The 72,089-nt window shown below is 44.9% G+C and overlaps 1 protein-coding gene across 2 annotated transcripts; it reads left to right on the top strand.

The window, feature by feature from the left end:
• The first annotated feature begins 25,281 nt into the window (after window positions 1-25,281).
• CDC5 (cell division cycle 5) lies at window positions 25,282-70,306 on the top strand. Of its 2 annotated transcripts, XM_087390372.1 has the most exons (4): window positions 25,283-25,695; window positions 25,780-27,516; window positions 45,654-45,935; window positions 68,989-70,306. In XM_087390372.1, exons 1-4 carry the CDS (start codon window positions 25,519-25,521, stop codon window positions 69,622-69,624), a joined length of 2,832 nt encoding a protein of 943 aa, XP_087246498.1. In that variant the 5' UTR covers window positions 25,283-25,518; the 3' UTR covers window positions 69,625-70,306. The 2 variants fall into 2 exon arrangements, with proteins under 2 accessions (XP_087246499.1, XP_087246498.1); XM_087390373.1 differs by lacking the exon at window positions 45,654-45,935 and having other exon boundaries at window positions 25,282-25,695.
• The last annotated feature ends 1,783 nt before the right edge of the window (window positions 70,307-72,089 follow it).

Raw genomic sequence — 72,089 nt, 5'->3', positions numbered from 1 at the left:
CTTCTCCTCTTCACACTCATATACTTTCTTTTTGTAAATAGCATCTTGCGTTTTCTAGTTTCAAACCTCAAATCCATTTCCCTTGAATCTTCATCTCTATAATCAAATGCTGTGTGGGCTTGAGAATTATTTGATGTCTTATAATATCTTGGAAATGGCAATCTAGTAGACATGTTCATTGATGTCAATTTGTTGCCAATGCCTCTTGAATTTTGTGGTTGAACTCTTTCTCCTTCATAAATCAAGATTCTCCCATCTATATTCTCTGGCATGCTAGCACCAATATTATGAACAACATGACAAGTCTTAGATTCTCTGCCCCCTTTGCCCTGCATTCGAGTGGTAACATCATGATCATTGTCACTAATATCATCAATTCCTGTTATTGCATCACTTATCCCATCGATCTTTGCATGTATTTTTCTTTGTGGTCCCATCTTATTATTCTCAACACAAGACAAGTCTTCTATATCAGTAAGCATGTTTGAGTCACTTGCAACACAGGACAAGTCTTCTATACCAGTGAGCCTGTTCGAGTCACTTGCAACACAGGACAAGTCTTTTATACTAGTGAGCCTATTCGAGTCACTTGCAACACAAGACAAATCTTCTATACCAGTGAGCCTGTTTGAGTCACCTACAACACAACACAAGTCTTCTATACCAGTGAGTATACTTTGAGTCACATGCAACACAAGAAACCTTTTCTGCATCAACATCTATTACTATAATGTCCTCAAATACTTGTGAGCATGCCACTATGATACTCTTGATCACTACTATAGCTTCTTATCAATTTGGATCCCATTTGTGTTATAGTCCTTTTCTTCTGATAATATTTTGTTGTGTCTTCCATGACATTGAAGGGAACTGTCTTGAGCAAACTTGATTTCAAGAAAGCTAATCTCCATTTACAAGTACTATGAGCTTGTAGATGAGACGTAGTATTATGAACGTCTAGATGTGAAGTACTATCCATTGCATTTTGAATAACACCTACACTAGTCAACTTAATTCTCTCCACTATACAGAGAAAACTATTAGCATAGCCCTTAAAGTTGCCAATTGCTAAAACTTCTCCGGAGCAAGATAACATCTCTACTTTTTCCCCCTTAAAATAAGTTTTCTTGATATCTTGAAAGTACGTCTTTGAAACAATTTCATCTTGGTCCCAAAGCATTCTCAAATATGTCACATTGTAAGATATCTCCCAATGTTTCAAAGTCTCCATGTGGATATTTTAAATGTACTTCAGGATTTACAACGTTGGTGATTATCACTACACATCTTCTCTCACCATAACATTGGAAATGACACACATTCATAGGATCAAGACTATGAATTCGTCCAAAATCCACCACTTCATTCTTCTTATATAACACCACATCCATACCCTCTGTTAGGGTGAATACCTGTTTTATGTACAAAAATAGATTAGCAACTCAAAAAAAGACACAATAAATAATCATTGAGCTTATTATTACTTTAAACTTTAAACAATTAATACCAAAACATCTTAATCATCGTAAATCCTAAACTTTAAACATTTAATCCCTAAACCCTAAATCCTAAACTCCTAAACACTAAATCCTAAACCCTAAACCCTAAACCCTAAACTCTAAATCCTAAACCCTAAACCCTAAATCCTAAATCCTTAACCCTAAAATACAACCAAAATTTAATGAATTTTTTTTTATTTCTGCTTTTTTTATTTCTGCAACAGGTTGGATATACCCCCAAACCTCCAACCTGTTGCTTGAGCAACAGGTGGGGGTAATATCCAACCTGTTGCACAAGTTAAGAAAATTATTGATTTGTGCAACAGGTTGGATATATCCCCTAACTTGTTGCTCAAGCAAGCAACAGGTTGGGAGGTAAAAATATTATAAATGGATTTGTCATATTAATAAAGTTGTCATATTAATAAAGTGTCGTGAGAAGAGTTTTTGGAGAGATTTATGGTTAAATTTTGTTTTGAAGTTATTGCATATGCAATAGGTAGGGAGGTTTGAGTGGTTTTGAGGTTGAGAGAGAAATTTGTAATAGATTGTTTTGTTTTGTTTTTGTTTTGTTTTTTTTTAATTATTGCGTGGCCAATAAGTTGAGAGAGTTTGAGTTTAAGAGAAATTTGTGACAATAGGTTGTGAGAGTTTGAGGTAAAGAGGGAAAAAAAAGGTTTTTTGAAGTTGTTACGAATGCAACAGGTTTTTGAGAAAAGAATCGGATTTGAAAAAAATTTTAAATTTACAAAAAGTTAATTCTTAGAAGTTCTTGCATACACAATACATTATAAATGAACTCACCTCTTGCAACATTTTGAAAATTTTGAGAATCCTACAACAAGTTGATGAGAGGAGAGAAGCGTGAAGTATGAAAGAATGAACTTTGAATGAAAGAGAGAGTGAAGAACGTTGTACTTATAGTGAACCTAAAAGAACTTAAAAAAACCTTAAAAACTAAAAAAAGCTTACTTGACCTAAAAAAGCTGACTTGCCCGAAAAGCTACCCATTTTCTATAAAACTCTACTTCTCCTCATTCTCTCTCAACTTTCCTAGAGCTCCTCCACCACCTCCCCACCCAGGTACTCCCTCTCTGCCTCCCTTCCCCTCTCCTCCTGCTCCCCATCCCCTCTCCTCCCGCTCCCCTCCCTTCCCCTCTCCTCTCCTCCCGCTCCCCTTCCCTCTCCTCCTGCTTCCCCCTCCCTGCTTCCCCCTCCCCTCTTCTCCCTTTTCCCCTCCCCTCTCTTCCCTCTCCTCCCACTTTCCCCTCCCCTCCCCTTCCTTCCCATCTCCTCCTACTTTCCCCTCCCCTCTCCTCCCTTCCCTCCCCTCCCGCTTCCCCCTCCCCTCTCCTCCCACTTCCCCCTCCCCTCTTCTCGTGCATCCTCTCCCTCCCTCCCCTTCCCCTTCGATCCTTTTTTTGTCTTTTTTTAAGGAGCGAGGAGGCTGGGAGCAGAGAGACAGAAGGCTTTTTTTTTCTTTTTAACGGGTAGGTAGGGACGGGTTTTAGGGAGGAGAGGTAGAGGCGGGAGGCGAAGGTGGGAGGCGGGAGGGGGAAGTGAAGGTGGGAGGCAGGAGGCAGGAGGGGGAGACGAAGGCACGAGAGGAGAGGTAAAGGTGGGGAGGGGGAAGTGAGGGGGGAGGCGAAGGTGGGGAGGGGGAAGCGAGGGGGGAGGCGAAGGCGAGAGGGGGGACAGGGGAGGGGGGACGGCAAGAGGGGGGATGGGGGAGGCGAAGGAGGGGGGAGGCGAGGAGACGGGAGGGAGGAGGGGGGACTACCACCCCAACCTATTGCGCACGCAACAGGTTAGGGGGAGGGTTAATCCCCTCCCCTAAGGCCCCTTGGGCCCCTCTTGTGCACGCAACAGGAGGCTCGCAAGGGCCTTAGGGAAGGGGATTAACCCCTCCCTTAAGGGGGGCCCTTTGGGCCTCCACCCAAAAAAACACACACACACACACACTGTACACATGAAAAAAAATCAAATTTTAATAAATTTAATAAATTTTAAAAAAATAAAATAAAAAATATTTTAAATTTAAAAAATAAACTAAATTATATTAAATTTAAATCAAAAATTAAAATTAAATAAATAAAAAAAATTGAAACTTAAAAAATAAAAACAATTTAAATTTTAAATAAAGTAATTAATTATAAAATTTTAAAAAAATTAAATAAAATTTTAGAAAATTTAAATTAAAATTTTTATTGTATGTTTATGAAATATTTTGAATTAAATTATTTATGTAAAAAAATCTTAGATAAAAAAATAGTATTTAAAAATATAAAAATATATTTAAACTTTTAAAATTTTAATAAAATGTATATTTAAAGATATATTTGAACTTTTGAATTTTCAATTAATTTTTAATTTTTAATTTTTAAATATTTAATTAGCATTTTTTTTTTAATATTTTGAGTTTGAAAATCATTGTAATTCTCATTTTTTGTTTTTGATTGCTTTGCAGAAAACTACGGCCTTGAGTTTTGGTTCCAAGGTGTCTTTCAAATATCTTGAACATGCTTAGTATTTTATGGAGCACAAATCAAAGGATTTTTTTAGTGATCACTGTCGAGAATGTGTCAAGCATGAAATAATCTCTAGAGGCAGTAAGAAATGGTGGCATGATCTCAACCATCAACATTAAAGAAAATAATTTCATAGAAGTTGTGTGCAAAGGGAAGAATGATGATGTGGTCTACAAGTTACAAGTTACGCACAAGCACTTCTTGAAGCCCTTACCAGATTCAATTGAGGGATCCCAAGAATTACTTAGTATCTTAGAAGCATTGAAGAAAATGTGGGATGCATTTCCAAGTGGTGGTGTTTTACCTTTAGTAGCAGTAAGTACGCCATCTATAACATGTAGCCCTCAAGTTATATCGCCAATTTCTGTGCCGATAACTACGGTATCTCTGGCAAGAGTAACTACAATATCTGCAGCAGTAACTATAGTATCTCCAACTGTACCTACACCATCGACTACTGCAACTACAGAAACAAGAAGGAGTGATCGTGGAGTAGATTCAAGCTCCATAGCTATTCCCAGAAAGAGAGCCAAAATAACTCCTACTCTACGTGCAGATCGTTCAAGTGCACGTTATTTAAAACCAGGTGAAAAATTGGATAGTGATGATCAAGAGTATCCGCAAGAAGAAGATACAAGTCTCGCAGACTTTTCTATAAATGTGGCAGACTTACATCCTCCAAAGGATGAGGGGTACATTTGGGGATTTTCACAATTCAGATGATTGTCTTGGATGGCGCTGCCATTCAAGTCTTGCAGCCTTTCTTGATGTGCTTCTTATCTAGGGGTGGTGGCAATCTAATCAAAATTCCTTTGAGGACTCTCAAGCCTCATTACTTTGAGGACAATAAGGTTAAGCTTGATGTAGCAATGGTGGATTACAGAAAGCTGATGCATCCTAATGTGATACTAGAGATGACAAAGAATTTACTGAATGATGGGTGGGAAGTAGCATTGTATCGAATGGGTTTTGCTGCTGAGAAATTGCTATGCCAAGGTAGAAAAATAAATGTCATTGATACCCCCCATCAGATTGAGTTCTTTGACACATATTATAGTTGCACTACCTTCTTTGAAGAGGAAAATATCAAAGAAGAGGGTAGTGAGGAAAATGTCGAAGATGAGGGTAGTGAGTCTGAGGGTGATGATTCTAGCTCAGGTGATGATGAGGATGAAAGCTCTGAATCCAATGACTTACGCCAAGAAGAAATCTACACAAAGAATAAGGGTGATCAATTGTTAACTAGAGTCAAGGAGGTTCCACTCATCATATGAGAAGGCCCGCGGCAGTAAGACATAGTAGTACAGCACATCATAGGAAAAGGTAAGGCTAAAGAGGTGGAAGCACTTCCCTTGAAATTGAAAGTGAGGAAGGCACCCTTGATCTTGGGTGAAGGACATGCAAGTGGATCAAGGAAGCCTTACCCAAAGAAGGTATGGACGAGGCAAAGCATGACCAGGAGGAGTTACCAGGAGGCATAGATGGTTCTTTAACCATGACCTTACAAACTCCAGAGCAGCCTACTAGTCAGGTGCTTGGAAGTTGGAACTGAAGAGCAAACTACTGAGGACCTTGCTATTGAGACTCCAGTCTAAGAGCAGCCTATTAGTCAGGACCTTGGTAGTCAAGGGCACATTGAGGACATTGGTATTGTCTTAGAGCAGCCTATTAGTTAAGAACTTGGTAGTCAAGGGCTTGGCATTGAGGACATTGGTATTGAGGAACATGATGGCTGACGGCTTTGTAATCACAAGTTTTGAACTTCTATGGAATGCGAATATCTAATAAAAAGTTAACTACTTTTTTGATTTCTTTACTTTCATTCTTGTGTATAAAGATTGTTTATGAGGTCCATTTTATACTTAATGGTGTATTTTAAACTTTATGTCAATGTATTTTTATAGTTAAGGGTGCTTTTTAATACCAAGTGAGGTGTATATGTACACCACTTACACATAAAAGGATTTAATATGTACACTACCTTTTTAAGGGTTTATGTACACTACCTTTCTAAGGGGTTTATCTACACCACCTTTCTAAAAGAAATGGTCATAAAGGTGTGCACACCACTTATACATAAAGGTGTTTATTTACACCACCTTTTTAAGAGAATTGGTCATCTATTGATGTTCTTAAGTGATAATAGCTCAACTTATAAGAAGTTATGAAGATGTTTATGTAGACCACCTTTGTAAGAGATTTGGTTATGCATTGATGTTCTTAGTACGTAATCACCAAATCTTTTGTTTTGAGTTGTCAAATCTAGTTCAAAAAACAACATTACTAGTATATTCAAAAAATTTGGACTGTTTTTTAGTCCATTTCTCAAATTGGACTTTATATAAGTCCAAAAATTTTGAATAGTGTGTCCTCTTTGAATCTTTTTTAAACCATGTCCGATTTAGTTGAGGTATCAGCTCTTCGACAAAGATGGGGATAGGAAAGAGTGCTGACTGGCCTGCCCACCTAAATTCTTTAATAGACAGATGAGACCTTCCCTCCATCCAAAGATGACTTCTCTATCCCAAAGTGCATATCTCCCAGATAGCAGAATCTGTTCAGTTTAAATCTATTTCTTAATATGTCATTCTCTATGCATTTCCTTTCATCTCTATCCCACATATCTCCCAAGACTCAAATCCCTTTTTGATTAAGGCGCAAGTTGTTCTTAATTTCCTCATCACAAAGCGGGGCATTTGTCCATATGGCTAAGAACCAAATTGAGTCCTTGGCCAAGAATGTACCCGTTTTCCTAGAGAATCCTTTCCAAATTACATAAGGTCTCAAAGACTCCCAAGCTGACCACATACCTTTCCGTAGATCTGAACCCTTTGCTATGCAAACTTCTTTACTGTAAAGGGCTGAACCTATTGGAAGGTGTTTCCAATGCTTGCATTAGCCGATCTTGACATTACTTATATTTCTAAGGATTAAGTAGGCCCAAATCTTTTCTGAGTTCCGCACTGCCTTGATGATCCATTGAGCCATGAATCTAGCCACAGATTTCTCCACATCTACAATTCCTAAACCTCCAACTGCCTTTGGCATTGTGCATGTTTGCCATTTAACTTTAGGAACCTTGTGATTGACCTCATCTCCTCCCCAGAGAAAAGATCTAAATAAGATTTTATTTGTCTAAGGAACTTCTTAGCTGGGAACCAGCAAGAAATGAAGTAGATAAAGGAGGGGTAGATGTAGTGGTTGAGGACAAACTTTCTTCTTGCTAGAGTTAGTTGCAGCCCTTGCCACCCTGTCTAAGACCCACCAGTCCATCTGTCCTGTGTAGTGCAATCGAAGCCCATAGGGATTCCCAATAGTCTGAAAACCTCCCCTTTTCTGATCTGTTTACAGACTTTATTATTAAAAAAAATGGGGGGGGGGCTCAAGGTGCCATATATCCCCATTTTATCATGATTAATTTTGGATATCGAGGCCATACAAAAAGTATTTAAGCACTCTAGCATGACTTGTACTGACTCTTCATCATTGTATGGCATTAGATTTGTGTCGTATGCAAATTTCTGGCACATAATCTGTCTGCCCCCTTCCACCTAAATTCCTTTTGCTTTAACCCTTGTCTAGTTCATCAGTAACAAGCCATCCTAGTGCATCTGCAACTATAACAAAGAGTAGAGGAGCTAGCAGGCAACCTTGTTTGATTGATTTTTTAAGCCCAAAAGGTTGTGTCGTTCTACCATTTACTTTGACCTTGCTTCTAGCTAGATAGAATTTCTACATAAGATCTAAAGCTAGGACCAGCTCCCATGTCTTTGAGGGAGGACAAGATAAAACCCTATTCCATTCTATCATAGGCTTTGTCAAAGTCTATTTTGAGGAAGCATATGTCCTAGTGAGTCTCCTCAACCAGTTCAAGTTCTTCCCACAAGGTGAGAATTGCTTCAAGGATATGTCTTCCTTGAATGAACCCCTTTTGATCCTCCCTTATCCATCATTGCATCTTGGTTTTAAGTCTAATAGCAAGTGCCTTTGCAAAGATCTTACAGCTGCAGTTCAGCATGGTCAACGGTCTCCAGTTCTTCAGTTCCTCTTTTGGTCCACCCTTAGGGATAAGTTTTATCATACCTGTGTTTATTTTTTGGTCTAAAAACCCTTTCTCTTTGGAATCTTCTAGAGCAACATGAGATAGGGGCCTACCATTTCCCTGAAGACTTGATAAAACTCTATAGGGAGGCCATCTTCTCTTGGTATATTACCCTTCCCCATTTGATCTACTACACCTTTCAGTTCCTCTAAGGTGAGGTCCCTGTCCAGATAAATGCTATCAAAAGAGGAGACTTTTCTTTCTCTAACTTTAGAGCATTTCCCTCGAGTTATAGCCTTTTATGTTTGATAATCTCCTCCTCTCCTAGCAGCTAGTTAAAGTGTTCTGAAATCGCCTCAAGAATTTTAACCAGGTCTTGAATGCATTTGTCTTCGACTTGAAGAGCCTCTAGGGATTCTTTATCATGTTTTTTCCTCAAGCATTTGAACATATCCTCATTAGCCTTATCTGCTCTTCCCGCCCACCAATCTCGAGTGTAAATGCTGGCCTAGTTGGCTGCTATTTCCGCTTCTCTTCTGAGTTTAGCTTTGACTGTCCTCATTTGCCAACATGGACTTAGGTAGAACAGAATGTGTGTGTAGAGTAGTGGCAAAGCTCCGCTTGTACTTACATGAGACTAGAAATAAACCCTTTTAGAAATCCAATTTGCGTGTTCTACATGTAAGTTCTACATACGATTTCTACATGCAACTCCTACATGTGAGTTCTACATGTAACTCCTACATATGAGTTCTACATGCGAGTTCTACATGCAACTCCTACATGCAAGTTCTACATATGATTTCTATATGCAACTCCTACATGCGAGTTCTACATACAACTTCTATATGCAACTCCTACATGCGAGTTCTACATGCGAGTTCTACATGCAACTCCTACATGCGAGTTCTACATACGACTTCTATATGCAAGTTCTACATGTAGAGAGAGAATTTGTTACAATTCCTACATGCAAAGAGAGAAGCTCTCCAACTTGTATGAATACCCCATAATGGAATGAACCCCACACTCTTTGGGGCATTGTGTTGAGTTCTACTTTGGTATTCCTAGCAATTGTCTCAAGTGTCCATGCTTCCTTGCACTCCATGTCCAATAGCATGTCCTAACCTTGCAACTCCTCCTCCCCTCTCCTCTAACCTTGCAACCCATCCTCTCCCTCTCCTCCTCCCCTCTCCTTCTCCTCCTCCCTCCTCCTCCCTTCTCCTCCTCCTCCCTTCTCCTCCCCCCTCCTCCTCCTCCCTCCTCTCTCTTCTTTCCCCCATACTCTTACGCCTTCTTCCTCTCCCACTCCTATGATCCCCCTAAACCCTTTCTTCCTCAACCTTGGAACTCCTACTAACCCTGGAACCTCTTCTAAACCTTGGAACTCCTTCTAACTCTGGAACCTCCTTCTAAATCTTGGACCTCCTTCTAAGCCTTGAAACTCCTTCTAACCCTAGAACCTCTTCTAAACCCTGCAACTTCCTCCTAAACCTTGCAACCCCAAATGAAGACGAAAGTCTTCATTACCTCAATCATGATGATACACACTCCTTTTACACATGCATGCACTATGTTTGCTTACCACACTTAAGCCTACGCCTGTCACCGGAACATGACTCAAGGTCCTAAGCTACATGTATACTACAAACGACAACCCCAATGTTGACTCTTTCTTACGGCTTCCATAATAAGAGCAGGGTATTCTTAGTATGCAGGGTTTTGAGGCTTTTTGTCACCTATAGATATATTGACACCATTGCTAGGGCTTCTCTTTCTGTGGTGGTATAGTTGATCTCTGCATCATTGAGTTGTTGAATGGCAAAGTAGAATGGGTAGTCTTTCTTATGGTCACCAGGTTGACAAAACACACTCCCAATTGCATACTTAAATACATCAATATGAACATGAAAATCAATATCCCAATTGGGAGATATAAGGATGGGTGCTATGATTAGGTGCCACTTTAAAAGTTAAAAGGCTTCATCGCACTCTTTGGTCCATAAGAATTCCACTAATAATTTATAAAGTGGTCTAGCTATCATGGCATACCGCAATATAAAACTTCTATAATAGCCGGCATGTCCCATAAAGACCTGTACACCTTTGGAATTTGTATGAGGAGGCAATTCCATGATGATTTTGATTTTGTCCATGCCAATGGCAATCCCATGCTGAGAGATGATGTGTCCCAAGACAACTCCATGGGTGACTATGAACTGGCATTTTGTTGGATTTAGGGAGATGCCATACTCCCTGCATTTGATTAGTATTGCTTCAAGACATTTGAAGTGGTCTTGTTTGTTTGAATGGATGCACAAAATCAACAACTGTAAAAGCTTATTCATAAATGACTTGAAAGCTGTGAACGTGACTCGCTGGAATGTGGCCGAGGCATTACAAAGGTCAAATGGCATGACTCTATATGCAAAAATACCCCATTCTGTAGCAAATGTTGTTTTTGATTGGTCTTTAGGAGCAATTTGCACTTGGTTATAGCTACTGAAGCCTTCCAAGAAGCTATATATTTCAGAGCCTGCCACATTTTCCAACACTGTTTCTGTTAAGGGTAGGGGATAGTGATCCCTAACTGTGGCAGCATTCACATTTTTTAAGTTTACGCATATTCTAAGCTTCTTGTTGCGTTTAGGCACAATGGCGATGGGTAAAACCCAATCGGTGTGATTTATCTCGTAGATGAATCCGACATCGAGGAGTTTTTCCAGCTTGTCATAAACCATGGTGCCATGGACTAAGGATTTGTGTGATAAGGTCCACATACCTTAGGGTGAGCACATTCCCTTATAGGTATTGTGTGTACTACCACTTCTAGTGAAATTCCTTCCATCTCTTTGTATGACCATGCTAGGCAGTCGCGGTATTCCATTAGGAGTGCTTTGAGTTTGGTTTCATCTTCTTGTCGAAGCTGTTTCCCAATGAAAACTAGTTTTTCTTCCTCCCCTTCAAGGGTGAGGTTTATTGTGCGTGTTTTTTCCACTCCCTCATAGATTGGAGTTTCTCCAATGCTATCAGTTTCTTGAAATTTAGACTCTTTTAGTTGTCTTGGCATTGCTATTGGCGCACTGCCACTTGTGTAATTCTTGAAGTATTCCAGCACTTCTCAAAGATCGGCCTCTGATGGTGTTGAACTAACCTGACATGTGCCATGTGTACTGGGTGGCATATCCCCACTTCGAAGCCAATCAGCATATTATGAAACTCCCTCCTCGGAAGAGAGTATCGATCGCAGTTATGGCGGGTGGCTAAAAAAGCGGGCATCTTCTCATTCAAGGACCCCAAATCCATTCGGGTGAGATACGTGCGTTATGCGGATGACTCATCGCTAGGAATTGCTGGTTACACGAATTTGGTAAGAGGGATTTAGGACAGGATCACTGAATTCTTATAGAATCAGCTACGATTAGAGGTAGGCATGGTGGCTAGAGTGAAGCATATGGCTTCTAGAGAAGTCACCTTCTTGGGTATGCGTATTAAGGTGCCCCCGATCAAGAATTGGTCTTGAATTTCTCCAAAACGACACGAGTGGTGCCTGAGAGTGAAAATTGTGGCTCGCTATATGGCTGAGATTCATGAGAAGCGGCTCGGGGCAGCTTTCAGGAAGAGAGCTATGACCATGTTGGCGAGAGCTTTACGGAAGGCACTTAAAGACCCCTCGAAGGAGGAATCGGCTAGTTAGCTCTCTTGCCCCCTTCTCCTAGAAACCCGACGTCTCTTTACGGTTGAATTATCTAAGGACGAGGAGGGCAATGCGGGGAAGTGCCTACAGTCTCGGAGGGATACTCTAGAAGGGAGGGAGTAAAACCACAAGGCTGAAGGTCAAGTGGTCACCACGAGACCGGAAGGAGAGGGCCCCAAAGGGGGACGAAAACAAAGTGAGAGGGGAATAAGACGATAGCCTTATTCATACCGGGGAGAAGGTGGGTGCGGCGAGCCTTTGTCGCATTTCGCCTAACCATGGATCCCAAGTATTAGGGAAGTCCTTGAGTTCAATTTTTAATACACTCCCGACGATGATGGGACTGTCTCTGTCAATCGCTCACTGTAGGCAATCGCTCTGAAGCCCCGGCCGCTCTGAAACCTTAGGTGTAATGAAATAACTATCAGTTGGTTAGGGCACATAATTCACGTGACATATGTATGCATTGCGGTTGCCTAGTATCTGAGTATCGGACCCTATGGATTGGCCCTAAATTCTTGCACACCCCCCCCACAAAACATGGTTGTTAGGCTCTTCTTGACTTTCTTTTTCTGAAGTCTCTTAATCGAGCTGCATTCGTACATGTGGCTTATATTTCCGAAACTTCTTACGTTGGGAGCTATGGGGTAACTTTTCCACTGGTAAGGTGTTTCCAAGTAAGGGTTCATTTGCTACACATACTCCTTCTAGTCCCTCAGGGGACCATTCAAGAGGCGGTGGTTCTGATTTTGAGAGAGCTGGCTTTGCAAGGCACAATTTGACGATCCTTGTTTGGACTCATTTAAATTTATTAAAGTGCTCGGCCTTGGCTTTTCTGCAATTTCCTCCAGCTTTCTTGCGAGATCTTTTGCTGTTATTCAACTGTGGAGGTTCAACTTTTGGGAGCTCGACTGCCATTAGGGCATGCAGAATGGCTGTGTCACTATCAAAGATTTGATCTTCAATTTTAGCATTCGCAGCCTCTGTTTCAAGATCCCAAGGAAAATCTGAGTCATCATTGTATAGGTACCTTCTTCAGGTTCATTATTCCACTCGAGGTCAGCCATAAAGAATGGCATCTCTAGATCGATTGGTTCTTCATGTGGGAGTGGAGGATCTACTTATAGTGCCTTAGCATCTATCTGTGAGAAGATGGGGTCTAATGAATGCGAGTTGTCGATGGTTGCCAATGTTTGTATCCAGTTATTGACATTGCTTTGTGAGTCACCCGCTATGGCATGCTGTTGCAGGGGAGCTGATTTGCTTGAGATTGTCATGGAAGATGTGTCATCCAATGCTCTAGGCACAATTGGTTTTATAGCTCCTGGCCGTGGTGTGGACAGGCGCGACTTTGGGCCAGACGCTTACGAACCAAGGCCCTCGGGGGCTTTTTTTTGTTTTTTTTTAAATGTATTTGTTTTTTGTGTGTGTGATGGGTGTGTGTGTGTAAGTGATGGGGGATGCACCTTGTTTGGCCCAAAGTCGCGCTTGCGTGCACCAGGGTCTCTCAGGGGAGTGGTGCTTTTCGGTCTCTCTATGACTGGTCCGTTCTTTTTTAGCTCGTTTACTTTTGGGTTCTTGCTTACGACTCCTTGGTGATTGACTTTGGTCACAAGCTCTACTTCTTGGCATAGCATTACACAGTCATGGTTCTTCGTTCTCTTTGCCGCATTCTTTTTATGCAAATAAGGCACTTAATATAGCTCATTTCTTCTTGCCTTCTCTTCATTTTCTCCGTGACAAATTTTTATATTCCCTTGCGGGCCTTAGCTTGTTTTTCTACTAGTCTACCGCAACTTGTGCCTACATACCTTCCCTAATTCATCGCTTATGTTCCATAGTCAAGATTGCATTGGTAGCTTTTCTTTTTAGGCTTCTAATCTCCCCTTCAAGTCATTGACTTGATGCTAATGCCTATTAAGTATAGTCCAATGTTCATGGATTGAGCCAATAATTTGAATCTTCCCTCCATTGTACAATTCATGTTGTTTAGCATAGTCTTATAAATAATATTAAAGAAAGACATCAGATCTACATACAGTTGCTCTACTAGTACTTGAACCTATTGAGATATCAAGCTCTACTAGTGTTCAGTTTGACAAGGGTTAGTGGAATACTTGTGTATAAATAGTCTCCATCTTCTTTTATGTAGAATATGGCATGTACTTTGAAGACAATATCATAATACACTTTTAACCATCCACCTTCCCCTTCCTCTTTCCCATCCCCCTTCCATATCTCATGTTCATCCCATCCCCTTCCCCTTTCCATTCCCCCATCCACTTTTCTATCTATCCTATCCCATCCCTATCCCCTTCTTCATCTCCTTTCTTCCTCTATTCTCCCTATTTATCCCCTCCCTAGCCTGCCCCATCCTCTTCCCTATCCCATCCCTTCTCTAAACCCACCAATATTGCATAAGCTAGATAGAAGCCAATCAATTATTGAAAACAATAGCCCAAAGCTTTGTTAAGAGTTTGAGCATGAAGTTTCAAGGCAAATCCTCAAATAGTCTATGGAGGGTTGATCTCCAGTCAAAGGGGACTCATACATAAAATAGAGGATATTTAGTTTGATTCAGAGAAATCAATAGATGGCTAATTGAAGAGGTAATTGAAATCCAAGTGAAGCACTCAATCAATGAAATGCAATAAAGAAGGCCCAAAGATAAGCCATCAGGCCAAATATTAATTCATTTAATGAGAGCAAGGGATGCATAGGTTCAAATGACTACAAACAAACTCTATGAGGCGATGGCAGTTAAACTCTTGCATCAAAATAATTATTGGTTCCACATAGCCATATGTTACAAGTTTAAGGCATTGGTTAATTCAAGAATCTACATGGTGATTGTGACAAGCTAAGCCCCAATTTGAAGCTATCATGAACAGCAAGTCAAGAGCCATTCAATTATGGTTTACTTTTGTGCCCTTGATCTAGTAATGGAGTAGAGAATAAAAGCTAGGGGACAAATAGTTTCAAAAGACTACAAAATAATTTCAGTAACAAGCCGAACAAAGGAGCTCTAAGCTCTAAGTGATTCAAAGTGGAGATTTGAATCATTGTGAAGGAATCTTAGGATGGCAATCTAACACAAGGGTTCAAAAGATTACCAAAGTATTGCTCAAATGAGATAAAGCAGAGCATTATGAGACAAAGCGTGATGCCTTATTTTGTTTGTCCATGCGTTAGAGACATTGTTTTGAGACATTGATGCATGGATGTGCGACTGGTTGACATGTGGATACATGGAGCCATGCAAAAAATGGTACTTACCTTCATCACCTGCATGGATCTATGGAGGTTTGAACTACATGGATCTGTGGAGGATTCAACCTACAATCTATTCACTCCAACCCATAAGGCCTAACCAACTACACCATAGCCACAAACCTTATTTTAGGTGTGGTTTCTTTAACTACCTCATAAATACTCTGGTCTAGGGGTGAAAGACAATAGTAGAAAACACCCAAACTAGCCCATATTTGGAATAGTAGATAGTAGCAGAGAACAATCAAAATAACTCCACATATTGTGGGGCAAAGTGGGCCAAAACCACATACGAGATAGCTCCATGAGAGATCCTTCTACCTATAGCAAGGAGTTGGCTTGGATAATATGTAGTGAGCATTAGTTCTACTGACCATCTTTGGCTTGCACTCCTTAGGCCTACATGTGATCGTGTGAGATTCAGTAGGCTCTATGTAAGTGCCTTAGCAAGCCCCCATGGGGGCTTTATATAAAGGATGGATTGGTCTCCCCAACCCCCCACATCCAAATTTTTGGCAGGTCTAAGTGCATATATAGGTATTAGGGCACAAGCCTAGGTTCTCTAATAGGTGTTTTTGACTTTCGTTCTAGCCAAAACAACATAGTTTCATGAACTAGCTCTACAAGGGCATCACTCACATCCATAAAGTGATGCATCGGTAAGCTAGAATGAATGCATCCAATGAGTGTGCGCACTTGGAGATTACAGATAAGGTTTTTCCTCTAAAATCATGTTTTAGTATTCTAATGATCAAGAATGTTTTGTAGAGATATAAAACCTTAGAGTTTGTTGGTAGACAGGGAAAAGGGAATTTTAAGATTGCTGATCTTGGACGTAGTAGAGCCTTTATAGTGCCCTTGAAGAGTTACACTCATGTAAAACCAAGTAATTGTTTGTTAAGTTGTAATGTTTGTGACTCTATGGTACTGACTACCCAAGGTGTTGCTAGGAGCTAACACATTATTCCACTCCCATCGATCAAGTCTGTTGGATGCATTTTCGACAATCGGCAATGGTCCCACATCTTGATGAATTTTCATCTGCCTCCCCTCTATTGGCATGTGCGCGGCCATGGCCGTGAGTAGACCAAGAAAGGGGAGAGGTGCCCCATCCCACCCTCCTAGCCTACGCATTTTTGTAGCCATGTGTAGGCTAAGGATGGCCTTGCTTCCCCATATTTGATGAATCCTTGTATGCAAATGATCGATTTAAATAGTCACATCTCTCTCAAGCACGCACTCTCTCTTCATTTTGCAAGTCCTAATTCTAATGAATAGTATGAACCCAATATTAATGTCCTTGCTCACCTAGCGCCAAGCTTCTTCTACACAATATATAATGTGTTAGATGCAAACTTTCAAATAATCTTTTTCAAGCTGCCATTTGAAAATATATTGTCATGTCTACCTTATCTTGACAATCCAGCTGAGTGGAGAGCTACGAGTTTTTCATAGTATTGGAAGGAATAGAAATGGATGGTGCATCCCAACAACCTAGCAGAGTCAAAAAGCTAAAAATTCTATTTTTTGTTTAAACAAATAACAAGATGGCTTATATTAAAGGGGGGGAGGGATAGTCCCTAAGTAAAAAACCCATTTACATAAATTGGCCTACGGTGGATGTGGTCCAATTGGGAGCTAAATGTGGGTCCAAATGTGGTCCAATTGGGAGCCAAATGCAATGGTGGTCTCCTTGATTGCTAGTCACAAGCTCAAGCTCCTCATCATGCATTGTAGGTTCATTGATTATGTTGTGCTTTTGTGCATGTCTATATTGAAGTTATCGAGTAGTATCATTGCATTGTCTAACTGTGTTCTTTTAAGAAGAATGTTGTGTAGATAGTTAATGAATGTGTTATATTTCATCAAAGGAGGTTTGTATATGTTGTAAATAACCACTTTTGTATTTAGCATGTTTATGGTAAAGGCAGTGATTTCAATTCCTTGTTCTATGTATGTAGTGACCTCTTTTGCAGCAAATCTTTCAGCTACTATTAGCGTGCATTGTCCAGAGTGGAAACAAACAATGTTTGATTTCATGAGGAGTGGTGTCATTCCGATGTCTCCCTTGTACTTGGAGAGTGAACATGTGTTGAGTGATGTTGAAAGTATTGTGAGTGACCCATTTTTTTGAATGTTTGTTGGAGATGTTGTTTTCCAAGGGCTTCTATCAGTGAGCCTTGTCATTATGTTGTGCACATCATTGTCAACATGCAAGTTGTCATTTTGATGTGGTTCCAATAGGTACAAGTTTTCTATCTCTTTGATGTGTGATAGAGCTATATAGGCCAAGCCGTGTGTGTGCACCCCTTTTGGTGAGAATGCAAGTTTGTGCAATGTAAGCCCTTGTGCTCTATGAATGGTTCTTATAGCGGCTCGTTCAATGGGAAATTGCTCGAGTAAGAATGTTCATTCTAGATGGCCCAATTTGCACTTCTTTTGTGATTCTTTATATTGGTGTCCAATTGTTGTTGATGCGATACTCAAAAGTGGCTCTATTATCTGACCTTAACAACATCCCTCCTTCTTTGGAAGGGAACAAAATCCATACTATGTCCTTTCCATATGTGTTGAAGACCCCATGAAAACTCCATCAGCTCCATTAACTAGCTCGCCATCTTGTTGGTGTTCTTGAACATAGTTCAACATGCATTCCTTCTTTTATAGTGATCATAGTACACAAGCCGCAAGTGGCTTTTGGATTGTCTAATATTTTCTTCTTGTTGTATTCCCCTTGTGAGAAGTGGTCTTGTGCCTTGAATATGTGCATCCGGCCTGTGTAGAATTGAAGGACACGGTTGTTGTGTCGGTGCATCTCAGAGTGTGTAGTATAGATGCGACATGGTGTGGTGGTCCTTGGCTATAGGATGAAAACATGTCTTATTTATGTAATCTATGTCATGAATTGTGTGGGTGCATTTCCTGAACAAGTTCAGTGTAGCAATGAACCTGTTATTATTTTGTTGCATCATCATTTTTAGCTCAAAGCAATTCAGCTTTGTATGCCAATATGTGTCCTCCATGCATTCCAAGTCATTTTCATCAACTTTGAAGACCCAACAATCGTTCACTAGCTTAGCCTGGTAGAAGTCACCACATGTGATTAGTACTTTGATGGACTTAAAAAATAGATTAGTAATGTTTTGGGCAAATTCTAGTGATTTGTGCATCAACTCCCATTTCACTATGTCCAAATATGTCAATTGATGTTGCCAACTGCCCTTGGAGAGCCAAAGTACAAGTAGGGAAATTTAATTCTTCGCTATACACATCCTTGAAGACCCCCAAAGGCTTCTGGATTTCAGAGGGGGCAGCAAAGGTGGCTTGGGCCTCAAAATCAATGACTTGCTCCACACTAATCAAGCTATGCACCAGAGTGTTTATCTCAACCTCATCCTCAACTTTCAGGTTCTTGTTGTCTTTGTTTTCTCGCTTACAATTTCGATCTTGTGATGATGCTACTCTCAAGAATTGTTTGTACCAATCATTGTTTATGAAAACTTTGTTGGCTTTGTACAATGGTGTGGCCATGATGGCATTTAGTCATCTCATAAGAGTGTATGGGTGAACCTTTCCAATTGCAAAAGTAGTTTTGTATTCCATTCTCTTTTTTATTCCTACGATTATCAAGTGATCATCATCTATGAATCGAGGCAACACACGGTGTATCTTGTTCGTGTTAGCGAGGACATTCACAATGCTTTTTGTGACTCCTAGTTGCCCTTTGAAAGCCAAATCCTAGATCTGTGTAAACGCTAACCATGGAGCCAGGAGACTATGAACTTTCCCTTCAAAGATGCCATTGAAATCAGCTCTTTTGCTACTACTGATCCAATTGAACACTACTTTTGTAAGGTAGACACTTTGCTCCTTGAAGACCATTCTCTCACATGAGAAGCAGTCATATGAAGGAGTGACCTTTACATCTTTCATGTAGGCCTTCACAAATTTCGAAGAACATGCAAACATGGTTTTATTTCTCTCATCGCTAATGTTCTCATCGATTAGAGCTATTTTTCTTTGAATTGACAGTCATGCTATTACGGTCGACTTTCGGTCATCATCCATGTGCATTGCCTCAAATGTTGTGTGTCTGTACTGCTTTCCTAAAGTGCTTCTTTTGAGCCTTGCAACCTTGCACTTCATCGTGAATAGCGTTATATGTATGATGGGTAGTTTGTAGCCAATTACGAAACTATTTTTGGGGCCATTTTGGGGCTGCGACGTGATGTGCTTCATGGTGCGTGCCCCGTGACAGGTGGCAAAGCTACAGCAAAAGGCTGCATGATAATAATTGATCAGGAGGCATAGGCCAAAGACTGGTGCAGAGATGCCACGTGTCAAGCTATGCAGTGTTCTAAACAAATAGATTGCATCGCATTATTATGACAATGCGCCCTCATGAACGTCGAAAAAATTTTCGGCGAGAGCGCGGGTCCGTGCAATTTCTTTCATCGTTGTTTAACATTGCTACAGAAGGAGTTGTTGCAAGTATTGCTCCATGTTTGCAAACCATTGCTTCCTCTTCTTATGACATTGTTTGGGCCTTGCATAAGTAAACATTCACTATGCGAGTCAAAGAAAGATGTGAATGCCATGAACATGAGACATTTGAGCTCCTTATGGAGTGAAATACATTCACAAGATGAATGGACTTCAAAGAATGTGATAGGTGCTTATTTGCATGGGTGGAAGCCCCCTAGCTTCTAGGTCATTTCATTGTAACAAAGGTGCGACGTTCACGGATGGATTGAAAGTAATGTGCAATAGCAATGTCATATTTTCTTGAAGGGCACTTGGGTGCTTGATTTCTTCCATGGGTGAAGTATCTGCCCTTGCGGCCCTTCTTGTTTCACGAAGGCTTCGACGTTCATGAAAGGATGACACAACAATGTTAGAGTTTGCATCTTTGCCATTTTCAGGGATGCAGGATATCCCATGCATTCCTGTGTACTGCTGTGTGTAGGCTTGGTATTACAAATTCTAGTGGGACCACAGCTTCAAGGCCATACACCAATTGAAAAGGTGTATTCACTGTACTGACTTTGAGTGTGGTTCAGTATGCGCATAAGGTTGCATTTAGTTTATCTGCCCAATTAGAACGTTGTGTTTCCACTACCTTGGTGAGGATAATGCATAATATTTTGTTGGTGGATTCGGCCTGTCCATTCCCTTGGGGGTAGTAGGGTGTGCTTTTTCTATGGATTACCATAAAGCAGACAAGAGTTCTTGGATAACCTCATTGACAAAATGCGTGCCCCTATTCGACACAATTTCAATGGGGCATCTGAATCGGGTGATCACATTCTCGTATAAGAATGTTGCTGTGCTTCTGGCATCTGCCTTTTTGACTTTGCTTTAGCTTCAAGCCATTTGGTAAAGTAATCAGTAGCCACAATGATGTAGCATGCCTATGTTCCCTTCACTGTTGCTGCCGCTGGATGGATGGGACCCACAAAATCAATCCCCCATTTTTCAAATGGTTTTTGTGCAAAGTCCTTGAGTTGTGGTTTAGTAGTCCGTTGGCATACATCACAGCTTTTGACATATTCGCCACCAATAGCCTATGAGGAGGACTTTTCTTGCTGTGGCTTCCCCTTGGAAGTGTCCTCCTGCAATGCCTTCATGGACTTCACTAAGGATTGGCATGATCTCATGAGGCATTACACATCTTCTTAAAACTTGGTCCTTGATCATCTTATATAGTTGTCCTGCAATGAGTTGATAGGGTGCACCTTTTAAAATTAGTTTTCTGGCATCACTGCTTTCATTTCAGGGGGTGGTCTTCCTGCCATTAAGTACCCAATGATCTCTGCACACCAATCTAGAACAGCATCTATCTGAAATAGTGCGGCATCTGGCAAGTCATCTTCTACTCCAGTGGCTTCTTCTCCCAACTTGACATGAGACATGTGATCGGCAATGTAGTGTTGGGCACCTGTGTAGACCACTATTTTGAAGTTGAATTCTTGCAGTAGCAAGAGGAGCCATTTGGTTATTCTTCCTATTGTACATGGATGGTTCACAAGATAAAGCAATGCTTGATAGTTGGTGTAGAAGACAAAGTCATTTGGCAATAGATAGTGTCAAAATTTCTTAAAACTATACACCATTGCTAGGGCTTCTCTTTCTGTGGTGGTATAGTTGATCTCTGCCTCATTGAGTTGTCGCACGACTGGCAAAGTAGAATCGGTAGTCTTTCTTATGTTCACTAGGTTGGCAAAGCACAGTCCCAATTGCATACTTGGAGCCATCAGTATGAACATGAAAATCAATATCCCAGTTGGGAGATATAAGGATGGGTGCTGTGATTAGGTACCACTTTAAAAGCTCAAAGGCTTGGTCGCACCCTTCTGTCCATAAGAATTGCACTCATAATTTGTAAAGTGGTCTAGTTATCATGGCATACCACAAGATATATCTTCTATAATAGCTGCCATGTCCCATAAAGACCTGTACACCTTTGGAATTTGTAGGAGGAGGCAATTCCATGATGATTTTGATTTTGTCCATGTCAGTTGCAATCCCATGTTGAGAAATAATGTGTCCCAAAACAACTCCGTGGGTGACCATGAACTGGTATTTTGTTGGATTTAGGGAGATGTCATACTCCATGCATTTGATTAGAACTACTTCAAGACATTTTAAGTGGTCTTTTTTCGAGTGGATGCACAAATCATCCAAAAACGCCTATATAAATTTATTCTAAAATGACATGAAAGTTGTAAACATGACTCTCTAGAATGTGGCGGGGGCATTACAAAGGCCAAATGGCATGACTCTATAGGCAAATATACCCCATTCTATAGCAAATGCTATTTTTGATTGGTCACCAGGAGCAATTTGCACTTATCATAGCCACTAAAGCCATCCAAAGCTGTATATCTCTGATCTAGCCACCTTTTCCAACACTGTTTCTATTAAGAGTAGGGGATAGTGATCCCTTATTGTTGCGGCATTCACATTCTTTAAGTTAACACATATTCTTAGCTTCTTGTTGCATTTAGACACGATGACAATGGGTGAAACCCAATTAGTGTGCTCTATCTCATATATGAATCCAACATCTAAGAGTTTTTCCAGTTCGTCATAGACCATGGTGCCATATTTTGCATTTGTTTGATAAGGTCCACATACCTTAGGGTGGGCACCTTCCCTATTACTTCTGGTGAAATTCCCTTCATTTTCTTGTATGACTATGCTAGGGAGTCTCAATATTCCATTAGGAGTGCTTTGAGCTTTGTTTCATCTTCCTATGTAAGCTGTTTCCCAATGAATACCAATTTTTCTTCCTCCCCTTCAAGGGCAAGGTTTATTGTGAGAGTTTTGGCCAGTCCCTCATAGATTGGAGTCTCTCCAATGTTATTAGTCTTGGCATTGCTATGGGGAAACTCCCACAAGTGTAGTTCTTGAAATACTGTGGTACTTAAGAAGTCTCATTATCAAGCTTCATCCGCACATGTGGCTTAAACTTTCGAAACTTCTTACATTGGGAACTCTGGGGTAACTTTTTCATTGGCAAAGTATTCCCAAGCAAGGGTTCATTTGCTGTGCATACTCCTTCAAGTCCATCAAGGGACCATTAAAGAGGAGGTGGCTCAGATTTTGGGGGAGCTGGCTTGGTAAGATACGGCTCGATGATCCTAGTTTGGACTCGTTCGAACTCATTGAAGTTTTCAGTCCCCAGCAACGGCGCCAAATGTTGTCTCTTTCCCATGGCTTCTACAGGAAGAGCAGGGTATTCTCAGTATCAGTCAGGCATCACACTAAAGGGTAATATTCTCTCTACTTGAGTCGAGGGATCAAAAGTGATGGTATAATCCGTTGTCACCCTGTCATTTCTAGTAATCATAGGGTACACAGAGAAGTTTGTTATTCTAATGCAATCACCTACTTTCAAGTGCTTCGCAAACTCACTGTAATACAACTCATCGATATGCAGTATTATGAAATCGAGCCCAACTCTATCTATAAGGTCTACTTTGAGGCATTTTCGGTAGTTGACATTCGACAACATGTACGTGCTGTACTTATTAAGCACCTTTCCATCGAATGTGCAATTCTTGATCGTTAGATCGATCTCGAATACATGCAGGGTTTTCACTATTGGTTCTTCCTTTTCCTCACCTGGCCAACTATCTGGTTCATGCAAGGCTGGGACGTTTATTGGTTATAAATAAGAAGGATACTCCTCCTTGCATTCAACTACTCTAGGATTCTTATCATCGTGACATAGGCTTTCGGATGACTTTCTATTGGGAGAGGACCTATTGTTTGGAATTGTTTTCATAGTGGGAGGTGGCAGGCAATTCAAAAGAGATGCAACTCCATTGATAAGAGAAGCACTTGTGGCGTGATTTTTCACGGGGGAGGTTTTAGTTACAAAGCAAGTTGTTTCTATTTCCCTCTGGAACAATAGCATCTAGTACAAAAAAATATTTTATGTTATTGAAATTTCATTTATTCGGGTGATTAAAATTTAATAGTTTGTCATGTTACAAAGTTGAAGGGTAAATTGCCAATATGGGGGCTTCCTATTCAAATATTGATGAACAATGTAGGGAAAGCTCATAAAAAAGCTCCTAGCACCACACTATATAGTGTACTCACCATTCATTTCGGTTTTACTTGTTTCTCCCATTCATTTTCAATCAGGTCTGCACACATCAACTGTATTGAAGTGAAAAAATAGTTTTCTTCTTAAGTGTTGCAAAAGGAATCAAGAGGGAAATGTTCATCCAAAGAATGTGGGGGACTTCCACCTATATGTAAATGCATCGAAAGTAGATGACTCAGCAAAGACTTGGCAATCGCAATGAACTTGTGTTCTTTCAACTGTCCAACAAGCATTCGAATGCAGTCCACAATAATTTTGAATAGTGTTGCTACCGACCAGACATCCGAGCAGATTGCACACAACCAAATCACAGTTTTCCTCTTCACACTGAACATAATGTCCTTTCACCGAACCGGACAGAGCAACTGATTGTTAAACGTTGCCTTGGCGTTTACAAATAACACCCAAGAACATCACGAAACCCACTTGTCACAATGTCCATATAGCACATGACCCTGTTTGTTTTCGTGCACAATAAGACATACGCCCAATCGTCTTGCTTAACAATAGGGACTATTCAAAGAATCAAAGTCTCACATTCTTCCTTTGGATATAGCAACCGGACAAGGTTGTGTGCAACCAAATCCCCTCGAGCCCATTTCACATTTGACAACATCTCCTGCTAACGAATCACAAAGACAAAGGAATTGTGAGACTCTCCGTTGGGATCTATGAGCCACACCGCATGATGAAAGTCATTTGTTGACAAAGACTATCAGCAATCCACCTAAAATGAATTGGAGTAGACCCGACAATGACAGATACAACTTCAATACCACCACAGTCCACGTAGCAACTGTATCACTCACAAAAACAGTCCAAGTGAATCAAACACCCACACACATCCGCTTAGACCATCTGCACCCATTGCATGCGACATGCAATCCAACCATACAGAGCTCATAATCAACAAACATGACCACCAGCACTCAAACATCTACCTTTGCATTCCACCATCACAATATCGACTTGAGACACGAGAAGAACATACTGAAACCAAAACAACTAACGCTGAACTATCCAACACCTGCATTTATACACAAGTGCAACCTCTACATTGTATCAGAGCAGATAAACATCTGCCTGATATGATAGCTCTTGAATCCATTCGATTTAGCCTCATCAATAGAGGAAGCCAAGAATGGCTCCTTTGATGAGCGAGGCTTCCTATCTATATCTTGCAAGCTTCAAACTTCATGCAATTTCCGCCACTGTGAAGCAACATCCGTGTCGAAATTCATGCAATCTCCGCCTTGAAGTAGCATCCGTGTCAATGATCCACGATACCCCCAACCTGCAATCTCTTCGTTCGTCGAGAATTGAGGGAGTTAAGGCCTACACCACCCTTTCGTGGCATCAATCCACCAGGATTCGCCCGTTCATCATTGTGTCGCTCTGATTGTCCTCACACGTAACCCACAGTCCCGCAAAAAACAACCTTCTCCACTCTCCTCACCACACTCAGCCCACAACCCCAACACAAAACGCCACAAAAACATTTACAACCTAAACTAGAAGACAAAAGTACAAACCTTAATCTACAACACCAAAAGAGCGCAAAGAGTACCAACACACTCTAACCACGCTCTAACCCTTTAATTATCCGTACTTGCAACAGGAGTTGATTTTCAACGTTAGGGCGATCCATTTTCTACGTGTTCGTTTTGTAAGTTCTTGACAAGGGAATTTCGCCGAAACTTCTCCCTGTTTTTGATGAAATCGTGCTGAAGCTCGCACCCTATTGGTCTCCTTTTTCCGACTTAGCTTTTCTGCCCTTCTTTTCTGTGAATCTCTCCCCCAACCCTAGCGTTTTTTCATATCCCTTTGCGATTGCCAGCGGGCCGAGCCTTCAACGTTAGGCCAAGATGAGGATTATGATCAAGGGTGGCGTCTGGAAGAACACAGAGGATGAGATTCTGAAGGCTGCTGTGATGAAGTACGGGAAAAATCAGTGGGCTCGGATTTCTTCTCTATTAGTCCGTAAGTCAGCAAAGCAGTGCAAGGCTCGTTGGTATGAATGGTTGGATCCTTCCATAAAAAAGGTACGAGGTTTTTCCGTAACGAAAATTGAATCCTTGCGCTTTCGCTTTCGCTTTATGTATTCACCTTTATCATCATCTTTGCAGACGGAATGGACTCGAGAGGAGGATGAGAAGCTATTGCATCTTGCAAAGTTGATGCCGACACAGTGGAGAACTATAGCTCCCATCGTCGGCCGGACACCTGCGCAATGTCTAGAGCGTTATGAGAAGTTACTCGATGCGGCCTGTGCCAAGGACGAGAATTACGAACCCGCAGATGATCCTAGGAAGCTTCGACCTGGAGAAATCGATCCAAACCCAGAATCCAAACCCGCCCGCCCGGATCCTGTTGATATGGATGAAGATGAGAAAGAAATGCTGTCAGAAGCCAGGGCAAGGTTGGCAAATACACGTGGGAAGAAAGCAAAAAGGAAAGCCCGGGAAAAGCAGCTGGAAGAAGCTAGGAGGCTTGCATCTCTGCAGAAACGTCGGGAGCTCAAAGCTGCTGGCATTGAGGTCAGGCACAGGAGGAGGAAACAGAAAGGGATTGACTACAATGCTGAAATTCCTTTCGAGAAAAAACCGCCTCCAGGCTTTTTTGAGGTTTCACAAGAGGAAAGGCCGATCGAGGAACCTCAGTTTCCGACGACAATTGAGGAGTTGGAGGGGAAAAGGCGAGTGGACATAGAGGCACAGTTAAGAAAACAGGATGTTGCACGGAACAAAATCGCTCAACGTCGGGATACACCTGCTGCTGTCATGCAAGTCAACAAGCTGAACGATCCTGAAGCTGTTCGCAAAAGATCTAAACTAATGCTTCCTCCTCCTCAGATTTCAGATCGTGAACTGGAAGAGATAGCAAAGATGGGTTATGCAAGTGACCTACTTCTGGGGGAAGACGAGGGTGGGGAGGGTAGTGGAGCTACCCGCGCATTGCTCGCAAGCTATGGCCAAACTCCTAGGTTGGGTATGACCCCGCTTAGAACTCCTCAGAGGACACCCGGAGGGAAGGGGGATGCCATTATGATGGAGGCTGAGAATCTTGCCCGGCTAAGAGAAACGCAAACGCCTCTTCTAGGAGGTGAGAACCCAGAGCTGCATCCGTCTGATTTTTCGGGAGTGACCCCAAAGAAGAAGGAGATTCAAACTCCTAATCCAATTGCCACACCGATGCTGACACCTTCTGGTGGCGTGGGCTTAACACCTTTGAATAGAGTGACCACTCCTCACAAGGATGGGATTTCCTACGGAGTCACTCCTAAGGGCACACCCATACGTGATGAACTCAATATAAATGAAGGAATGGAAACGCCATACGATAGTATAAAAGCAGAAAAGGCAAGGCAAGCGGAGATAAGGAGAGGTCTAAGGGCAGGGCTGGGTGATCTTCCTGCTCCAAAGAATGAGTATCAGATTGTGGTTCCTGATTTGCTTCCAGAGGAACCAGATGCTGTGGAAGAAATGGAAGAGGACATGTCAGACAAACTTGCAAGGGAAAGAGCAGAGGAAGCAGCAAAACAAGCTGCTCTTTTGCGGAAGAGATCCAAAGTTCTCCAAAGAGACCTTCCAAGACCTCCACAAACCTCGTTGGAATGGTTGAGGAGCTCTTTAGTCTATGGTGAAGATGGCAAAAGTGCTCCCATGCCCACAACTGTGATAGAACAAGCGGATGAATTAGTGAGAAAGGAGTTGGTGGTCCTCCTAGAGCATGACAATGCAAAGTACCCGATGGAAGAGCTCTCTGCAAAAGAGAAGAAGAAGGGTAGCAAGAATATTCCTAATGGCAAAGCCCAGATCGCTATCCCCCAGATTGAAGACATAGAGGAAGAACGGATAAATGAGGTTCTCTTTCTGAAGCAGCCTTCTCCCTTGGTCTTTGCGATCTGATACAAAGTGTTTTATGAATCTTCACTGTGTTCCTATGTGTTGTCTTTATTTTTGAATTCTTAGAATGGCTTTGCAGTAGATCTTGGCAGTATCTATAAAGAGCACCTTTGTGCTTAAGAGAGTAGTGTCAATGCATGTTCTATTTTGATAGTTAATCACAAGTTTTTAAATTCTCCAAGGTTTAATAAACCAGAAGCTGATGCGTACTTCAAAATGGTGGGAACAGAGTAGGAAAAAGTTGAAATTATCCTTTTATTGAAAGAGTTTTGAATAGTAAGATCCAAGAATCGAAAATGTTCCTATTTCTAGAAGCAGTTTAGTTTTATCTATAGAATCTAGGTTACAGGATGTATGTGTGAGAGCATCTGTTTATACTCTAGTCTACACCCACCGTGGGGCATTGAGGACGTCAGTGGGGATGTCATAGTAGCTAGTCCCTGGCACCTGCCATGCGTGATGGAATTCTTTTCAACCTTATGAGTGACAATCATGAGATTGAAATTGCACTATATGTTTTGTTTTTAGAGAATGAGTTTGGGCCTGTTCCTGGATTCATCTAGATATGTAAAGATTAGAGGTTTCTAGTTCTGTGGAGTTTGTCGATTTGATTTAGTCGCAACTTTGCTGTACTTTTTGTTTGAGCTTTCTTTATTTGTCTATTCAGCCCCTTCTCTTTCTTTTCTTGCTTAAAGCCTTAAAACCTTGCTAGAGGATAGCACTTTAGCAAGGACCTTGAATTGGGTTGTGTGATTTTCCATATCAATTTTGCTCTAAAAAAATATTTGCTAGCTACAGCCATATTTTTCCATATGAGTGTGATTCGATTGCCCCCCTTCCTTTCTTTTAGTTGCAATTTTTGTGAAAGCCACTCTCTCTCTCACAAACACACACACATACACGCACACACGCACGCACATTTCTTGCTCGTAGTAAACCAAAGGTAGTGCCCATGAGCATTCTGAACTTGAACGTTTTGATGATGGGGATATTTGTATTTTCTTCTTCAGCTTTCCCAGCATGAGCTAGTATTAATGATAGACCCCTAGTTTATGACCCCAAGGTCATAGCATGAGCTAGCATTAATGATGGAGCTACATCCAACAGAAGGACCCTTTAAACGGGGTTGGCTAGTACTTTAATTGAAGTGTGCGTCAGGTTAAATTAAGCTACATGCAAACAAGAGTAGCTTGGCAGTCAACAAAGTGGTTTGCTGCTGTTCTGGCCTGTTTTGGGAGAGCCAGAAAGGTTCTGGACAGAAGCAGGAGGTACGAATTTAGAAGTACCTGGAATAGTGTGCTCATGCATGCCTTGCATGTGACTGTATATTTGGGAGCCTTACATGCAGATGCATGCTATTAACTCATTGCATGCAGGTCTTTCCCTTGATTAGCAAGAATTTACTAAATTGGGTTTGATTCATGCTTGAATTAAATTTGCATGCGGGTGTGCATAGAGACCTTCACGATTGCACGTAAGCTTGACTTCACTCTATGCCTTTACTTATACCACACTTCAGTGAGGGCTAACTTTAGACCCATGATCAAGGATGACCAACATGAGTAGTGATGCATGCTACTTTTCAGCCAAATATAGCTGGTGTCCGACCAACTTTATCAGCAACTCGTCTGTCTCTTGCTGTTCATACATTGGCAGCCTACTTGTGCCCTCTCCTACTCATCCACTTGATCTAGTGCCTTGCCTGTCTACATTTCTTGCACCTGATTATTGTGCTAGCACTAGGTATTTCGGTACTTCTTGTGCTAGCACTAGTTATTTTTGTGCTTCTTGTGGTTCATTTTCTGCCTCAAACCTCACCACATGTCCTCTTTCCAATATTTCTTTTTAACCCTGTACTAGCCTCAATTTTCCATCTTCATGCCCTCTTCTTCGTATGCTCCATAGGTGCCTATGGAGGGTTTGTAATATGATGAAGCACCCCCTTACGAGCCACCTTTGCCTGAGTCATCCATATTGCAGATTATGTCAAAGGTCACTTATATGAGCCAGATGGTTACACCCAGCAATTTAACCCATGTGGGCAATACAAAAGAAACTGCCTCCTTCGCTACATTGGTATCAGAGCACTGTTTTCTGGCACTTTGCGCCCCCCTTTCTGTTAGAAATCGAGCAACAGAGGGGATGATAGAATAGCCCAGGAGCTCACACAATGTGGTGTGGGGTGTGGAATCACAAACTTCTTAAACTTATGTGCATAGGATAGAAGTGCAGACTCATCAATAGACAATGAACCAGCCAGATATAGAAGACACCAAAATTATATATTTCTGTCCAAAGATATGGACACATTACAAAAGAGAGAGATCCAGAGTCCCACCAATGGTGTGGTCCTCTGATCTTACCACAAGGTCCTTCTCCTATCTGCCAGTTATCTCTAGACTCGAGCCCACGTGCTCCACCTCGAGCATAAGTAGACTTTCCGTTCAAAGATCTCAGCCCTAATAGACAGCCTAGGCTTCAGCCCCAAGTGAGTTCAGTCTGCAGCAACTCTGGCCCTGCTTTGCCTCCTGGATGTAGGCCAAAACTCCTGCTGCTTCTATGCTTGCTGACTTGCTGGATGAATTGTTATTTCCTTGTTTGTATAGGACGTATTTGAGAAAGGGAAGTTGTTGCGTTTCAATCATGTATTGAGTCCTTTCGTGGCGGCAGATGTGAAGGCACATAACCCTCATACTATTGAGTGGGCAGCCCAGCTTGCAGAAGTATTTGAGCCAAAATATTATAGCAAGTATAAGATTGTAATGGGCAGCATGCATGGTACTGCGCATGAGGCTGAGAAGAAGCCTAAGTTGGGTCATTGGAATGATAGGAAATATGCAGCAGCACCCTTTCCACGGTCTCCTACTGTTTTAGGGAGTAAGATGCCCTATGCTAAGCCATATAGGCCATCAGATGCCAAGCCAAGAACCACGCCTACTGCTAGAAATGAAAAATCAGCTATTCAGCAGTATATCAGGCCCATAATGGACAGTAGGAAGAAGTGTGGGGATAAATGGACCCTTGAGCATCGGGTAAGATGTGGAACATTGGTTTGCCACAGAGTCCTTGGATCGCTCTCATGATGAGATAGCAATAATACATGATTGGGATGAGCTCCCGACACTGGAGCCCCGAAGGGAACTGATTTTCCTTTTGATCCGGGTGGTGCTACTGATCTGCGATTTCGTAAGCGTACATCTTTTTTTGTGGAGCATCGGGTTGCTATGCCTTTTCATGCACGTGAGGATACGAGTGGTAATGCTCTTGTGGACGAAGAGGAAATTCATTGGGATGCCCAGCCATGTCCCTTCATGCTTTGACGGGTGCCAAAAGTGCCCAAACTATCAGATTGAAAGGGATGATTAATGGCAGGACTGTTCACGTGTTGATGGACAGCGGTAGCACTCTGGGACTGATTGCTATTGAAATAGATCATGGGCTAAGAGTAGAGTGGCAAATAGACAGCTTATGATCAGCAGATATGTTTGTCAGGATGCAAGAATCAAGTTCTCTGATGATTATGAATTTGCAGGTGATCTCTTGGCATTGGATGTGGGCCCAATAGATCCTGTCCTGGGCTGTGATTGGTTGAAACCATTGGGCAAAATCAGCATGGACTTAAAATGCTTTGTCACTTAGCTTTGTCCACAGGGGTAGATTTGTAATATTGCATGGTATTGCAACCCCAGGTCATTTCAGCAAGGCAGCTGGCCAAAGGGCTCAAGAGGGACTGTACCATCTATGCGTTGAATGTGTTGCCCTCAAGGAGAGGTGTTGGATCATGCCATAGTCCTAGACATGGTTGGATAGATATGCGTTTCTAAAGGTTAGAAACGTTAGAAACCTGCCTTAAAATTTAGGGCTTTTGCCCAAAAATTGCACCTTGGGTAAGGTGGACAGCCGCACATCTTACGGCGCCATTTCCAACACCTCGATCTGCTCAACACTTGAAGTCTGCGATCTCGTGTGTTGATCTTGGAGACCTGTGTGCTTTCTGCCTGCCCTCAGCAAAGTTTTGAGTACTTGCCTTGGATTTTGTATATTGTATGATGTATCATGTATGTTCAAGTAATAACTGCAATGTGCATGGGCCATGGCACATGCAGCATGATGGATCTCAGTATCTACTATAAATTACTAATAACTAATAAGATATATATATATATACATATATATAAGATTTATTTATTTATTTGTTTCTAAAGTTTAGGTACTCGACCCTAAAACGTACCTAACGTTTCATACCTGACGTTTCTGACAACCATGGTCCTAGAGATGAGTAGCAAGCCAATTAATAAGGCCCCGTACCGTCTTTCTAAGGTAGAAGTGGCAAGACATGTGCGAGAATTGCTTGAGAAGAATTTTATCTCTCATAGCACTTCTCCTTTTGCGTCCCCAGTACTCTTGGTAAAGAAACAAGATGAATTTCATTCATGTGGCTTGCCGCGAGAGAGAGAGAGAGAGAGAGAGAGAGAGAGGTCTGCGGGAGGCCTATGGCCTATGGAACAAAGAGCAGAGAAAAAGCGAACTCATACAAGCCTCAGTACGCTGATGCAAAGGGTGCGCTAGGGCCTTTGCTGAGTACTAATCTATTCCTAATCATAATCATAATTATAATTAGTCTATCCAAATACAAACTGAGACAAGTTCGTCTCGAAGCTGGGACTCAGAAAACCGAAGCCCGGCTGGTACAGTGATGGCTCTCTGATGAGCTGTGAAGTTATCTCGTATCTACGTGTGTCGGGTTGTCTCGCATTGCGGTGGTGGGGGATGCGGGCTCCTCGATTTGTGAACTCTTTGGGCTATGTTCAGAGTGACTCCTCGTCTCTGTCGGTCACCTCTGAGGAGTGCGCTGATAGGTCGGACGTGAATAGAATGTACTCTGGGTACTGTTGGTATTGCAATGGTGCGTTGCCCTATCAGCTAGATTTAGATGCTCGTTTGGGAGAGACTAAAATGAAATCGTTTAGACTTCATAAGCAGTTGTAGCTTGAATGAAGAGATTTTGGACTACTTTTGATTAGCCTTCTCCTTTAGTGCTATGGCTGAGTCTGCCCTTCACCTCCGAAGTGCCGACAAAAACTCAGTATGTGTGGGTGTGTGGATTTGTATGTGTGAGAGCATGTTTTTATACCATGTTGGGCGCCGATGATGTCGATGGGGATGTCATAGTAGCTAGTCCTGGCTATGCATGATGGAGTTTATGGTTTTCAATCTTATACTGCACTATGTTGTTCTATCAGAGGATGAGTTTGGGAATGTTCTTGGATTCATCTATATGTACTCGGGGTACTCTCTGTCTCGCGTGAGGTCTTTGTGTCCCTCTCACGGTGGTATTGTGTCGGTTGCTAATCGAGGTTGTTCTCATGTCGGCTAGCTCCTCCTCCTCAACTCCACTGTGTCTGGGGCTGACTCAAATGTATAGAAGTTTGTGATGCGTCACTGTGCCGTGTCAGCCTCTATGTCTTGCAATGTGGCACCTGGCTATCCCCTGCTGCTCTCATTTGTCGTAGTAGTGTCTCCTTGTGCCGGCGAGAGAGTGTATCACGAGGACGTGAAATTATGGGACTTTTGCTTCAGCCTAGTGAGGCTTGCATGAGTTTGCTTTTCTGTGTACTTTGTCCCATAGGCCTTTGAGGCGTCTTGTGGACGCTAATACATCTCTCTCTCTCTCTCTCTCTCTCTCTCTCTTGCTCTGTGTGTCACGAGGACGGGAAATTATGGACTTTTGATTTGCGACTCTCGTAATAGGCCATGTGTGCGGGACTGCGGGACTTGGGGAATTAAAATTCCCTAGTGGGCCCTTAGGAATTGTGAGTGTGCGCACAGTTACTAGGCAATTAATTCCTAGGGCCAAAGTGTGCAACGGGGGGCCAAAAGAGTGGTGCAATGAAAAATTGCTATTATTAGCACAGGGGCCTTCTTTTGGATCTAGAAGGCCACAAACAGCCCCAGAAGGAGCCAGAGCAGATTTTGAGGTTTGCCAGAGCCTGTTAGAGCTGCCAGAGGAATTCACCACCTGCCAGAGCTTGCCAGGAGTTGCCAGGGAGCGTCGCCACCTGCTAGGAGCTACCCAGGAGCCTGCCTGGTGATTTCGCAATTGACCAAGAGCCTGTCTGAGGATTTCGCAATAGAGTTGCTATAGGTGTCGTGATCTGCCTTCAGGCTGTCCAGGAGCTGCTATCAGGTGCTGCGAATTGTTTATGGCTGAACAGGACCTGTCTACAGAGATTTCGACCTATTTTCTGCTTGCTTTTTGGGCTGTTGTTGCTGGTTTTGCTGTTCTCCAGGCTTGGAAGACTTCTCCTAAGCTGTTTCTAGGCCAGGCCAGAGCTGGATCTACTGTTTCTCGCTGGATTTAGGGTTTTCCAGCCCCGGTGACCTGTTTTCAAAGGATTCTTGGCGAAGGAAGGCTTCTCTTTGCCTGCTTTTGCCGTTTTTGGACTTGTTGTAGGCTGGTTATTGCATTTGGAATTGATTCCTCGCGGGGAAGGTGGGTTTATGCAGTGGTTTGTGACCATGAAGGCTCCTTTCGACTTGTTTTGGGATAGCGATTTGGTTTGATTGCACCAGAATCTGGCTGTGTGAGAGCTGTCTTGCAGTTGTGCAGCCATGTCTGGCTGGTTTGGCACTTGGTTGTGCAATTGCAGGTGTGGCACAGACAGTGGGTGCTTTTGGGGTCTCTGCTGCATGCTTCAGTTGGCTGAGGACATAGGGTTGTCTAGTAATTGGATGCCATTTCAACATTTGGAGTTGAGCAGGGAATTACAGGGTGGGCTAGACGGGGAGTCTGCAAGAGAGCAGTAGGGGATGGCCAAACCACCACAGGACATAGAGGATGACCGGGCATAGCGACGTGTCACAGACTTCTATACATTTGAGTCAGCCCCAGGACACAATGGAGTGGAGGAGAAGGAGCTAGCCGACATGAGAGCAGTCTGGATTAGCAGCCGACATGGTACCACCGAGATAGGGACGCAACGACCACATGCGCGATAGAGAGTCCCCAGAGTACACTCTATTGAGGTTCGACCTATCACAGCTTGCCTTGGGGAGGACCGACAGAGACGAGGGGTCACTTTGGACATAGCTTGGAGAGTTCAGAGAGCGAGGAGACCACGTCCCCCGCTGCAGCGCGAGATAGCTCGACAGACAGATATACGAGATATCTTCGCAGCCCACCAAAGAGCCATCATTGTGCCAGGCTTTGGTTTCTAATCCTCCCAGCTCCGAGACTGACTTGTTTTTCAATTTGTGCCTGATACTTGATAGATTGGTCTGGTCCGCTATGGAGTTGCAGTTGACTATTTCTATACTCAGGTATGGTGTAACTATGCACGCACACTATATGACATCCAAAACCAGCCAGTCCTTGACCTCTCACATATGCCACGCCCCACATCTTGCACCCTTTTCATTGCAGGGGGGTGAAGGATGCCGTAATGAAACTTAATAATGGCCGAGCGAAGGATCATGAGGAGCACACTGAGTTCATTGCATATGGGATTAACCTCCTAGCCCCGATCTTAGCACTTTAATGAAGCTATCTGTTTGGGGTTTCCGCGCACCTGGACTATTAATATTATTTCATCCATCCACAAGGCAAGGGATCCCATGAGCCCGAAGAATTACAGAACTATTATGATTGGACATGTCATGTCCAAGATTTATGCATCAGTACTTGATTCCGAGGTCAGCAGATTTGCGGAGTGTCGAGGACTTAGAGCAGCAGGACAGGCTAGATTTCGACGTGATCATGGAACCATGGATCACATCCTTACGCTTAGGTGTATCATCGAGGAGGCGAGGGCATAGAAGCGAAGGGTTTACTGTTGCTTTGTGGATTTCCGCAAGGCATTTGACACAGTTTCGAGAGCCTGCCTCATTTGGCGCCTACAAGATTTGGGTTATGACCAGGAGATCATTTGGGCTGTCATGGCACTTTACCAGAGTGTCGCAGGCAGGGTCCGAGCAGGATTTTGGTGGACAGACGAGATCATGAGCACTATTGGGATCAAACAAGGGTGTCCTTTATCACCTATCATGTTTTGCCTCTACATAGATGAGCTCGAGACAATGATGCAGACACAAGGAGGGGATGGTTGCTCTCTTGCTGGTACGCTGATCCATATATTTCTTTATGCAGATGACGTGGCTCTTTTGTCTTCCTCTGCAGAGGGGCTCCAGAGACACCTTGACGCACTACAGTCCTTTTGTGAGTCTCATGATTTGAAGGTCAACCTAGGTAATGATCTTCAATACATCTCGAGCTGTCATGCGCCAGAAGCAATTCACGTTTGATGGGTCACCTGTTGAAATAGTTTCAGCATACATGTATCTTGGGTTGACTTCTTCGGACCCATCTTCACTATGAGACCCGCGATGCAAGCATGCTTGGGCAGAGGATACGATCCATGGACCAAGGGGCTGCTTTTTGACTCCTTGGTCCGCCTAGCGGGGATTGCAGCCCTTGTTGGGGGCCAGACTTGTCGGATATAGAGTGGGAGCGTGTGGAGCGGCTACAAGTTCTTATGCTATCATGGATGATTCGCAATAAGCCATCTGTTCCTCACTAGATCATTCAGGCTGAGTTTGGGTCATTCCAATTACAGCTAGATGCTGCATTTCAGGTCATCACATATTTGTACCGAGTCAGGGAGTATGGGGAGTACTCTTTTAGACGCAGCAGGTTGCCATAGCTAGCATTGTCCTCCTCTATGACACTCTCAGTAGGTGACCAGAGATGATGGTATGCACGCACAGAGAGATGGTTTGAGCGACTGGGGTTCCACATGGATAGACTCCCTTCCTTCCAGTACAATATGGACGCTCCGTTTTCTCCGAAAATCTTACAGCTACACACATTCCGGACCTAGTTGGGACCGAGTGAACTCCCTGTGAAGCTTAGCTTCTATAGAGATCATTGCTTACATATCACAGAGGAGGGTTTCATTGACCCACCAGGATACACGCAAATCCACTTACCCTCCTCACTGAGGGTCTCGATTGGGCAGTTTCGGGTCTCTTCGCATAGACTTCGTATTGAGAGTGATAGAGCAGAGCGCCTACCCAGGGAGAGGTGCTAAGCGCACATTATGTGGCATGAAGGAGGTTGAGATGGAGAAGCACTTCATCTTCAGGTGTCCTATTTACTATGAGATCCGAGGGCATTTCTACTGAAGCACTTCATCTTCAGGTGTCCTATTTACTATGAGATCCGAGGGCGTTTTTACTGCCTATACCTAGATGAATCCAGGAACTTTCCCAAACTCATCCTCTAAAAACACAACATAGTGCAGTTTCAATCTCACATACTGCCTCATTAGAGAGAGCTATGGGGTTTTGTCCCAATTCCTCTCCTATCCAAATCAGAGATGCTTAGCAAGCTTCATTCATGAGGTAGTCAGGTACCGCAAGAGGATACTCCGATCAAGGAGACAGGAGTGGACTTCTTCTTCCTTGGCAAACCCCTCTCACAGTTCTATCACGGAGTTCTTTAAGCCGTATCACTTGGACCCCCACGAGATGAGGCCTCGACATGATTGCGACTAGGAGCCAGTGACTCGATAGCTGAGACAGAGGGGACAGCTCAAACAGAGGGATGACGCGCAGATTACACTTGGGGATATTCCCTCCATGTTTAGCATTGGAGTCTGGCCAACAAGGGTTACTGTAGCCCTGGTTAGGCGCAGAGCTATGGCCAAGAGACGTCATAGGGGCCGCACCCTTAAGTGGTCAACACTATCGCCGATTTCATGCTTCCATGACCTCATCCACCACCCTGATGTCCTGATGATGATGATGAGATTGATATGTAGTGGACCACCGGCATGACTTTGTTGTACTTAGTACTTATGCATTGGTGTGGATGCTCCTTTAGATGCTCCACCCTCATAGCTCATTTGTACTAAGATTTTCACAGTCTCATAGACCCATGGTCTTCCTAAGACTTTAATAAACTCTCTCTCTCTCTCTCTCTCTCTCACCGGAAGGAAATGAGGGGGAACAGTGGAGTGCGTGGCTCCGAAGGAGTGGCCATCCCCTTCAGATCACATTTGAGACCCCTCATTTCAGTGGTTCTGGGGCTCCCATCGGAGAGGAAGCCGCCTATCCCCATCGTAGACCCAGGTGTTTGGCGCACATACGCATGCTCTCTCTATGATGTTCCGATGCAGGCACTACCTAATATGTCCGCTATGCCCAGACCTGCCACTTGTTACTTGTTCATTGCACAGAATGTGCAGGCGGCACTCCGTCGGCTACATAACCGAAGAGCACAGATCACGAGGGGCTACGGACGGAGCATTTTGCACACGGGCACGAGGTTTTGGCCCCGATCCTAGCACAGATGTTCAACCATGCCATATGCCACCGCTTTCCACCCTCTTGGAGCACTACCACCATCGTCCCAATACACAAGGCAAGTGACCCCATGGACACTGGGAACTACTGCACTCTCATGATTGGCCACACTCTGACCAAGATCTATGGATCTGTACTAGAGAGAAAGATCAGCAGTCACATAGAGGCACATGGGCAGCATGCTCTAGGACAGGCAGGATTTCATAGACAGCATTCCACCCTAGACCACATCTTCACTCTGAGGGCTATCATTGAGGAGGCGAGGTCGAGGTATCAGAAAGTCTATGCTTGCTTTGTAGACTTTCGGAAGGCTTTCGATACTGTCCCACGATCCCACATGATCAGGAGATGCAAATCCCAAAGGTTTTGATTTGGGGGGTGATGAGCCTATATGAGTCCATCGAGGGACGAGTTTGTGCCCCAGGAGGCCTATCAAGCTGGGTGGAGAGCACGATTGGGGTGAAGCACGGATGCCCTCTCTCACCGACTCTCTTCGGCCTCTACATTGATGAGATCACAACCTTCATAGGCCGCCTGGGAGGCAAGGGGTCACCGCTGGCTGATTTGTTGGCACCGATACTACTATATGCGGATGACATAGTCCTGCTGTCCTCCTCAGTAGAGGGATTACAGAGACATCTGGAGGCCCTCGAGGTGTTCTGCACAAAGAGAGATCTGGCAGTTAACCTTGGGAAGACCAAGGTTATGATCTTCAATACCTCATGCCCAGTGCTCCATCGACATAGCTTCACTTACCAAGGTCAGCCAGTAGAGATTGAGCAGTCCTACACATACTGGTGCAGTTTTCACTAGGCCAGTTTTCATGATGATCCATGCAACTCAAGCATGCCTCACACGAGGTATGGTGCTTTGGCCCGGCTGGAGCGACAGTGTTTCCAGGTGCACTTCGAGGACCCATCGACGAAGTGCTAGCTTTTCGACACCCCAGTGAGACCAACTGCCATGTATGCAACACCGTTCTGGGGGTGTGATATTTCAGCAGCAGAGTGGAAGAGATTTGAACGGCTATAGATAATCATGGGATCCAAGATGATTCATAGTAAGCCCTCAGTCCCCCATCAGATAGTACAAGCAAAGTTTGCTATGACCCCTCTTTAGATGGATGCCACCTTTCAGACAGTGACCTCCCTCCATAGAGTCTGGGACCTACCTCGTGAGAGGCCACCGAGACTGGCATTGGAATCCTCTATCCGACTAGCAGAAAGTGGGTTTGATACAGCATGGTATGCACGCATCTCTGCTTGGTTTGCCAGTCATGGCATTTAGATGGACAGGCTCCCCCCTTTTCAGTAAAGCATGGATGTACCCCCCGAGTTGATTCCGCGAGATGAGATTAACCGCATCATACGATTAGACCTCCTCCAGCTTCACACATTTCGGACTTGGGGGGGATGGGGCCAAGAGTTCCCCACCAAGATCCAGGTCTACTATGACCATTTCTTGAGAGTATTGGAGGATGGCCTCATCATCAGACCCCAGTGTCTTGAGGACAGAGGAGTCTCACATGCACTGAGGATTGCCATTGGACAAATGCGAGTCTCCTCCCATCAGCAGAGGATTGAGGCAGGGAGAGTTGCAGGCAACCTTGAGAGCAGCGGACTTATATACTATGCACGATGGGTCAGGTCGAGACCGAGGAGCACTTTCTTTGTATGTGTCCCGCCTACTATGAGATCCAAGGGCGCTACCATTGCCTTTTTCGGGAGGGACACGGGTTTGGCCCACTCTCACGATTGATCCACTTCCAGGATCAGATATGTATTGGGCTCTACCTGATGGAGATGCGGAGACACAGAGACACACTACTGGGACGGATCGCAGAGCAGCAGGATGCGACCACGACCTCATAGGACATTGAGGTGGATCGAACGCAGAGGCAAGTCACCGACTTCTATGCATTTGAGTCAACTCCAAGGCACTCGGGAGTAGAGGAGGAGGAGCTAGCTGACATGAGAGATAGATGGGTCAGTAGAGGGAGTCAACACGACACCACTACTGGATGAGGGACACGGGGATCTCACATGCGATAGGAGACCAGAGCACACACGATTGAGGTTCGACCTATCTCAGCTCTCCTTAGAGGCAAGCAACAGAGACGTGGCATTACACTTGACATAGCCCATCGGATCCAGAGATCGAGGAGACCACGCCCCCCACCACAGTGCCAGATAGCTCGACGGATGCAGATACGTGAGCTCTTTGCCTCACACCAGAGAGCTATTACAGAGCTTGGATACATGGGCATTGGCCTTGAGTGCCTGACATGCCTCACTCATGTTACACACTATTTGACTTTTTTGGCCTGACTTGATATGATGTACTACATTAGTATTTCAGTTTATGTGTTTTCTAGTACTCAGCGAGGGCCTTAGCGAGCCCTTCGCTCCAACCCACAATGGCTTGTATGAGTTTACATTGATTCCGCACTTTTGTCCCATAGGCCCACGAGGCCTCCCGCGGACATTAATCTCTCTCTCTCTCTCTCTCTCTCTCTCTCTCTCTCTCTCTGTGTCACGAGGACGTGAAATTATGCGATTTTTGATTTGCGACTCTCGTAATTTGCGCGTGATTGCCTTGAGCATCTGGGGCGCAAGGGTCCGGCCATGTGTGCGAGACTTGGGGAGTTAAAATTTCCTAGTGGGCCCTTGGGAATTGTGAATGTGCGCACAATTACTAGGCAATTAGTTCCTAGGGCCAAAGTGTGCAACGAGGGGCCAAAAGAGTGGTGCAATTAAAAATTGCTATTTTTAGCAAAGGGGTCTTCTTTTGGATCTAGAAGGCCAGAAACAGCCCCAAAAGGAGTCAGAGCAGATTGCGAGGTTTCCCAAAGCCTGTTAGAGCTGCAAGAGGAATTCGCCACCTGCCAGAGCCTGCCAGGAGTTGCAAGGGAGCATCGCCACCTGCAAGGAGCTACCCAGGAGCCTGCCTCGTGATTTCGCAATTGACCAAGAGCCTATCTGGGGATTTCGCAACTAACCAGGAGGCTGCCAGGTAGCTGCTACAGGTGTCCTAGTCTACCTTCAGGCTGTCCAGGAGCTGCTACAAGGTGCTGCGAATTGTTTATAGGAGCTGCTACCAGGTGCTGCGAATTGTTTATGGCTGAACAGGACCTGTCTACAGAGATTTCGACCTATTTTCTGCTTGCTTTTTGGGCTGTTGTTGTACCTCGTCATCGACTCCCCTTCTCGTTATCACCTGGCCAGCTCCCCTCCTCACTAGCACCTCGCCAGCTTCCTCTCTGGACCTCGTCATCGACTTCTCTTCTCGTTATCACCTGGCCAGCTCTCCTCCTCACTAGCACCTCGCCAGCTTCCTCTCTGGACCTCGTCATCGACTCCCCTTCTCGTTATCACCTGGCCAGCTCCCCTCCTCACTAGCACCTCGCCAGCTTCCTCTCTGGACCTCGTCATCGACTCCCCTTCTCGTTATCATCTGGCCAACTTCCTTCTTGCCTCGTCATTAACGCCCCTTCCTTTCCTGCTTCCTTTCTAGCCTCCATGCTTCTCCATCAGCTTCCCTTCTCATCACCATCAGCTCCCCCTCTTGTCACCACCTGCCCCACTATCTCGTTCTATCTCAGCGGGCTTGCCAACACCTCGACAATAGCCCCCCTACCTCGTCACCAGCTCCCCTTCCCTTCCTGCTTCAAGCCCTCGACAACAGCTCCCCTACCTCGTCACCAGCTCCCCTTCCCTTCCTGCTTCCTTTCTTGCCTTGTCATCACTCACCTTCTGCTTCGTCATCAGCTTCCTTTCCTGCTTCGTCATTAGCTTACACTTTACCTCTTGTTCTTCTTCATGCTCGAGAAGAAGTCCAAGTATAAGCCACGGTTGCCCAGAGATAAGCTCTTCATTCCTTTCTATACCGCCATGACGTCTCAGGCAGCCTCTGCAGTGCACATGACCTCACCCATGCCTACAGCCTTAGCAGGGCCGACTACATCAGCTAGGCCGACTTCATCAGCAGAGCTACTTTCATCAGCAAGGCCAACTTCATCGGTAGGGCCGACTTCATTAGCAAGACCGACTTCATCAGTGATACATTCCCATCTTGGTCCGGAGATCACTATCATCTTGGATGGAGAGCCACCGCAATCAAGACAGCAGCGGGGGGTTCTTTTCCACTCTCAGAGCTCCAGTGCCTCCTCTTCCGACCATGGGGGCTCAGATTACACCCCCTCTACACGGAGACCACATTCAGAAGGGTCGGGTGGGCCAACAGAGATACAGAGCCCTTCGGTAACCACCCCTCCCCTCTCCCACGTTCGGGTTATGTTTAAACCTCTTCTTGATCCGAACCTCAAACTATCCTCCGTATTGACATCTTCCGAGATCCAGACCCTCAGTCTAACTGAGTTCGACAAGGTCATCTTCCCTCCGGTGGATGTGGAACTATGTACAAGATTCATCAGATCTTATGACTATGTCACAGACACTTTTGAGTTCATGGGCTCCAGGCAGCTTCTCACACCCAATTTGGTCTCACAGTACATGGGGCTCCCTACTCTCCCTATTCAGCCTCCTTCCGACGATTCACCACATCTCCTTTCATTCCTTTCACAGTGCAAACCCAACAGGAGGGGATATGATTGCAAAAAGGTTTTGGAAGGTGGAAGCAGAGAAGCAGTGATCACACGCTACTTCTTCACTCGCTTCTATTTAGCACCCGGGCATTACTACATCACGAAAGGTATCCGTCCTGCTCTTAATGCTCTCTTCACCATCACTCAGTATGATTTTGCATCCTCTTTTATTCAACATTCCGGGCCACTGTTCGAAATCGCACACGCCGAAGCACACACACCTGTACTTGTGGACCTCACCTCACCTACCTCTTGCACCAGTGGCGGGCTGCAACGCCTGCACTTTTTCCTCCACCTTCACATACTTCATCCTCTCCTCACTGCCCACCCTCCGCTCCTATGATCCCCCACTTGAGATCAGCTCCACTGGCCCTTCGTGCGGCCCCAGCATCCTCGGCCTCTGCTGCATCAGTCTCTGTCCTCTCTTCCTCTCCAGTCCCCATTCCCACTCTTGCTCCCCCCACATCTGCATCTCCAGTCCCCATTCCCACTCTTGCTCCCCCCACATCTGCATCTCCAGTCCCCATTCCCACTCTTGCTCCACCCACATCTGTAGCACAGGTTTCTGAGCCATTCCCTCTTGGGCCAGCCTCTGGAGCTTTGCCATCAGTTGCTCATGCAGGAGTCGCCTCTCCATCCATCCCCTTCGAGGCAGATTGTGATTTCCCTGATGATGTTCTTCCGGTCACTCCCCTGCCCTCCTCAGGTCTCACCCACCATGGCAGGACATTACCACTTACCTCACCCGCAGTCATGACTAGGCCAGGCCAGAGCTGGATCTACCGTTTCTCGCTGGATTTAGGGTTTTCCAGCCCCGGTGACCTGTTTTCAAAGGATTCTTGGCGAAGGACTTTTGCCGTTTTTGGACTTGTTGTAGGCTGGTTATTGCGTTTGGAATTGATTCCTCGCGGGGAAGGTGGGTTTATGCAGTGGTTTGTGACCATGAAGGCTCCTTTCGACCTGTTTTGGGATAGCGATTTGGTTTGATTGCACCAGAATCTGGCTGTGTGAGAGCTCTCTTGCAATTGTGCAGCCGTGTCTGGCTGGTTTGGCACTTGGTTGTGCAATTGCAGGTGTGGCACAGACAGTGGATGCTTTTGGGGTCTCTGTTGCATGCTTCGGATGTCTCTGAGGACGCAGGGTTGTCTAGTAATTGGATGCCATTTCGACATTTGGAGTTGAGCAAGGAATTACAGGGTGTGCTGGACGGGGAGTCTGCGGGCGTTGGTTTGCATGTGGTGCAGCCTCCTAGAGACCTTTGTAATCAGCCGCTTGGCTTCAAATGAATGTTAAATAGAAAACGCAAGGGGTGCCAACGTTTGGGCCAATCGGTGTCCTTGTATCTGAACAGGAGCGCTCTAGCTCCCTTGCGATTTAATCTGTGGTGCATAATTATGTCAAATTACTGTGTACGCTGTAATTAAATGGATCCTGGTTGTCAAATGACTGTATATGCTGTAATTATTTGTCAAATTACTGTGTATGCTGTAATTAAGTGGCTTCCATCTATGGTGCATGATTATAACAGGTAGGATCCACTTAATTACAGCATACACAGTAATTTGACAAATAATTATCAGATTAAATCACAGGGGAGCTAGAACGCTCCTACTCAAAAACAAGGACACCCATTGGCCCCAAACGTTGGCGCCCCTTGCGTTTTTTATTTAACATTCATTGGAAGCCAAGCGGCTGATTACAAAGGTCTCTGGAAAGCTGCACCACAGGCAAACCAACGCCGATCTGTCATAGTAGCGTCTCCCTGTGCCAACGTAGATAGAGCCCGATACAGACTTGGTCATGGAAATGGATCAGTTGTGATAGGGGACTGAAGCCACTCCCCTCCAGGCAGAGACAGTGATAACGCCCCCGGATCTCATAGTAGGCTGGGCAAACACAAAGAAAATGCTCCTCTGTCTCAACCGTCCCCAGCGTACATAGCGTGCAGACCCGCTGCCTGGCCCTACCAGCTCATTGTTTTGGGCCTAATATGCTCTCCTACAAGTCCTCTAAAGGGGCATATGAGCTCTCCCTATCCTAGAGGGGGGTTGGGGGCGAGTAGTCATGGTGGCTACAGTAAGAGGAGCGGGAGGAGGCAAGGGGGGGGGAGGCGGCTGCGCCCGAGGGGGCCGAATGCCAAGGGCAGGGGCCGTTGAGAGATTGGAATCCTGAGTGCCTCACTGCTACACGAGTGCCTTGTTGGTGAGCAAGTGCGTGTGTGCCCTGGGCTTCTACCGTTGGGGCATCTTTTAGAATATCATTGAAGGTCTCATCCTCAAGGGGATCAAAGGGGACGCTCCTTGACTGCTCTCCTTGAGCGTGGGAAGTTGCCTCACGTTCTACTCGCGCCCTCTCTTTGAGTCTAGCACCGTGCCTGCGGTTCTTCTTGGCCTGCTTGCTTCTTTTCTTCTTTTTCCACACTTTGGTGCACTTCCCCTTAGAGGGCTCAATCCAAGGAGTCTGGGACTCCATCTGCTGATCTGAAGCATGTTGGGCTCTCTCCGAACGCATTGCTCTCTGCTCCGGATGGGGTGAGAAGGAGCTCTGCTTGGCCTCTCCCGCAATTGCGTGCCAGATGTCCCTTCTCTTTGAGTCTAGCACGCTGCCTATGGTTCTTCTTGGCTTGCTTGCACGAAATGACAAGGGGAAGGCCGCTCCAAGCTTGAGCTGCCAACGAAAGTCCAAGGCCAGCTAGGCGCACCAGTGGGCCCCCAACAAAGGCTGCTTCAAATGGAGCGAAAGTTGGGCTCAGGGAGGCGCCAAGCAATGGTGCCTACCCACGTTGGTCTTGAGCGTGCGAGCAGCCACAAAGCTTTCTGACTCCTGCAGCAAGTCGTGCGAGAGCTCTAGTGGGGGGTGGGCTTGAAACGAACCAATAGCAAGGTTGAAGAGGTGATCGAAGGCATGCCGGAGGGCGGGGAAAGTTTGGAGAACATAGCTTGTATATATGTATGCGAGTGCGTATGGATGCATACAACTAGTCATATATTGATCGAATGGGTGTGTTAAGGTTAACGTTAGCATATTTTTTAAAATATGGATGTCTTGTTTGCTTTGTTGTTTTACAGCTTCCATGTGTCAATTAAGTGGTTTTGGCGGTCTTTGATTGTTTTTTATTGCCCTTGCTCAGGCTTCCAAATTAATAGAAGAGGAGTCAGCTTTCTTGAGATTGGCAATGGGACATGATGATGCAAGCATTGATGATTATGCAGAAGCTAGGGATGCTTGTGCAGAAGACATGATGTACTTTCCTACTCGACATAGCTACGGCCTTGCAAGTGTTGCCAGCAGCAATGATAGATTATCTGCCTTGCAGTATGATTTTGAAGTTGTGAAAAAGCAAATGGAAGGGGAAACTAAAAAAGCAGTTCGGTTAGAGCAAAAGTTGAAGGTCCTTACCCAGGGTTATCAGGTATCCTTCTTTTCCTTGGCAACGCTTGTTTTCTAGGATGTAAAGAACGGTTCTTTGAAATCATTTCAGGTGGCATACACCTTAGCTTCTAAAGGTAAGTTGGCTGGTTCAGACATCTGTGTGAGTAATCGCATCGTCAACCAATCTTTGAAGTGTCCCATGCTTGATGTCATTACCCTTATGGCTGGTACCCTCCTTATAGAAATCAATAAATTGCTTACATGATAATCTTTGTTTAATATGTTTAGTGCTAGCCTTCGTCATGGCTGAGTTTGCCCTTCACCTCCGGAGTGCCGACAGAAACTCAGGATGAAGACTTTGTATAAATTGATGCTCAAGTATGTGTGGGTGTGTGGATTTGTTTGTGTGAGCATATTTTTATAGTATGGTCTACACCCACTGTTGGGCGCTGATGACGTTAGTGGGGATGTCATAGTAGCTAGTCCCTGCTATGCGTGATGGAGTTTATGGTTTTCAATCTTATGAGTGACTATCGTGAGATTGAAACTGCACTATGTTGTGTTTTTAGAGGATGAGTTTGGGAATGTTCCCGAATTCTTCTAGGTATATGATTGCTAGGCTGGCTTTCATTTAACCTTCCGTTACGTCTTCTTCCTTTGTGCTCATTCGTGTTGGTAACCAGTGGAAGAGTTTTTTTCTGCTACAGAGTTCAACCACTCTAATCCGGCAAACATCAACTCATCTAGCCAATCAGCGTGTCAATGTAATAATCTTGTCTTCGCAGCTTTGATGAATTATATGTAGCAATAATCATGAACAACTGTATGTTAACAAGGCTATGTTCATAGAATGACTTACACCCTTGGCTATGTGCTGTTGAAGCCTTTGGTGAGGTCCTAATAGCTAGTCCCTTTTTTTTTTTTCTTAGAAAAAGGTAAATTCTATTAATGCTTGAAAACACCATACAAACAGCTTCAAAAAGGAGCTTTTGATGAAAGTACAAAAGAAAAACAGGTTGCCAGCTATAGGAAAGCCACCTTCGGATCTCATGGCTCACCGCCTAGAGAGATTCCGAAACATGAGCTAGCAACTAGGGTGGTGGTCTATACGTCTAGCACATACCCCTCGCGGAAAGTCTGGAGAAGATTCCTGTCGGCCATGCCTAGCAGAAGCGCTCCCGCCTTTCGGTGGTGGCTCTCAAACTTGAAGTACCGCGCTCCTAGATGGCATGATCGATTGCAAAGGCACGTCCTTCCTCTGTGAGCCAGGTTGCCATCCCCCAAGTGAAGTCCCTTCTCATCCTTTGCGTGCTAGCCAGGGGTGCCAACCAAATTCGCTGTGCGACCAGGCAACCTCACATGCAATGACGGTGGTCTCTAGAACATCGTCCGCTCAAGCAATGCATTTGCCATCTACCCGTATCTGCTTCAGCTAGGGGCCAATGGGAAGACCCCTATGAGCCATCAGCCAGAAGAAATAGGAGATCTTGTGCGGGCGCAAGCTCATCCAAAGGCGAGGGCCGAGGCCACAAACGAGAAATTGTGAGATCGGAGATTGAGAGAGAGAGCAAGAGAGTGAGCTTGGAAGCTAAAAGCTTGAGAGCTGAGTTGCAATAGAAGAGTGTAAAGAGTACAACTCAAAGAGTGAGAGATAAGGTTTTGTCCTAGTGACAAAACCTTAGTAGTCACTAACCATAGTTAGTGAACTAACGGCGGTTAGGGGGAAAAACCTCTTAAAGAGGGAAAAGTGCCCCTAACTAGCTTATTAAATTACATTGGTCACTGCTGAATTATATCTATAATTCTAACACCCCCCTGCAGTGCCAATGTCATGTACAAGGCTGATCAATCACCAAACGGATATGAGTTCAGGGCACTGCGAAATGCCTCAAACTTTTCGCGTGGTAGTGGTGAAAATATCGGCAACGTTGTCATGTGTGGACACAAAGATCATACTTATCTCTCTTGCATGCAACTTCTCTCTGACGTAGTGATAGTGAACCTCAATGTGCTTCGTGCGAGCATGAAACACTGGATTCTTTGCCACTGCAATGGCACTCTGACTATCTGTGAGAATTGGAGAAGGACCCTCCAAAGACAGATGAAGATCAGCAAATAGACGTCGCAGCCAGACACATTCAACTGTTGCTGTGAAAGCTGCCTTGTACTCAGCTTCACATGATGAGGTAGCCACTGTAGATTGTTTCTTGCTCAGCCAGGAAATGCAATATTTACCCAAAAAGAAACAATTGCCACTAGTGGACTGCCTAGTGTCATAATCACCAGCCCAATCTGAATCACTGTAGGCATGCATCTGCAAGTCACCCCCCCTGGGAAATAGCAAGCCGAAAGACTTAGTGCCTTGCAAATAACGGAAGATGCGCTTAACTGCCTGCCAATGCATAGTTTTTGGGCTGTGCATGTACCTGCTCACCTGAGATACTGCAAATTGAATATCAGGTCTAGTGTTGCAGAGATATATGAGGCATCCAACAGCTTGACTGTAAAGTGTGGCATCAACTAATTCTCCTGCATCATGCATTGTGAGTTTCAGCCCCGGCTCCATGGGAGTGGCTATGGGCTTACAATCATGCATGTTAAATCTGTCCAAGAGTTTCTGCACATACTTGGACTGAGACATAACAGTGCCACGTGGCTCATGAGAGAACTGGATCCCCAAATAAAAGTGAAGCAGCCCCAAATCTGACATGTCAAAGTTGGTCTGCAAATCAGCTTTGAAATCTGCAATTTTGTCTTCATTGGACCCTGTGAGCAGTAAGTCATCGACATAAAGAAGGATGACTAAAATTTCCCCCCCATCCATCTTGATGTAGAGGGTGCTCTCAGTAGGACTATTGTGCAGCCCCTTGCTGGTCAAAAAGGCATGAATCTTGGCATACCATGCACGAGGGGCCTGTTTCAGCCCATATAAAGCTTTGTTTAGCTTGCATACTTGAAGTGCATTTGCTGTAATTTCAAAGCCTGGAGGTTGTTTGACATACACCTCTTCCAACAAGTCCCCATTTAAGAAGGCTGTTTTTATGTCCAACTGATGAACATTCCACTCAAAATGTGCAGCCATTGCAATAACTGATCGGATGGTGGTCATCTGGGATGTAGGAGCGAATGTCTCCTCATAATCTATGCCCTTTTTCTGAGCATAGCCTTTAGCAACCAGGCTTGCCTTGTATCTGTCAATGGAGCCATCTGGTTTCCGTTTGACCTTGAAAACCCATCGTGTGCCAATGGCATGTTTACCTGGTGGCAAGTCTACAACATCCCAAGTCTGATTTTTTTCAATGGACTGCAACTCATCGTGCATGGCATTCATCCAATGCACATTGTCCTTTGCCTCTTCGAATGTGGCAAGCTTCTCCTCATCAAGAAGATACCTGCATATGCTGATTCCACTGAATTAGCACCTTCCATGTGCCTTGCTGCACTGCGAGTCCTGCCAGGTAACGGAGCATCAATTTTACTCTCCCTGAGAGTCCGTAACAGCCAGTTTGGGACTGTTTTTGCTGCATGTATGTCTGCAATTTCTTGCTGCACCACCTGTTCCACTGCCTGTGGAGGTGGCAAGACATCCTGTGGCGGAACTAAAGCATCGGGAGGTGGCTGTAAATTCTGATTTGCATCAGAAATATCAGCAGGGGAACCCAAGGCAATGGGTAGCAACCCCTCAAAGACATCCTCTGAAGAAGAAGGCATTTGAAATTCAGCCTGAGTGTGAGCTGAATTTTCAGCAAATATCACATCTCTACTGACAATGATCTTGCGTGTAGCAAGATTGTAGAGACGGTACCCCTTGCTTTCTGCACTGTACCCAACAAATATGCACTTAATGGCTTTATCTGACAACTTGTGCCTAAATTCAACTGGCACATGAGCATAAGCAAGGCATCCAAAGACGCGGAAATGATCCACTGAAGGCTTTCTCCCATTCTAGACCTCATAGGGAGTTTTTGCTTTTAAAGCCTTAGTGGGAGCCCGATTCAAAATGTAATTGGCACACATCAGACCCTCAAGCCAGAATTTGTGAGGCATGTGTTTGCTTTTCAGCATACATCTGTCCATCTCCATGAGAGTTCTGTTTTTCCTCTCAGCTTTGCCATTTTGCTGAGGGGTCAGCCTGACTGTGAGCTGATGCACAATACCCTTGCCTTTCAGAAATGCATCAACATCTGCAGACAAGTATTCCCCACCTCTATCTGTGCGCAATGTCTGTATCTTGAGTCCGGTTTCATTTTCAACCATGGTTGAAAAGTGTTTAAACACCATGAAGACTTCTGATTTGCGCTTCAGCCCAAAAACCCAAGTGAAATTGGAGTAATCATCAATAAATGTAACGAAGTAAGATGACCACCCAATGATGGAGTCCTCATGGGACCATAGACATCACTGTGTACAAGCTGTAATTTGCGGACAGCTTTGACTGAACCATCCTTCTTGAAGGGGAATCTATGCATCTTGCCTAAAATGCACCCTTCACAGGCATGTGGAGGAGGTATCTCAAGAGGTGGCAATGCATCAACCATGGAATGCTTCTGAAGTGTCATCAAGCTGTTGTAATGCATGTGGCCATATCGGGCATGCCATAATTCTGCATTCTGCATGGCAGCTGTAGGGGTAGAAATTGCAAGAGCTTTAAGGCATAATCATCTTCCTTGTCTCGGACAGCACATTTGTCATCCTCAAAGATGACTTGAAATCCAGCTCTGTTAAGAGTGGACACTGAAAGAAGATTTTTGGTTATACTAGGCACATATAAAGCATCTGAAAGTCTGAAAATTGAGCCATCAATGGCAGTAAGCTCAACATCTCCTGTGCCACGTATTGAATATGATCAGTTATTGGCACAAGTGACTTTCTTACCAACAGGAGATGGATGCAAGGAAGTAAAAAGACACTTCCTAGAAGTGATGTGCTTGGATGCACCGCTGTCAAAATACCAAGTGTTTAGTGTTTCATTGACACTGAAAGCAGATCCATCCGTAGAAGAGTCATAACTGCAAGTCAAAAATGCATATGTATCATCATTACAAGTGGCTGTACTATCCCGAGCATCTGGAGCAGCCAGCCTAGAATCTGAAATGCAAGATAAAAAGGCATAATCCTGTCCAACAAAGTTGGTTGCAGCATCCCCACTGTCAGATGCATGAGGAGCTGAATCTGAAATAGCTATACCAGAGCTGTTTTTCTTCTCTTTTGCAAGCCTTTTCCTGCATTCTGCAATGTGATGACCTGGCTTTTTGCAGTAGTGACAAAAACCCTTCTTCTTGGGCTTACTTGCATCATTTTTAGCCTTTTGTGAAGGCTGTCCTGACCCACTGGAAGGCTGATTTACTGATGTCTTTGCCTGTCCCTTTGTTTTTGATTTAAACTTTGAGAGCATAGCTTGTTCACCTGCACGTGAAGCCAAGTTTTTCCTGGTCTGCTCTTCCTGAAGCAGAAGTCCTATCAACTCATGAAAAGTGAGAGGATTTGCACCCCCCCTCAATGATAAGTTCAGCGAGGTATGAAAGCTGAGATAAGACTCAGGAAAAGGATTCAGAGTGGTTGGAATCATCTCTGAATCAGGAATAATTTCATCTATGTTTAACAATTGCTCTCTGAGATCCTGTAGCTTTGTGAGGTGGACTGACATGGAGTCACCCTCTTCCATATGTGTATTACTTAACTCTCTTTTCAAGAAAGATACCCTTGCATCATTCCAGGCTGCATACATGCTTTCTAAAATATCCCACGCTGCCTTCGAGGTCTTACACGACCGGTTATGCGGAATGATAAATCTTTTCACTGAAAGAGAGATGCATGACAAAGCTAAGGCATCCCGTGAATCCCATCTCTTCTGATCTGGAGTAGTGGCTATAGCTGCACCAACAACTTGTTCTGCAACTGCCCCCTGTGCACAACCTCTTCCACCTTCTTGCTGAGGAGGGGTATTAGGTGCCATACCTGCTGGTCGGATCTCACCCCCATTCACATAATCCCGTAAATTGCGAGAAATCAGAATATTGCATACCATAAAACTCCAGAGGGAGTAGTTGGTACCATCCAACTTGTCTTCCTGTGAAAGACCACCGAACTGGAAGTCATTCTGATTTTGCTGGGCCATATCTGAGAAAGAGATTTAAGCAGATACAAAACTGAATTCTCTTACCGGGAATGAAATGCACAACTCCCAAAAAACACAGCCAAGCACTGGCTGTAAATGCAACTCAGATTTCTGTACTTGCACTGTCAGAAATCTGTCCAAGCATCAAAAAACTCTCCAGAATCTGCCAAAAGTGCTGCAAAACACTTCAAGAAAGGCAGTATAAATTGAAATCTCCAAAATTGCTCTCCCAACACATAAGCCCCAAAATAGGCCTGAAATTGCAACCGGAAAGGGGCAAATTGATCAAAAGCCCCAAATGTTGCAAGAATTGCCCTTTGTCTACAAAAGAAATAATTTTACTGCAAAATTGAAGTGTAATCACAAAATCCCCAAATTTCTTCAAGAAATTGTACTGCAAAACTGAAAGCCCCAAATTTCGAGCTTGAAATTGCAATCAGAAAGGGGCAAATTCACTAAAAGCCCCAAATTTGCAATTTTTGAACAAAGGCCCCAAATTTTAGACCAAATTTGCAGATCTATCTGCAATGTTTGCTTTGCAAGTAACTGTGAACCTGAAAATACCCCAAATTTGTGAAGTAGATCCTGCAATTTGATTGCAATGTCTGCAACAAACAAAATGCCCCAAATGTACTCCCAAAAAATTGAGCCAAACAATGGCTGTCTGCAAAATGTGCCTGCTAAAGATCACCTGCGAGTTTCTCCTGTACGGATTGTACGGAGGACTACCTGCTGTACGGAAGCAGGACCAGTATGGAGGTACTGTACGGAAGTCAAGCTTGTATGGTAGCAGGAATGAAGACCTGCTGTACGGAATGTACGCGCAGGTATAGCTGATACGTACGGCGATGACGCAGGTTGTACGACCAACGAAGACTGTACGGTGATGATAATGCAGAAGATACAGCAGGTCGCAATAGGTACGGTACGGTATGTATGGTTTGGTACAGCGAAGATACACGACTTGTACGATGACGAATTGCGTGTGGCAAGGCGTCGCAGGTACAGTACGGATGTGAGGCAACAGGGTACGGACTTGAGTAGCAGGGCCTTACGAATCTGTACGGAATGTACGGAAGCAACAGGTATGCACGATCAGCGCAGGTACGGACGTCCACGATCAGTACGGACGGCGCAGGTATTGCTTCGAGTTGTACGGTTGTTGATGCAGGAGCGATAGCAGGAGCTATAACAGGAGCAAGAGCTCATGGGTTGGGTGCGAGAGTTGAACTTGGCTCTGATACCAAATGTGAGATCAGAGATTGAGAGAGAGAGCAAGAGAGTGAGCTTGGAAGCTGAAAGCTTGAGAGCTGAGTTGCAATAAAAGAGTGTAAAGAGTACAACTCAAAGAGTGAGAGATAAGGTTTTGTCCTAGTGACAAAACCTTAGTAGTCACTAACCATAGTTAGTGAACTAACTGCGGTTAGGGAAAAAAACCTCTTAAAGAGGGAAAAGTGCCCCTAACTAGCTTATTAAATTACATTGGTCACTGCTGAACTTTATCTATAATTCTAACAAAAATAACCTCTCTGTAAGAAATCTTAGATTTACTATATCTAGAAATGTGCTAAGGAACAGAAAGGAGACTGAAATAGCAGAGAAGAAGGAATATTTGTATTGCTTGAGTATGTGTAGTGTGTCATCCATACAATTGGGTCTCTCTTATATAGAGAGTGAAGAGTCACACATGAAAAGGTGTGTACTCCAAAGTGTATGTGCATGAAGAGGTGTGTACCCCTTGTGAAGGGTGTGATCCTTGATGAGAGGGTACATTACAATGGGAGTGTCTCTTCAATAGAATGTCTCTTGTGAAGGGTTGTGCCTCATAGGAAGTGTGTCGTCGAAAGGGCATACCCTTCCACAAGTGTCCATTCATCAAACCATCCATAAGTCTAAGATATAGAGAAAGAAATACGTCACAGATCGTGACATCCCATCACACTTAAAATAAGACCCTGGTGGAGATAATGAACTGATGTAGAAAATATCACGGTAAATTTTAAAAATACTGCTGTAAAATGTCAGGATACTGTCGTAAGTCTTCATTAGATTGCCAAGTAGCGTCGGAGTCGTCCAGATCTCGCCAAAGAACAAGGAATTCCGTGATAAGTTGATGTGGAGTCTCTCGCTGTCGATGGTCCAGAATACTCTCAGGAATAAGGAGAACATAATCGTCTTCAATTTTTGGGACATAATCACCTGCAAGAGGAACTGCTTCATCGCCTGGAATGTACGTCTTGAGCCAAGAAATATGAAATGACGGATGGATTTTACCCCATGATGGTGGTAATTCCAATTTGTAACTTAAAGGTGAATTTTTCTTGATGATCCAAAAAGGTCCATAGTATCTTGGTCGCAACTTAGGAAACACAGACTTAACCGTCTTATAGCGATGTGGGGCTACAAATAATATCACCATGTCACCAGTGTCAAATTCGAGGTGATGTCTATGTTTGTTGGCAGACTGTTGATACCGCTCTTGCGCTTTTCGCATATGATCCTTGACTTGGAGTAGAATGTCTTGCATTTCTTGAACTAGTTGATCACCTAGGGCCACTCGATGTTGAAGTACAAAATTCGTTGGTACAATCGGAGTGTGTCCATAAGCTGCTTGGAATGGAGTCATGCTGATGGCACTATGGAAAGAGTTATATAAGCAAACTCAAGGAGTGGTAGATACTCTTCCCAAGCTGCTAGGCATGACTGAATATAATGTCGAAGCATTTCTTCCAGAACTTGGTTGACTCTTTCAGTCTGGCCATGTGATTCTGGGTGGTAGGCTGAACTGAAGAGTAGAGTTGTAGTCAAAGATTCGAACAATGAAATCCAAAAGTGACTGGTAAACTTAGGATCTCTGTCGGATACGATATTCTTGGGCAATCCATGGTGTCGGAAGATGTGTTGTATGAAGAGTTTGGTGATGTCCGGAGCCTGTGCACTTCTTTTGCAAGCAACAAGGTGTGCCATTTTGGACAATCGATCAACAATTACCATAATCTGAGTATTACTTGAGGAGGATCATGGTAGTGTTGTAATGAAATCCATGGAAATACTTTCCCACCTTTCAGTTGGAACTGGAAGAGGCTGAAGAAGTCCTGGAAGTCATCGGCTTGCTTTCATTTGTTGCCAAGATAAGCAAGATGTAACCATTTTGATGACGTCGTTTTTCATCTGAGGCCAGTAGTATGTTGCACTGAGTAACCTATAAGTCTTGTTGATGCCTGGATGGGCAGCATAAGGAACTACATGATGCTCTTTTAACAAAAGACGTCGAACATCCTTGTCATGTGGTACACAGACGCGATCTTGATAATACAGAAGGTCGTCCGTATAAGAATAGGATGAGAAAATTTTTTGTTCGCAAATCGAAGGTTGATCTTTTGAAAGAACTTGTACTGCTGTGCCGAAGTGTTTATCATTGAGATACTTCCCTTTGAATGAATTCGGAACATCCACAGATAATGTAGAGATTACCATATCTAATGCTAGAGTTAACCTGCTGAGAGCATCTGCAACTACATTGCGTAGTCCTGGAATGTACTCAATGGTCATGTGAAAGTTGGCCAAAAACTCAACCTAGCGTGCTTGTCGAGCGTTCATGACTGGCTGAGTAAAGATATACTTTAGAGAGTGATGGTTTGTCTTGACCACCGAGTCGGCTCCCATGAGATAATGTTTCCAAGAGCGATAAGCATGTACAACAGCAAGAAACTCCTTATCATAAACCGGGTATCGGGTTTGGATATCGGAATGTTTATGGTTGTCAAAAGCAATAACTCTGCCTTCTTGCATCAAGACTGCTCCTGTAGCGAAGTCAGAAGCGTCGGTCATGACCTCAAATGGAAGGTTTGGGTCGGCAATAGCCATAACTGGTGTGGTAGTGAGTGCTTGCTTGAGTTGTTGGAAACTAACTCTGTTTCGGGAAGCCACTGAAAAACTATTGTGCTTTTCAATAATTCGGACATAGGAGCTGCGATTTTGGAAAACTGATGGACCTTTGTATGGTAGAAGTTTGCCAATCCGAGAAAAGAGCGGACATCATGAACATTCTAAGGAGTAGGCAAGTTTTGGACTACCTCGATCTTCTTGGGATCCACAGAGATGCCTTGAGCTGAAATAACGTGTCCCAAATATTCGAGTTGGGTCTTGAAGAACTCACTCTTCTCAACGTTGATGTAGAGAGAATTTGCGCGGAGAACTTCAAGAACTTGGTGAAGATGTTTGTGCTCATGTAGGGATCTGCTGAAAATGAGGATGTCATCGAGGTAAACGATGACGAACTTATGAGGAAAGGCTTGAAGATATCGTTCATTAGTGTCATGAATGTGGCCGGGGCATTGTTTAACCCAAAAGGCATGACCAAACATTCAGAGTGTCCATACTTTGTTCGAAAAGCTGTCTTGTATGCGAATTTGATGATAACCTGAACGAAGATCAATCTTTGAGAATTGTGTTGCGTGTAGAAGTTGATCGAAGAGGTCATCGATGCGAGGCAATGGATTCTTGTTTTTGATAGTGAGCTTGTTGAGGGCTCGGTAGTCGATGCAGAGGCGCATTGACTTATTCTTTTTTTTCACAAGTAGTACAGGAGATCCGAAAGGACTGCGACTGGGCCGAATGTGACCTTTGTTGAGTAGTTCGGTCACCTGTCTTTGGATTTCTTCATTTTGAGTGTAAGAAACCCGATAAAGAGGTTTCGACGGTGGATTATTGTCGGGAATAAGTTCGATTGGGTGATCCACTGGTCGTCGATGTGGTAACTGCTTTGGCAATTCCTGTGGAAAAATATCCAGGTAGGGCTGGAAAAAAGGTTGGTTGAGGTATTTAGGAGGATCCTTTGTTGGTGTCTCCTCTACTGCTGTAACCAACAGAAGTGAAGTCTTTACTTGACGTTTACAAACCCACTTCTTTACTTATAGGGCAGAGGCAACTGGGGTTGAAGGAGAGACCCTAGAACCAGTTAGCTCAATAAGTTTTCCCTGGTGGACAAATTGGATAGTATGGCTGCGAAAACTGATTGATGGATGATAGTCGTAGAGCCACTGTTGTCCAAGTATGACATCGTACCGAGAAAGAGGCATGATGTCGAAGTTCAACTTGTCCGTATAATGTTGGACGCGAAAAGATAAGTTTTTGATCCTGGTGTTGCACAAGAAAATAGTTCCATTTGCGAGTTCAATATGATAGTCCATGGGACTAGGACTGGTGGTCAACTGAAGTTTGTCGACCATAGAACTAGCTAGGAAGTTATGAGAGCAGCCACTGTAGATGAGGATAATGACCGTTGTTCCACGAATCGATCCTTGGACACAAAGTACTTGAGTGGCCAGGGAAGGTTCGGGGTTGCTGGCAAGGCTCATGTGGATGGTATTTGCCATTCGAACAACTTTGCCTTTCTTGTCTTGTGCTGGGGTAGCATCTTTTGTTTGGGAAGTGCTAGGTTCCATATTGGAATTTTGCTTTGGTCGCTTGGGACAATCGAACCATCTATGGTTGCCTGTATAGATGGTACAAAGTCCTTTTGTGTTGGAGTTGTTCTTCTTGTCAGTGGCCGCACCTTTATGTCGGGGTGTGGGGATCTTGAGACTGTCGCTGATCTTGATTACCCAAGTTTTTTCTAAACTTGGGGTTATCTTGAGGGCGAGCACCTTTAGCCATAGTAGAGTTTTGTGTTCTATCAGCACTCTGCTTCCCTGTGTTTTGAAAATCGTTAATGCGCTCTGCGTAAGCAATAGCGCTAGTTGTGGTGGTCATGTTTGCTTTGAGGACATCATTGCGTAACGAGGGGTGTAGGCCTGAGATGAAAGCATGAAGGCAATCATCATCAATTAAACCATCAATCTCCAGCACCAATGTGGTGAACTGAGAGATGTAGGAAGACAGGGAGCCCGTTTGCTCCAACTGTCGGAGTTTTGAACGTGCTTGGAAGTCCGCATTGGCAGGTATGAACTGCTTACGGAGCATGTGTTCAAAACGTTTCCAAGTTAACACACTTTTGCTGTCCTTTAAGCGTCGTTGCCACCATAGGAAAGCTGTATCCTTGAGGAGGGAGGCTGCCAAGGCAATCTTTTTGCCTTCAGTGAGGTCAACAGTATCAAAGTACATGCGCAGTCTTGCGAGCCATTGGTCAACTGTTCGGCGATTTCGTTGACCAGTGTAGGCTTCCGGAAGTTTAATGTCAAGTCTTTTAGTTTTGGAAGCTTGGAGTAAGCGGTAGAGGGTACGGAGTTCAATGTTTTCTACCTCAGTTGGGAACGAGTCCACACAGTTGTCCGGTGGCGTCACGTCATCCTCTGTATGTGTGGTACTACGAGAATCTTGGAGTTGTTGGACTTCCTGGACCAAGTCAGAGATGCTGTCATGAAGCTGGGAAATTTGAAGTTGAAGTAGTGCTTCGCCTTGTAAGTTGACTTCAGGGGTCTTTTTTGGACTTGAGTCGCTGATCTCCGGAGAGGTTGCACGCGAGCGTTGCGACATATCTGAGGTCCCTGTGAGAAGAGTACAAACTTGCGCTCTAGTTTGTACCATTCCTGGAAGAAGATCCGGGCTGCTCCCTGAGGTTGCTGCTGTTGGAAGGGGTAGGCGAGGCAGGATGGAACCACCAAAGGAGGTCCTGTTTGAGGTAACACTGGTGATGCCGAAGTGGGTGTTACTGCTCGTGAGAGTACAGGGGTAGGTTGCAGAGTCCATGGATTTGAGAAGGGATAAGGAGCTGCTGTTGGGAGTGGAGGATATCCAGGAGAAGGAGTGCCTTCAGAGTGTAAATACTATCGTGGGGAAGGTACAACCTGTGCAGGAGGATATCTGGGAGCTGAAGGAGGTGGAGAGTACCTTGGAGATGCTGAAGCTGAGGGGTAAAAGTCTCTCCAAAGATGGTCAGCAAACTCGTGAGGAATATCGGGTTCTGGGTATCTATGTGTCTTGTGAAAATAGAATGGAAAGAACTGGCATAGATTAGATCTACCAATTAGTTGCATAGCAAGGCTTGAAAATCTCTTGTCCGGAGGTCCATCGATTAAGAGGCGCATGGTGAGACTTTCAAGGTTGATTGAGGCGTGGCAGAGGTGATTAACAGAAGAGGGCAGATTGCGTGGAACCTGGCGCTGTCTTCTGTGTTGAAGCTGTGATATTTGCTGCGTACCATGGGAGAGCAGGGCTTGGCCTGTTTGAGTGTGATTGGATAGGCAGCAAAAGGCCGCAGTTCAATGGCGAGGGTGGCGAGATGAGCAGCAAGAGGCAGGCTGGTCTGAATCGTGAGAGATGGGCAGCAAGGGCTACTGGTCACAGGCGGGTATGGCGATGAACCAGAGAGAGTCAGCTTCTGAAAACGATCCAGAAGAGGCAGGATGGAAGCCTGACGAAGGGCGCAGCCTGTTTGCAAAGGAGAAGGTAGAAACATGTACAGCCGTTTTGGAGCAGAGAAGGCAGACGGAAATTGCGATTCATTTTCGCCTTGATGGTTGGTGGTTGCCAAAAAATTAAAACGTGGGTTTAGAGAACCCTTGGATAGTGTAGGGTTAGGCCTTGGGTATAGGGTTGGTTGCCCTTTTTAGGCCCTCTAGGTACCCTTTTGTAGGGTGGTGCTTGGTGCCAAAGGGTGTGCCTATTCTAAGGGGTGTGTCCCTTGGGTGCGGAGTCAGAAACTCTTCATCAAAAGGTGTGTTCGATGGTGGAAAAGGTGCGTCCCTTGGTTTTGGGACAGCCCAAGCACATCAAAAGACACGATTTTTGTCGTGTCCATTCACATCAACTCGTGATGTGAGGGAGACGGAGAGGCCACTGATGACTTTAGGTGGGGTTGGCGCTAAAAAATTTTACCCTCATTCTCCATCTCTTCCATGCACAACGTGTGTGGATATCCTTCTAGCGAAAAAAGATGTATCAGATAGACGCTAGAAGGTGGGGGGCATTTCCTACAGGCAGGAGCAAAATTTGCTCTGATACCACTGTAAGAAATCCTAGATTTACTATATGTAGAAATGTGGTAAGGAATAGAAAGGAGACTGAAATAGCAGAGAACAAGGAATATTTGTATTGCTTGAGTGTCTGTAGTGTGTCATCCATACAGTTGGGTCTCTCTTATATAGAGAGTGAAGAGTCACACATGAAAAGGTGTGTACTCCAAAGTGTATGTGCATGAAGAGGTGTGTACCCCTTGTGAAGGGTGTGACCCTTGATGAGAGGGTACATTACAATGGGAGTGTCTCTTCAATAGAATGTCTCTTGTGAAGGGTTGTGCCTCATAGGAAGTGTCCCGTCGAAAGGGCATACCCTTCCACAAGTGTCCATTCATTAAACCATCCATAATTCTAAGATATAGAGAAAGGAATACGTCACAGATCGTGACACTCTCGGTCTAGCCAGTGGCGTTTCCTCGAGGGGGACCATGCCGTTGCCTCAAGTCGTGTAGGAAAAGGAGACTTCCTCCACCCGGTCCGATTGCCATATGCAGGTTGGCTAGAACCACTCTTCTGGATCCCACTGAATGTCGCATAAGGGTGTGCCCTCCGAAATCCAAAGGCGCCACACCGATCCCTTTGGAGTCGACAAGACTATTGTGGGATCGATGTTCCAAGTTCTACCCAAGTGTCCCACTATCTTGATCCTCTGCCACTCTGGAGCCTCCATTTCCACATCATCCACCTCTGACGTTTCCTGCAGCGAGCCTCCTAGTCCCACCCTATAAAATCGAGATTGGCAGGATCCGAGAGACTCACGAGAGAAGCGTGTCCTGAGTGGTACCCCTGTTGTGGAAACTGTTCTCACCAGCAGTGGGGAGCCCATGGACTTCGTAGTCCGTCCCACCACGAATCCGGGATCGTTGCCTCGATGTCCAGCACGTGTCCCTCGGAGGTGAGAAAGAGCTTGAGTGCGGGCCTCTATCTCCTTGCCGCCAAGCCCCAAAGGATCTATCTGGTCCATTGTCGCACAGTGCCCAGCTGAGTACTGGCCTAACATGCGCTTCTCCGAGTCTCTGACCTCCGGGTGCCAAATGAGTGGCTCTCTCAAACTCTCTGCAAGACGGCCTAGCCTAAATGAGGCCTCCTGCCAATCTCTGCCATGCTCTATAGAGACTTCTCATCAAGGGAGAGCCCTGGAGAAGATTCACCTGTGGGACTGTTGCCACTGACCTCCTGTGCGAGGAGTGTTCCCGAGAAGCCCGCGCTGGAGGAGGAGCTTTCAGGGTTCAACCCCTGGGGTGAGGCTCTCACCACCAGCTTGCCCAAAGGGCTTTGCTTGGCATCTCCGGATCAATGATGCCTAGTCCACCTTGCGCTTGAGGCAAAATCACAGTTTGCCAAGTCACTTTGGCTTTGGTATTGCACATTCCATGTGATCCTGACCAAATGAACTTCTGCACCAAGCGCCGTAGCTGTCCAATGCAGCCCCTTTGGAAAAACCAGCAAGAAGCAATATACCAGGCGTGGCAAGAAGGACCTGGCTAACCACCAACCCTCGGCCTGCAAGTGATAGTTTGGCGGAGCTCCAGTACAATAGCTTGTGCCAAACACTCCCTAGGACTGGATTGAATTGCTGCTCTGCTGAGATGTCGATGCCAACCTGGCAGCCCAGGTATCTCGCTGTCTCCCCTCTCGGGATCCACCGAAAGCCAAAATCAGCTCCCCAATCTCGAATCTCCTGGATCTTCTCCAAGCTTGTGAAGAAGGCGAGCACCAGAGGCCTCGCAGCAAATGGACAGGGCACCCCTGACCCTCTCTAGACTGGATGCTAAGCCGTCCACATAGAGAGCCGTATCATCAGCAAACTTGGACTCTAGAAGCTCCTCCTCCTACTGAATCGAAAGCGTCATTCCTGTTAGGCCAAGCGCATGAGGGCGCAAAAACTAAACGAGGGCCTCCGCTACAAAAATAAATAAATAGGGGGCCAAATGACAGCCCTATCTCATTGAACGAGAGAGGGGAAAGGCCTCTCCTGTGGGTCCCCCAATAATCACTGGATGGAGCTGCCCTCATAAAGAGCTGAAACCCCTGTGATCTACCTCTTGGAGAAGCCAAGTCCCTGCATGGTACCCTCCAAGAGGCTGCGACTCCTCCCTAGACCAGTCCACTATCTCCTAGAAAGTGAAGATGTTATCCAAGATGCTACGCTCCCTGACAAAGATGGTCTGCATCTCATGGATGATGTCGGGTAAGTGGTGTCGCAGACGTAGGCTGAAAACCTTGGCCAAGATCTTGTAAGCGGTGTCAAGAAGAGTGATCACCCCCCTTTGGAATCAGGCATATCCATTCTTTGCTCAAGGAATGTGGGAGGGAATCGGAGTCAACGATCTCTTGGCAGGCTAACCTGAGTTGGGTGGAGATAAATTCCCAGAAACACCAAAAGAATCTCGGAGTTTGACCGTTTTCTCTTGGGCACTTCTGGGTTGAAAGAGCCTGTAGGGCCTCCCATAGCTCCTCATCAATAAAGGGTGCCTTCAACCGTCTGCTAAGGCTCTGCGTAATGACTGAGGGGACCTACTCCTAACTGCTTCTCTGGCCGGAAGAGTGGTGGGCGAAACCTCCTCTGATTGAAAGAGTTGTTGGTAGAAGACAGTGGTCCTCTCAAGGATCTCCTGAGGGTCAGTGTGTATAAGTCCCTGTGAGTCCTTGAGTCGCTGGGGCTGGATCCCCGCAGACCGTGGTCCTTGTCGAGAGGCTGCGACTCCTCCCTGGACCAGTCCACTGTCTCCTAGAAAGTGAAGATGTTATCCAGGATGCTATACTCCCGGACAAAAACGGCCTGCGTCTCATGGATGATGTTAGGTAAGTGGGGTTGCAGATGTAGGCTCAAGACCTTGGCCAAGATCTTGTAAGCGGTGTCAAGAAGAGTGATCACCCCCCTTCAGAGTTAGGAATATCCATCCTCTGCTCAAGGAATGTGGGAGGGAATCAGAGTCTAAGATCTCTTGGTAGGTGCCGTGTTGGACCCATTTGGTTTGGGAAGAGTGTTAGGAGACGGACCTCCAAATCATGTAGCTCCAATCGTGCACACTTCAGACGGTCCGTGAGCCACTAGGATCTTGGATCGTGCTCCCTGAGTCGCTCGATAGATGCTAGGTCTCGCTGAAGTGCTCTCTTTCGCTCTTGAAGGGTAGCTCTTTGTCTGAGAGCCTGGCACTGGAGCTCATGACTGCTCATCTGAATCCTCTCAGCACACCATACCGCCCATCCTCAAGGTGTCTGTCCTCGGGCCGAAGTGCTCTCTCCTGCTCTTGAAGGGTAGCTCTCTGTCAGAGCTTGGCACTGGAGCTCATGACTGCTCAGTTGAATCCTCTCAGCCAACCATACCGCCCATCCTCAAGGTGTCTGTCCTCGGGCCGAAGTGCTCTCTCCCGCTCTTGAAGGGTAGCTCTCTGTCTGAGAGCCTGGCACTGGAACTCCGCTATTGCCTGTTGTACCTCCTCCTACAGATCACATGGTATATAGACCTCCTTTTGGGAAAGTCTGTGACGAGGCTGCTCCAGGTGAAGAACCGTTGGAGAATGGTTCGACATTGTGGTACTTGCTAGAATGCTGGTGGAGCCGCCGTGTAGTAGGGCCCAGTCCCCTATGTAGAATTTGTCTAGGCGCTCCAACAGCTTGACGCCGCTGTCCAATGGAGAACTGCAGGCCGCCTAGAATTCTGATAAACTCAGGCTCGCGCCATGGATCCCTACCATTAATCGCAAATATATAGACTGCTCCCAGGTACTCCTCTCCCCAGCTGGCATCTCCTCCCTGCTTATCCTCCATGAACTCGAGGTTGAAGTCACTCCAACAATCCACGAGTCCACCTCCATGGGCAATCTGTGAGCTACCTGCAAGTAGGTGCGTATACATTCAAGTTACCAATCCAAGCCTCTCCTACCTGAAGGCCCATCCATACTGCATGACTTGGAATGAGCTCTTCCTGTGCATATATCTCTGGGGCCACTTCTTGGGATGCTGATATGGATACCCCTCCACTCCTACTAACTGCGGGGGACCAAACTTTTGGGCCCCTCCGTGGTGTCGGTGTGTTGTTGAGAACATGTGCTCTTGAATGAAGAGGAAGTCGATTGATCTGCCTACCAAAGCCCATTGCAATTCCTGACGGATAATCATATATTGTGGTCGACGATGCGCACGGTCCATGCACGTTCCAACTCACCATTGTAAAACTCATGGGGATGGGTTGGCAGCGAACAAGGCTTGCATGTGTGTGGGAGCTTGCTCTAGGAAGCCAGACTTCAAAGACTTCGACAGAGGTTTGGAGGAAGAGTAGTATGTGTTTGTACGTCAACGAACCAGGGTCGCCACTAGCTTAATCCCAACCTTCTGTGTCCAATACTGCATGAAAAAGAGATGTCTATGCCAAGGAGATCGGCGCTTAGTTGTAGTGTCTAGTAGTGGGGCTGTGTGAGTATGACCTCCGGTAGCAAGTGGATCACTGCCACTGCTAAGCCTGAACTTGGCTTCACTAGGGAGAAGCCAAGATGGAAATGCGCTGAAGCAGCGTGGGTGAGCAAAAGGTCCACGCCCTGTGTGGCCCCATCCAGTTATCGATCATCTGGTAAACTTGATGCTCTATCAGTGCATCGAAGATCTCTGGAGTCCACTTCTCCATTCCTGTGGATGCAAAATGGAGGATCCGGATCAGGTGGGTGCTGCATCCTATTGCAGTGATGCCCCCTTTTTGTTGCAAGATCAGAATGGTTAGCTCCAAGGGCATGGGGTACGAATCTGGGATCTCCAAACAATTCCAAGGTCCCAATTGCTAAAACTTTGTCGGCAGAGGCCTCCCAGCATGCATGTGGAGGCGTGAGGACTGGGCATTTGTGCCCCTCTCCCCAAAGATATGTGGAGAAGCAGTTGAATCTTGGGTGCCCAAAGAGTCGACCTATTGCTGAGTAGAGATCGATGAGGTGGCTTTCTCCTTGCTCGTGCTCACTGACGAGGAGTCCATTGCAAGATGGAAGGGGTGCGCAAGGAGGAGGTCGCAGGTGAAGTTGCTGTCATTGCTGCGAGGGGAGCAGGTGGAGGAGGTGAAGGGGGGAAAGGCACGGAGGGTGATTGCAGAGAGGGGGTGGGCGGGACCGAGGGGGGCGGAGGGGGGGCTATGAGGTATTTGCCAATGTCAAAGTCAAAGGGTGCTGCGACGAGGGCCCCTGCAGCCTCTGAGGCTCCTCTTTCGAGGCGTGAGTTTGAGTGGTCGAGGGCACTGATGCTCTGGGAGCCTTTGGTGCCTCCTCATGCTGCTGCGTAGGATCCTGCTCCTGCTGCTACGGAGGATCTTGCACTTGCAAAAAATTCTGTGAAGAATGTTCTGAGGTCAAGGGCCCCCCCTCTTTGGGTCTTGTGATATGCCTACATGGGGGCCTCCAACCTGGTCTCTCTGTGACTGTGCAGTTGCTTGTGCTCACCTCTTACAGTTGGCACGTTGTCGCTGGTTCTTTCTCGCCCACTTGCTCCGCTTCTTCTTTCCCACCTTGGTCCATCGTCCCCCAGATGGCTCAACCCAGGGGGTCTAGGACTCAAGTTGATGTCATTAAGACTGTTGCTGTGTCTGCTTGGGTGACCGTTGGGTCCCCTCCTCTCGCGTGTCACTGTGCTGTCGCTGTGTCTTCTGTGGGGAGGGGTGGACCTTGCTCAAGCCTCTCGTACAATCCCTAGCTAGGTGCCCCTTTTGCCTGCACCTCAAGCACTGTCATGGTAGACCAAAAACCTCCATTCTCTGGCGAGGGGTCCCTCCCTCAAGAGTCTCCAAAAGAATCATCTCCAGGAGTGTGTTCGGACTCTCTACAACCATCTTGAGACAAGGACCCTGTCATTTGTCAAAACCATTGCCTCTGACTCTGAAGGACTGTGCCAAATGCCCGCCCGATAGAGGGAAGGATGGCCCTATATTCCCTCAGAAGCCTCGGGAAGTGAAGCGTCATTGGAAAGTGGGGAACATGGTGAGTCGAGTCCATGTCCTCCACTGTAAATCCATGATACCAAGGAATAAGATACACCAAATGTGGGTCCGAGAGGATAGGGTCCTCTCCACGAGAGCCAAAGCAGTATCCGAGGAGCCAAGATGGAGGAGGAAGACACCCTGTCCATAGATAGTGACCTCTTGGATGTGGTCGCCATCAAGTGCCAAGCTGGCGTGGATCCAATCCTTGATCTGTCTCCTCGAGGGAGCGAGGCCAACTATCCTATCTACAACTGCCTTGTCCTGTAAAAGATCCACTTCCTGCTGTACCAATTGCTTGTTTGTAGGTGAAAGAACTTCTTTGACAGCTGGGGGAGTCGAGAGTGCTGCCATAGAGCCCCTCTGGCCAGACCACCAAAAGTCCCAGTCACCAAGATTGAGCAATAAACTGCACCTCCTACTAAAAGGTGGGAAAAAGGAGAAGGAAAGAAAGAAGGAAAGGAAGAAGAGAGTAAAAGCCCGTCAAGAACTCGTTGCAGTTGGGGTAAGCTCTATCTCAATCGTAGGATAAGAACGGGCTTGGACGAGATTCAGAGGGGAGAGTCAAGTTGAAGGGAAATCAGCCCAAGAGTTTTCCCACAAGCAAGCTCTTAGTCTCTGAAAGGACATTGGAATGCGCAATGGGAGCAGCCAAGGGGAAGAGTGAGCTGTCAATCATCTTGGAAGCGAACTCGGAGCTCTGGCCTGACGGGCTGGACCTTCTTAAGAGAATCCTCTTTGGCTGGTCACTTGTTGCCAGCTCCTGGTACACCAACTAGTTGCAATCCGCTGCGGGGAGTATGCTTGAAGGGAACCTTGCTGGAAATCGCTTGCAACAGATGGTCCTGGATGGTGATTGACAACGAATTGGAGGGAGCTGCGTTGGACTGTTGGTAGCGCTTCCGGCCTGGAGCATGGGCTGGAGCACGCTCTGTAGGTAGATTGTATGGTGGCCATAGCCCGTACGATGGGCTGTTGCGGCTATTGATGTAAGGGGGTCACGGGCTCGGTGGGCCCCTTTCGTGGAGTATGGCGATGCGCGTGGCCAGCCAGCAGGGCGAACGGGGAAGGAAGAGCCGAGAGGGGGGGCGGGGGTGTGCAGCTCGCATAGCTAGTCTTGATATCGTGAACATCTTCTAGCTGAGCGTAGAGCTCCATAGCGCTTGGGTTATCAACCCGGCTTGGTACCTGCAATAATTAACTAGAGCGCACAACCATGACACCCGTTAATGGTTAGCGCTTTGCATGCAAATAATAATCTGTGGACTAATCCTAGTCACTGTGAGCGTCCCCACCAAGAAAACATGTGCACATAACGAAGAACAAATTCTTTGGTCGACCGAGGTCAACCCTCTTGGTCGTAATTAGGAGCTTGACCATCAGTCATAGTGCCTTAATTGTGGCCAAGTCTCTCCAATCAAGGTTGGCGCATCTTGGTTAGCCGAAGCTAACCCTCTTGGCGTAAGCCAAGTCTTTCAATACTCTCTAACCGAAGTCAGTGCTTTGGTTCTTGGGTTAATCGTGGTTAACCATCTTGGCCGAAGCAAGGTCGTCCTAATTGGGGTCATGCTTACTTAACTGAGGTTAAGTATCTTTGACCGAAGTCAATACTTTGACCAAATAAATATAACTCTTTGAACATAATTAAATAAATGAAGATGCTCGTTGGGGAGAGACTAAAATGAAAATGTTTAGACCTCACAAGCAGTTGTAGCTTGAATGAAGAGATGTTGGACTACCTTTTGATTAGCCTTCTCCTTTAGTGCTAGCCTTCATCATGGCTGAGTCTGCCCTTCACCTCCGGAGTGCCGACAGAAACTCAGTACGGAGACTTTGTATAAATGGATGCTCAAGTATGTGTGGGTGTGTGGATTTGTATGTGTGAGAGCATATTTTTATACTATGGTCTACACCCACTGTTGGGCGCTGATGACGTCAGTGGGGATGTCATAGTAGCTAGTCCTTGCTATGCATGATGGAGTTTATGGTTTTCAACCTTGTGAGTGACTATCATGAGATTGAAACTGCACTATGTTGTGTTTTTAGAGGATGAGTTTGGGAATGTTCCTGGATTCATCTAGGTATATGCTTCTGCCGTATTAGCGGACATGCAAATTTCACCTTGTGAAGTTTTCGTCCAAGTTGCGGCCTGTTGGTATTGTGATAATTCTTTCTATCTTAAATGGTGCATTGCCCTATCAGCTAGATTTAGATTTAGATGCTCGTTGGGGAGAGACTAAAATGAAAATGTTTAGACTTCACAAGCAGTTGTAGCTTGAATGAAGAGATTTTGGACTAAGCTGAACATCTGGAATAAATTCATAAATTCTGGAGTTGCTTCCTACATCAATGATGAAATTTAAGACATGTACCTCAAAAGACTTGATGATCTCTATGCATTTTCATGCTTTGTATTTTCACCTATGGAAGTGCAATTTTCGAGTTGGTGGGTGCTGCCTAGAGCAAGTATTTCATTACTTTCACCTAAGGACCTTAGTTCCAAATATTTCTTGCTCTTCTATCCTCAAGGGTGCTTTTTGTGCATTTACTATGTCTACATGCTCGAAAATCTGTGCGCGCTTCATAACTTGCCCCCTGAAAATCATGAAGCATCTATGACAGTAAATACACACACTGTTTTTTTTGGGGGTGAAATCCATTTGTCCTTATATTACAAAGAACAGTCCCACAACCAGTTACAAGCATCAGAAGATATCATATATAACAAGAAAGTAGGATTATCTATACCCCGTGCATGTACACTAGGGACTACCACACACACACACACACACATGCATGCATGCATGCCGAACCGTGCTGCACCTGTGTCTGCGCACCCACATCCGCACCGTTGTTTCTTTCGTTAAAAACTAATATATTTCTTAAGATTGGATATTCTAGTCTTGTGAAGGTATATACATTAGGAGCATTGTGTGTCCATAATCTGAGTTAAACATGGTTTGTTGTCGTATTTGATCCAAAGATGCATATGTATCTGGGAGTTTGTTTACTTGAGCAAATCCTGTATAGTTCCTAGTGTAATTTAATGTCGGCGTTGCAGGTAAGAGCAGACAATTTGTGGAGTCAAATCGAATCAATTTTCAAAGAGGAAGATACTTTGGGAACAGAGCTTGAGTGTTTCCAAGCATTATACAGGCAGGAGCAAGGTGCAGCTCCTAGTCGTGTTGAGATGTTGAGAGAAGCTGTGAAGCAACAGAATGAGCGTGAGCGCCAATTGCAGCTGAGGTATGAAAATTTGATTGTTGAACAAGAAAATTGGAAGAGGCTTATGCAAGAGCATGATGCTGCTGTGGCAAGGGCTGTTGCTGCAGAGCAAGAGAGGACAGCGGCAGCTGCTGCAGAGCAGGAGAGGATGGTAGCAGCTGCTGCAGAGGAAGAGATGAAGGCAGCAGCTGGTGGGGAGACGAAGGCAGAAGCTGCTGCTGAGGAACAGATGAAGACAGAGGAAGAGACAAAGGCAGCAGCTGCTGCTGAGGAAAAGATGAAGACAGATGAAAAGACAAAGGCAGCAGCTGCTGCAGAGGAAGAGATGAAGGCAGCAGCTGCCTTGGTGACAGCAACGACTGGCATTGTGCAAGATGTTGAGGTTGCTGTGCAAGCTAGCGAGGCAGCTGGTTCTGCTCTGGACAATGAGCCAGCTGTTCCAGCAGCAGATGTGAGTGAGGCAGATGTATAAGCGATCTTGTCCCATGCATTCAACTTACCTTGACATGCAGTATGAACCATTTTGGACAATTGGTTATAAATCAGTACTCTTGCTTGGGCACCTCAAGAAGTAAAATAAAATGGTTGCATCATTATTCTCCTTGCTCACCTATATGAAATGGTGCACTGCCTTTTTTCCTTTTTTTGGGGGGTGGGGGAGAGGTCTTTCAATTCTCACACTCGTGGATGGAGCTCAGCAGGAAGTTTTTGTCCCTGAGTAATTTGTAACTGTGCAGATCTAATCAAGAGACTGCTAGGATCAAGGTTATCTGATTGTCGATGAATGTTTTTTTCCTCAGCTGAATGTCCTCTCCCACAGATTTGAACGAAAGTATCCGTCTACCTTACCTTTGTATTTGCAACCACTTCAGTTGGGGTCGAGTTCTTTCGGACCAATGTGGCAGGAGCGAGGGAATCAAAATGAGACAAATGCGGAGATTCTACTCCCACATCTCAGATAATTTGATGGCAATAACAAAAAATGCTTGAAGCTCTGTATTAGTTAAAATAGCCAATTTTGTATGGGATGGTATTTAGGATCAAGATCCTAGTATACACTGCTAGCTTTCCAAGGCTACACATTTAAGGACGAGATGCAATTATTGAGTTTTCCTGGCCTTTTGCTAACGTTTGTGGGCAACTCATGTACGTGTTGTCCAAGATAGCGGGAAATACCATTATTCTTTTCTTGCTTCTGATTCCTATTTGTCATTCAACTTGTATATCTTTTGTATTTATGTTGAGAAGATGGGGAAGCACACATAGACCATCATAGCCTAATGCATTCACTTGCTGTATGGGCGAACCATTGGCGTAGTATTTGCCCTAGATAGTAGGGTTTTAGGTCACATACCATGCAGTATTTTGTTAGAGTTGCTCTTAGTGCCCCATCTCACGGAAGGTGTTGTGAAAAAAGAAAATTGAAGGATGTGCTAAAAACCAGGATTTGAAAATTAAATATTCATTATTTTGTTCACTCATATCTAAAATTATCTGAATTGCTAATTTACAACTAGAATAAATGATGTTTGGTGGATGGCTTCTTTTTCTCCAATTGTTCTTGATGAGGGGCTCTTGGGAAGAGCCTTTGTGAACATAGAGGGTACTCTATGTAGTATCTAAATGGTGGCTAAACTTGCTTATCCCATATCAGGTCCTTGATGAATTATAATAAAGCTTTGATGTGCTTTATCCAAGCACAAAACATTGTCTTCTTGGCCATGCAACCTCTATGTCACATTGAATCATTGTCACGTACATGTGAGTCTTTTAACTAGTTGTATGCTATAGTTGTGCATATTCTTCTAACTAGGGTAGAAGAAAGCACGAGCATATGTTGCTTCACTTCTAGCAACAAAATAGCCTTTGAAAAACAATTGATAGTGGATTGCTTGGTGTCTCCATCACTTGTTGAGATGAGCCACAGTAGCCACAAAGATAAGTTCATACTTGCATTCACTTGGAGTAGCTTGCAAAACTGACATCTCATTTGGTTATTGATACTCTTTCATCTCCACCAATTGACAAGCGTCGTTTCTTAGCTTTGCCCAAACCTCCATTGGGGTAAATGTTGCCTTAGAGTGTCCTATTGGAAATCTTCACAACCCACCTCTCCAGACAATACTTCTATTTATGAAGAAGATATTGGCTATTTCTATTAGACCTTTATGTCAAAGAAACAATGAAGTCCTTTTTTCACCTTGCTCCTTATGAAATAAACGGTCGAGACACTATGGTGCAACCTAAGGGTGTGTCGGTTATAAGATGGGTGTCTATAAAGTATGTTTAATGGGACTTGGGTGAATGGAAGTGGATTGTTGCAAGCAATGACTCCAAGTGCCTTCCATTCGATGACTTACAATAAGTAATGCCATGAAATTTTTGATTAGCGGCAAGGGTCGAGACCATCTAAAGCAGAGCTTTCAGGTCGCTCCATACTTGCAAATGTAATTTTGGAGGCTTTGGAAATTCAATAGGGATAGGAAAATCACTCTTTTCTTTTGGCTGTTCATTCATGGTGGGACTATGTAAACAATGAACACATTTGGAGCTGATTCTTCTTGCCCTTAGTGCTTGAATGTTGATGAGTCTATTCTCTAGGAATGTAGAAAGGCCTAATGGCGTGGCTCTCTTTCACTAAGCCTCAGGTATTTCAAGAGAGTCAAGTCTCTTCTTGGGCTATCACCACCTTACAGAGTTTTGGCATCGTTGCTTGGAGATCTTGACGTCCAGAGGCTATAGACAGCACCCAGGTCCACCTAGCTCGTACATGGCTAGCATCTAGACAAACACTATAATACCTTAATGGCTAATTGATTGAGTATGCAAGGGACTTCTTACGGGTTCACATCAAGAACAAGGACAATTTTTCTCACAGAGCGGAGAGGCATTCCTTTCTTCTCTAAGTGTTTTACTTCAATGATGTGGCACTTTCAG

The sequence above is a fragment of the Dipteris shenzhenensis genome, chromosome 19 (assembly GCF_047967505.1).
Source record: "Dipteris shenzhenensis isolate YYH24624 ecotype China chromosome 19, Dip_SZ_1.0, whole genome shotgun sequence".
Taxonomy (NCBI): Eukaryota; Viridiplantae; Streptophyta; class Polypodiopsida; order Gleicheniales; family Dipteridaceae; genus Dipteris; species Dipteris shenzhenensis.
The sequence above is the reverse complement of the archived record's forward strand: the minus strand, read 5'-3'. Positions and strand labels throughout refer to the sequence as shown.

Bases quoted from the DNA above. Each gene is read 5' to 3' on its own strand.
- CDC5 (XM_087390372.1), top strand. From the start codon at position 25,519: ATGAGGATTATGATCAAGGGTGGCGTCTGGAAGAACACAGAGGATGAG. The intron at 25,696-25,779 runs GTACGAGGTTTT...TCATCTTTGCAG, and splicing joins TGGATCCTTCCATAAAAAAG to ACGGAATGGACTCGAGAGGA. The intron at 27,517-45,653 runs GTTCTCTTTCTG...GCCCTTGCTCAG, and splicing joins AGGAAGAACGGATAAATGAG to GCTTCCAAATTAATAGAAGA.